Source organism: Hyaena hyaena, unplaced genomic scaffold, assembly GCF_003009895.1.
Source record: "Hyaena hyaena isolate Hyena2069 unplaced genomic scaffold, ASM300989v1 scaffold_234, whole genome shotgun sequence".
NCBI classification, from domain to species: Eukaryota; Metazoa; Chordata; class Mammalia; order Carnivora; family Hyaenidae; genus Hyaena; species Hyaena hyaena.
The window spans coordinates 302,780-374,261 of NW_024080865.1; the positions used below are offsets into that span (position 1 = coordinate 302,780).

Consider the following 71,482-nt stretch of genomic DNA (forward strand, 5'->3'; position numbering starts at 1 on the left):
CTGTGTGTGGCCCACACCTCCTTCTCACTGGTCACCACTGGAGTGGCTCCTATCCAAACACTCCTTCAGGCAGCAACAGTCCAGAATTTAACTGTCAAACGGCATGCTTTTCGATTATCCTGGACCTGTTTGCCTCAGGCTCTCATTCTGATGCTCTACGTTAGCAGCATGTTCAACCTAGCCCTGCTCTGCAGGTTTTATTCATGTGGAACAGGTTCACTGAGTCCTTATTCCTCATCTCTAAAATGCAGGGAATCGCCTCAAAAAGTTGTCGGGATGAGTAGGTAAGACTAGTGAAAGAACAGGGTCCAGCACAGAGTAGGTGCCCAACACACATTTATCCTTCCCTCGTCCTTCCTTCCTTCCTTCCTTCCTTCCTTCCTTCCTTCCTTCCTTCCTTTCTTCCTTCCTTCCCTCCCTCCACCCCTTCCTCCTTCTCTCCCTTATTTTCTCCCTTCCTTCCTTTCTCCTTTCCTGTCTTCCTTGTCCTCCACCCAGCCTCTCTCTTTCTTTCCATTATTAGCTTCCCAAAATGCAGAGTTTAAGTATCTTGGCTGATCTTCCCACAGCTCTCTCTCTTCTCTTTCAGCCTCTCAGGACTGTCTTGGGTTCCACTGCTCCTTTCATAAGTGGACCTGTACACTGTTTTCTGGGTCAACTATGAGAGACTCATTCTTCCCTGTGTCCCCACAACACCAGACACAAGGCCTGGAGCACAGTGTCTGGTTCCAGATGGTGTGAAAGAATTGGTAATGGATGGAGTGGGACACACATGGGTGAACAGATGAATGTGTGCATGGGTGGTACAAGTTAGATGGAAGGGTTAGAAGAATGGGGTTGGCAGAGAGACTGAGGGGTGATGTTGAGGTAGAGATGGAGACTTGGGTGAACAAATGGCTAAGAGAGATGGATGGATGAGAGAATGATTGGTGGGCGGGTAGATGGAATGGAAGGACAGATATGAAAGAGCATGTGAAAGCATGGATTATTGGGTGGGTAAATGGATGGACAGAAGTGCATGTCATGGCTGGCTCTGGACTGAGACAGAGAGATACAAAGAACTTACTTTGATGCTTTACATCCCAAATCAATGTTTTCACTGTCTGCTTCTGCTCTCAAACCATAAAGATGTGGTGGGGAAGAAAAGGAGTGGCTGACAGCAGCAGGAGCCAGAAACTATCTTCACGGCAGCTTTGCCAAGCACTCACTCACCGAGTCCTGCCCCAGGCCAAAAGTAACATGATGGTCAGAGCCACAGGACTGGAGAAAGTCCGAGGACAACCTTACCCTTCCCTGGCCACTTACGCTGGTCTCACCCCCCTCGGAAGATGCTGCACAGAAGGGGACTGACTTTGTGAGCAGAGCTTTGAGTGTCCTCATGCTCGATACCAAAGTCTGGAAACTTGCCAATTTCACTTCCCAGTCTGCCTCTCCCCCAGCACAAGCTTGCACACTGGCCCACACCGAGATTCGGCCAGAAGTGGCTTCTACGCTGCCCTCGCTAAGCCCAGAGCTCCTGAGAGCAACTGTACCACCTTCACTGCCTCATTCCAGTGATAGAGCTCTTGACACAGAGCTGGCATAGGAAAAAAAAAAGTGGTTAAATAAAATAGATTATGGGTCTTAAACACAACTGACTGTCATCTGTGAAAAGACCAATGTAATAGCAAATGATGGTAGACCTTGATCTAGGACACTGAGCCTGAAGCCCAGCTCCACCACTTCCCATCTGTGTGGGCTTGCACAAATGCCTGCACCTCTCTGAACCACCGTTTCCTCATCTGTGAAATCAGGACAGTAGTTAACACCTGCTCAACTGTCGTTGGAGGCTGCTAGTCTTCATTTGGGAATGGGCTTCTCACCTGGTCCTTTTGAGTCACCTCCCCGCCCCCCCCACCCCCACCCACCGGGGAGCCTTGATAGCCAAGCCCCAAAGCGGAACATTCCTCCTGCCCCACCTTGTCACCCAGGGGGCAATGCAGGGCCTGCTGGGAGGGGACGTGCAGGCTGTAGGAGGTAAGTATGCTCCACTTTCAGGCTTCTCTCACTGGGACTACGCATAATCACCCTGACCTCAATCTTTCTCGGTGAATTATGGAAAAAGAGTTCTCGGAAAATGAGGCATGTGCAAAAGTTCCACTAGGCTCCCTGTCCTCCCCCTCATTTCACCCTTCCCAACTTAATAAAGACCATGGCTTATTAGCTGTTCCTGTCCAGCTCTCCTTGTCCTGTGCCTGCACACGTGAGACTAAAAATACCCGTGGCTCCTATTAGAGGCTGTGCTCCAGGGACAGGCAAGGCTGGAGTCCACACTGACACTAGAAACTCACTCCCTTGTGCCCCCCGGGTTCTAGGCCACTGCGCCTGTCCCATTTGGGGCAGATGGGCACCGATCTCATTCCGACAGTCCCCAAGGGTCTTCTGGAATGATCAAAAGGCTGTTGTGACTTGTGTTTTTGTTCAGACACTCCAGAGCTGTCTTCTGTGACCCTCCTCACCACCTCATTAGACAACCTCCCACCTCCCAGGTACGAGGGCTCTCTCCCAGGGGACACATGTCACTCAGCACTGGCCAGGGCCCTGCAAACGTGGCTGGCCCAAACCTCAGCCTGCCAGTAGAAAAGACATCTGTGCCCCTTTCCACTAAAGCATGCAGAATGGCAAGCATGTTAGGTTTGGCATGAGCCCTGGGCCTGTGTATAAGCCATTGGTGGCTCACTGAGAAACTTGCACGAACTTGATCCTGTTTCAGCATCAGTAAAATGGGCATAAAGGCATCAGTCCAGCTCTGGGGCAGTGTAAGGGCTACATGAGTTCATGGAAGTAAAAATGCAGACTTCTGTACAGAAGTAGCTGCCCACCAACGGACAAACTGTGAAGCATCAAGTCCGCGGGAGGACCTCTTGTTTCCATCAGAGAGACGGATCGAGGAATATGCGAGGGGCATTTCAATAGCTCGGCAATAAACACTTGGGGAAGCTGAAGAGGTAATCTCTCCATGGGCTTTCGTGTGCCACTGGATACCTCCCTTGGCATGGCCTGAGATATTTTGGAAGTGGTGGTGAGAGACAAATTGATTTTCATCATCTCCATCCACAGGAAAAGGCCAAGAATGCCATAGTGTATAAATACTCCAAAATTCAAATGACCTGGCATTTGGGAGGCGGTGCTCCCCACATTTACACATCGTTATATGCAAGAAGTTGGAACTGTAATAAGCTATGCACAGAAAAATAGGGAAAATCAATGAAGGTGTCATGGATAGAAATACTGGAACAGGCTGACGGGCCAATCAGGGAGAGACATGCCAGAAAGGCTGAGAAAGGGAATTGTGTTTAACAGAAAAGTCACAGCTTATGGCTCCTGGTTGGGGCGGGGTGGAGGCAGCTGCATGGGACTGAGCAGGGCTGTTAGAACCAAGCACTCCCCCAAATTCATGCCCCAGATGGTTCTGTCAGCAGTGGGAGAAGGTGCCTGTAGAGCTGCTTGTCCTCACTTAACCTCCTTCTCTTCCATCTCGTGATGGTCGGAGAGAAGGGGACAGAAGAGCAAATGCTACAAATCTCCAGAAGGCTGGCACACCTCCGGGCTGAAGGGAGAAATCTTGGCTGGCTGGGAGAATTCATTCTGCCTGATTCTATTCAAACATTTATTGAGCACCTCCTGTGTGCAATACCCACAGGAGGCACAAGTGTGGCAGAGGGACATGGGAGGGGACTCAAGAATGAGGAAGACCATGACCTGGCCCTCAAAGAGTTTAATATGGTCTGAGGCCAGGCAATGACTACATCATACATTTTGCTGTGAAATAGGAAAGACCTGATGTAGCTTGGAAGAGTATTTTTTTTTTTCAAACTAACATTTAAATTTCCGTGCCATTCCAGTAGGAAAAAGGAAATAAGGGTGGTTATAAAGCACCATAGAGAGCCAGCATTCTCTAGGAGCTCCAAGAACCGGGGTAATCAGGAAGGCTTCGGGGTGGAGGTGAGGCCTGGTGTCAGACATCGAAGGATGACTAGACTGTACTTGCCTAGAATGTCCAAACAGGCATTTTGGAAAGAAGTGACAACAGTAACAAACTCAGAAGTGGGAATGAGCCAAGTCAGGCTGGTCAAGATGCCACAGGAAGCGTATACAAGCTTTCGAAAAGGTTTTTGGGAAAGGCATCTGGTAACAGTTTGCCCATATCAGCAGAAGCGAGGGTGTGAAGAGGCCAAGATGTGGTCTGTGCTCTTTTCAATTTGCCCCACTCTCTTTGTGCGCCTTCCCCACTGCACCAATGAAGAAAAGCATGTCATGTCTACAAATTGCCTGCTAAAAGCCTTTCATGTACTGGCTTTGTCTATTACATTTCTATAGAGAAGAGAAAAACTTACCTCCTGGGATTTCTAGAGGGGTGAAAAGGTTATCATTGGTGGTGATCCCTGAAGAACCGCTTTGCCTGTGGAAAAACAAAAATGTGAGTCAGAACATACCCCTTCTGGGGAAAGCCTCATCTGCCAGAAGCAAGCCTCTCCCTGCCAACCACTTCCCATCTCCAAGGCAGCTCAGGGCTCAGAACCATCCGGACAACTGATGAATCCCATCTTCAAGCAAAGGTGTGGAAGCAGTGTGAATGATAGCAGGACATGTCTGAGCATTAAATGTAATGGAGAATAAAGGCAAAAATACAACTCTTTTGACTACTCTTTGTCTTTTGGTTTCCTGAAGTTTCTAAATCATTGTGATTAAAATTATTAAAGGTCTGCCCAAGAATGGATATATCCCCTGATTTGTCAGATCCTCAGACAAGGATGCAGATGAATTAGTTAGGTCAGAATGTGGAAGTCCTTGAATTCCATGTTGTTCAAGATGGTGGCAGGCTGGAGAGGCTAGCCAGTTGAGGAAAGCCTAGAAGCAGAAAGTTCAGATAGATATGTTTGGGGAGTAGTGGGCATGCCTATGGCTACAGCATGTGTGGGTTGGCAGGGAAAGTAGAAGAAGTGGGTCTACAGAAGGAGGCGGAAGGTCTGCTCTCTGTCCCATTGGTTGAGGGGGGCTTTGAGAAGAAGGCATAGACCCTCTGAATAACACCTCACAGCCTCGGTCTCTCCTGCTTCCCCTCCCCTTTCCAGCTACATCCAAATGCCTTCCTGTGGCGTCCTCAGCCAAAACAGGCAGTGTGGATGAGAGGATGAGTCAACAGAGGCCAGGGGTGGGGGGAACATGAAGAGTGAGGAGAACATCTCATCTTTCTGCCCATGATGCTGGCAGAGAGCATCTGTGCAGGCCTAAGACACCAGCTACTGGACTGAGAGTAGGAACTGAACTGGGTGGGAACGTGTGGAGAGTAGGTCCAGGCTCTAGGCCTCATCAGGATCCAGAAGCAGCAGCATTTTCCAGAGAAGTCAAGGTAACACAGACCCTATTTCATGGGTTTGTTCCAAAGCAGTGTTCTCGCTGCATTTCTGTGACCCAGGAAACATATATCCACATCTGGACACACTCCGGGTTCTTACAACAGGGAAGTGGGTGCTACTGGCATCTAGTAGGTAAATCACAGGGATGCTACTAAGAATCCTACAATGCACAGGACCCTCTCCCCCAACATCAAAGAACTCTGTGGCCCCAAATGTCCATAGTGCCATGGATGAGAAGCCCTGCTCCAAAGGATCCGTCTTCAGGCATCCTGGAGAGGCAGGAAGCCCCCAGACCAGCTTCCTGGACCTTTTTTTGATACACTCCCCCATCATCTCCTCCTTCAGAGGCAGTTCTGGAATGGGATGTGATGTGAGCAAGCTCCTCACAGTGATGCCTTCCAGCTGGGGAGTAAGAGACAAGGATGGGAAAGCAAATTTCAGGGAAGGAAGCTTCAGCCTTCCCGCCCTACCCACTCAGCTCCATTGAGTAATGAGAGGTGCTCCACAGAAACTTCTGTTGGGACCTACACCCTTGAAGGAGTTAGGCCACACTGTCCCAGGTCAGATGGGGGATGCTGCCTGGGCAATCTCCAAGACCCCAGATACTTTGAAGAAACCCTCGTTCTTACTTCCCTAGCCATCTAGAGAGCAACAAACCACAAACCACAGCCAACCTCCCAGCTGTGTGTATGCGTGGGGCGGGGGGGGGGGGGGGGGGGGGGGGGGGGGGAGAGTGCATGCGTGCACGTGTGCACATGCAGGCAGGACCAGCAAAGGACAGGACTCACTGCATGAGGAAATCTGCCTTGGAAGTCACTCACCTACACCGTCCCTCAGCTTAGCTCTCTTGAGACCGCAATTCAACACTGTCAGAAACCAGCGACCATCTCCTTTCCTCAGATGCCCAGGGGGCACAGGGTGGTGGTGATGCAGCGAGCTGTCGGCCTTTACCGGTGGACAAACTTGAGTCACAATCTGGGGAGAAAGATCTTCAGAATCTGAGGGTATATCTGTGTGGCCCCCTTCACAGACTTGTCACTTCACCTGTCCTTTTCCTCCCCCCTTAAAATGAAGCATGAGATAGTTGCAAATGACATATCAGATAAAGGGTTAATATCCAGAATCTATAAGGAACTCACCAAACTCCACGCCCGAAAAACAAACAACCCAGTGAAGAAATGGGCAGAAGACATGAACAGACACTTCTCCAAAGAGGACATCCAGATGGCCAACAGACACATGAAACGATGCTCAGCATCCCTCCTCATCAGGGAAATACAAATCAAAACCACACTGAGATACCACCTCACGCCAGTCAGAGTGGCTAAAATGAGCAAATCAGAGAACTCTAGATGCTGGAGAGGATGTGGAGAAACGGGCACCCTCCTGCACTGTTGGTGGGAATGTAAACTGGTACAGCCCCTCTGGAAAACAGTGTGGAGGTTCCTCAGGAAACTAACAATAGAACTCCCTTATGACCCAGCAATAGCACTGCTAGGAATTTACCCAAGGGATACAGAAACGCTGAGGCATAGGAGCACATGTACCCCAATGTTCATAGCAGCACTCTCCACAATAGCTAAAACATGGAAAGAGCCTAAGTGTCCATCAACAGATGAATGGATCAAGAAGATGTGGTTTATCTATACCATGGAATACTACATGGCAATGAGAAACAATGAAATCTGGCCATGTGTAGCAACATGGATGGACCTTGAGGGTGTTATGCTGAGCGAAATAAGTCAGGCAGAGAAGGACAAATACCATATGTTTGCACGTATAGGAGGATTAGGAGGAACTTGACGGAGGAACAAGGGGGAGAAGAAGGGGGAAAATGGTGGGGGAAAGGGAGAGAGGCAAACCATGAGAGACTCTTGAATGCTGACAAAAACTGAGGACTGATGGATGTGGGGGGGAGGGGGGATGGGCATGAAGGAGGGCACTTTGGGGATGAGCACTGAGTGTTATGTAGAAACTAATTTGACAATAAACTATTTGTAAAAAAAAAAAAAAAAAATGAAGCATGAATGTCAGCTACCATTTGGAGACCACTAGCTACACGCCAGGCCCCTCAGGTGCACGTCGTTCTCACAACAGCCCTGTGAGAACTCGTATCATGCCTATGATAGGGGTGGGGAAATGGAAGGAAATGGCTTGTCCACGGTGACACGGGCAGCGAGTGGCAGAGCTGGGACTGGAACCTAGGCCTGAACAGTAAAATCTGCCTCTTAGGGGGAGGCAGGGGCTCTCAGGGACCACACTGCAAGGTAGGGTCCTTACACTCCAATAGGAAGTGTCCCAGAGCAAAGGCTTTCGTGTGCACGACATTTATTAATGGTGGAAACTTAAGTTAGGGGACTGGCCCAGGTTGGGTGGGCCCACCGTGCCAAGGGCTAGCAAGCAGATGCCGCTGTAAACACTCCTGAGACCCGGAGCCAAAGGCCCTGTTGCTGCTGCTGGCTGGGCAGGCCAGGCCCCACTAAAAATAGATGGGCTTTCAGGTCCAGCTCCCTGAACATAGCAGGCAGGCTGCTCCCTGCACCAGCCTCCTCTTCTGCCCCTCCCCCCTTTCCCACCCAGCATAAGCTAGGCTTCTGGAAGGAACAGAGATGTTAAGACTTTCAGCACAAGCCAGAAAGAACTGTTAAGTTGATGCCCAATGGTCATGTTGCAACTTCTGAGGCAGCCATAATGGCAGAGGTCCGGACCCCAGCACCCTACCCATCTGTCTCTCACAGAGGGAGCCATCAACCTCCAAAACCCACCCTGGGAAGGAGTGAGGCCACCCCGTGCCGCTTTTCCTTTTCCCGAATTGACTCTCACTGTTGACAGCACCGTGCGATTTCTGTGTTTGCCGAAGCCTCCGGAAGTCTACTTCGGGCCCTCCCGGGGATCCCCGAAGACCGCGGGGACCCGGCAGCGCCCGGCCAGCGGGAGAACGGCTCTGGAGCCCGGGACAAGCGCTCCAAGCGCACTGGGTAGGAGGCGCTAGAGCCTGCGGCTGTACGGCCCGCTCGGCCTGGGTGCAGGTCAGGGCTCGGCCCGGGATTTCCTTTCAAAGGTGACTTAGAGCGGCTTCATTAGGGTAGCGCCCTCCCGGGCGGGCCCTAATGGCGTGTTTGGCAGAGTCAGCGAAACGCGGCGCCCGGCGGCTAGGCGGCGGGGGAGCGCCCTCTCCCGCGCCCTCGCGGTCTCCCGCGCCGGCCAGCGGCGCGCACCGGGCCATTTGCAGCGCAGGCAGCCTCGAGAGCGGCCGCGGCGCAACGGCGGGGAGCGAGGCGGCACCATGGAGCTGAAGAAAGACAGCAACGCCGTGTCCATCGACATGCTGCTGATCGTGCACTCGGAGAAGCGGCGCGCGGCGCACGTTGCGCACTCGGACCGGCAGGCTGACCCGGGCACGCTGCCGCAGCGCAGAGGAGGTAACGAGCGCCCGGCCCGGGCCCCCGACCCCGGCACCTCGGCCTCCTCGCCCCAGGGCCCACCCGCCAGCGAGACCGACCCTCTCCCCACCGCCGCCTGCTCGCCTTGCTCCTCTGCAGGCACTGGCGTCCCTTCCCGTGGCAACGCGCAGCCCCGTGATTGCCCCGGGTTGACTCCCTGTGCTTCCGTCACCCCCAGGGAGACAGCTTCCTCCCAGCCACTCTTTGAAGGGTGCACGACAGGGTTGGAAGATGCCTGGGAGGAAGGGGACCAGAGCCTCAGTCCTGACCCCTGAGTGACCGAGGCCTGCTCCTCACATGGCACTTTGCAGAGCGCAGGGGGCCCGGGGGGAATCTGTGTGCTGAATCAGACTTTGAGTCAGGGAGCTCCCTTGGTGTCCTTGCACAACTCATGGCCTCATTTTCCCCCTTCTTGAAGCCTCTTTCAGCCTCCTACAGTAGAAGACATAAAGGGTGGTGTCAAAGGCTTGCTTAGGGTAAGGTGAAAATCTGCACTCTCTGCTCTCACAGATCTATTAATTTTACTTTTCCCATAGACTTTCTGAGGAAGGAAGGGTAGGCAGGAAAAATAAAGTGACTCTATAGAGCAGTTGTGGAAAACAGCATTCAGGCCTCTGTAATCTCCAGAGGGAAGGGCGCACTGAAAAGAATACAGATGGAGAATAGGGGATGGCAAAGAAGCCCCTCAGAAGTCCCTAGGTGTAGGAGGAAGCCCTCTGGAGTCTTCATTGGGGACTGGTGTGAGGTGTGTGCTAGGCTGACTGCGGGCCAGTGCTTTGTGACCACTATTTAACAGCCCAGTATGCATTGGACATCCACCTGCCACACTGAAGCAATGGTGCCTTGAATGGCTTTGCCCCCACCAGTCACACCGACTGGACCTGCCCCATAGTTCTTTGTGACCTCTCGGGGAGGAAGAAAGGGAAAGAAATAGATTCTGGAGAGCTGAGAATGTTGATAGGTACTCCCACCTCCCGCGAGATTTGAGGCCAGTTGTTTGGGTTAGTTGGTTCTTGCATTCTGAGAGCTGCTCCCAGGAGAGGTGGAAATGCCCCCCACCCCGGGTATTCGTAATGAGGAAATCGGCAGAGGCCCTCTGCTCCTTGATAGAAAAGAGGCTGCTTCTACTCCAGACACTGCAGTCCAGAGGGCCTCCCCCTATGCGTGGTGAGGCCAGAGGGCCCCCACGAGGCTTGGCTTCAGGCCAGCCTAGGAGTCCTTCCCTCCCTCTCGTCCTCTGATCTCATCTCTCCTAAAGGCTCCAACACTAGAAAGAGAGGACCTTTCAACAACACAGAGAAGCCTCGGAAATGCCAGGGATCAGGACTGTTTCAGAGGTGTCTGACCCCTAGCACAAACCCTACAGGACTCCAGGCCAACGCATTTCACACTCACGACCGTGATGCGAGGCAAGAAGGCCCTGCTTGCCGAGTCGAGCCCTTTCGGCTGTTTTTCTCTACAACTTTCCCGGCGGAGGTCTTTCCCAGGCACCACGGCAGTGTAGAGACCAGTGTCACTTACTTACAGCCAGACAGTTCTGTCCCAGAGTAGAGAAGAGTGTACATGCATTGCCTCCAAGGCCTGCTGGGCAATGGCGGCGTCCAGGAGACCCCTGACTAAGCCAGCCTCCAGGCCCACACAGCTGCAGGCAGGGAAACACTGAACTAGACTAGCTGTTCCAAGGCCTCCTGTTGGTGCACAAGATCCAAAAGGTCCCCACACCTCTTCCAGGCCTCTCTTCCTGTCCCACCACCCGCAGCCTGGGTCCTTGGCTCTGTAAAGGAGGGCCTGAGCTCCATTACTGTCACAATGCAGAGGACTGGGTGGCTTTCTGCTGTGTCCTTGTGGCAGAAAAGAGTCAGAGGGACAAGGGGACAAAGGTAGCATGTGCCAGGGATTTGGGCTGCAAGCAGATGCTCTCTGCTCTTTCCTCTGTGGCCCTATCATTTTCCGTTGTGCGGTGTGCTTCTCAAAAACATGCCTGGAAGCCCTCACTTCCTGTCACATACGCCCTAGCCGTGGAGTAGGTGGCCTAAAGTCACCAGCTCCACATCTAAAAGAGCTCCAATGTCAGGTTTCATCCCCAAAGTCAGTGCGATGTGTGTATTCCACTCTACACGTATGTCAGTGAGGGTTCTGAGCCGGATCCTGGCTGCGGAGAGCTCTGTGGAACAGAAGAGCATTAGGAAGGGACAGAGGGACTTGAGGAGGGGTTGAAAGGGCTGGAGAACCAGCCTGGAGGCCCAGCTTCCAGGAACAGTGCCAAAAGCTGCACAGCAGAGCTGGTCTGGTGAGAAAACCTCTGTTGCCACAAGGAGCCCTAGGTACTCCGTCCCCGCCAGGAACTTGATTTTATTGCAGCTGCTCCCACTGCCAGAACATACGCCATTGCTGTGCCAGGAACTCGACCTTGCAGCACCACTTTCAGCCAGGACCAGAGAGAGAGCGCGCTCACACTTCCATTCCCTTCCCTCTTGCATCACCAGGTCCCAAGATGGAACCAGACGCAGGTGCATCTGACTGGCTGTGCCTAGGCCCCATATACCCATGCTCTAGTGGCAAGGGAGGCTGGGAAAGCAGGCAACAATCACTTGCAGTTCCCATAGGGATAGACCATCTTTGCCCACCCCCCACCTCACATCATGACTCTAAAAGTGGGAGATTCACCACATACAGAAATAGGAAGGCAAAATCAATGGCAAACATCTTCTATGATAACGCTTCCATATTTGGGCAGTAGACATGCGGAGTGAAGATAGATCTGCACTGTGAAAATCATCCCTGATAACAACCCTACTATCCTTAGAAACCACAGTTTTAATATTTTTATTTAATGTTTTATTTTTTTATCTTTTTTCAATGTTCTATTTATTTATGAGAGAGAGAGTGTGTATGTGTGTGAGCAGGGGAGGGTCAGAGAGAGAGGGAGACACAGAATCAGAAGCAGGTTCCAGGCTCCAAGCTGTCAGCACAGAGCCCGACGCAGGGCTCAAACCCACAAACTGTGAGATCATGACCTGAGCCGAAGTCAGACGTTCAACCGACTGAGCCACCCAGGTGCCCCTTTATTTAATGTTTTAAAGTGCATCTCATTCACGGGCAGTCTTCCTTGGATCCTGAGGAGCCAAGTTCCACCCATCCCACTTCAAACTCCAGTTTGCAGCTGGCCTGTCACTTGCTGACCTGGGTCTCCTGGTCACAGAGAACCTCACTCCAGACCTTGTTATTTCACAGGACTCCAAGGTGTCGGAAATGGAATCCGGAGATGGCAGAAATTCGAAGGAAATGACGTGCATGGTAAATTCTCTCTTTTCATTTTGTTTTCCTTTCCGTTTCTGTAAATCAACACATTGAAAAATGATGGGAAGCATTAGGTTTCACGGGGCTGAAAACTGGCTCTAGACCTCTAGCCACTGAGAAGGTAGCTGTTCATGACTCAGCCAAGCCCCTGGGGCTGCCGTGACTCTGAATGTTTTCCCTGGGATCAGGGCCCCCAGTTTCCTGGACTCTGTGAGGGGAGGGGAGCAATTCCATAAGGTTAAGCACCCACTTGTTCACTGGCTATATATAGGGAAGGACTTAGCATCATCCGGCTCGGTGAGGTTGGAGTGTGTTCCCACTGGAGGTGGGGCTGCTTACGTCATGCAGGGCAGCCATCTTTTGAAAATTTTTCCAAACAGAGAAGACAGTGGCCTGCTTTGGGACATTATTACTCCAGGCCTAGGGAGATGGGTCCTATGGTTCCTGGCTGGCCTGGGACCCAGAATACAATAAGCTGAGAGAAGTCAGTTTCCAAAGCCTCCTTTCTGTGGTGCCAGGCATCTTTTGCCCTGCAAGGAACAGGCCCAGGACAGCTCTGGGAATGTCATGCGTGGACTGACTCTACTAGGCCTTATTCTGTATCTTTCACAGATTCATTAGCCCAGCTTCCAGAACAAACATCGGTGAAACTGCACTGTAGGGATGTGAGGATTCTACTAAGAATCAGACCTCCACTCCCAGAGTTCCAATGGGGGCTCAGTCAGATCTGGGCTCATTGAATGCCTGTGTGAAGATACCATCCCCCCATGACTCCCTGCAGCTGGGGAACCAGGACCCCAATTGCACAAGACCAAACAGCTATACTCTTCCATCCCGACAGTAACAAAAGGGAAAGATGAAATTCTGAAAGTAGATTCACTCACTCATTCCCTTAGTAAAGCCCTGCAGGGCTTACTTTGTGCTAGGCAGGGTTCCAGTTGTTGGGATGAAGACAGATGGGAATGCTGCCCTCAAGGGACCACACTGATGATTATAATCACAATGCTTTTCACTGCAATAGAATCTCAGCTCCCTGTAGGTGAAGGGCTTTCCTGTGTCCCCTGCCCTGTACATGAGGACAGGTTGTCCTTAAGACATACCCCTGCCCTGGGGACCACCCCTTGGGGTCCTGGCTAATGGGTATATGTGTGGGATGGTTTTTTAACCTTGTTTCAAGGCCATAGGGCACTTGATGCATCAACTCTGGGGCTGTACTGAAGCAAATGCCAAAGTTGGCAAAACTGTGCTTCAGGCTCATGAGAATGATAAGAATCAGACCATCAGAAACCCATCAGCTGCAGAAATGCAAAGCAGCTGGTACAGATATGCACTGCTTGGCCAGTGTATGATTGGGTGAGTGGGCAAGTGGGTTGCAGTGGGAGGAAAGAGACACAGTATCTTCTATGTGTTATAGTCACTCACCTTAAGTTGTCTGAAATTTGGCTTCTCAGCCATGTTCTTACATTAGAAGATTGAAAAAGAGTGAACTTTTATCCTATTTTTACCATCCTTAGTGTCCCTGGTTTGAGGGAAGTTAATGGAAAAATACAACAAAATAAAGAAGGTCATGGGGCACCTGGATGGCTCAGTTGGTGGAGCATGTGGCTCTTGATCTTGGGGTTCTGGGTTTGAACTCTACCATGGGTATAGAGATTACTTTAAAAATAATAAAAATATTTTTTAAAAAATAAAGAAGATCGTTAAAGTAGTCCTTGCAAAACCACCCGAGAACGGAGAGTTTCAGGTAAATGGAGGGCTGGAGAGAGACTCTACAGAGGCCTTGAGCCTGGGAAAAATGATGACTGCACCACTCCACCGATACATGCAATTTAAAGCAAAATTTTATTTATTTTTCAAATTGCACGTTTGGATGCATGCAGATGTTAAAATTACAGCTTTTTTTCCAGTGTTTTCTGATGGTAAGACTCTGGGTACATACTTCCCTTGCCGGTGTCCAAGGCACCCAGCCCTGGAAACTGGACAGCTTTCATCTGCAAAGGAGGCAGCTGATGGCTTGTGCTGGTGGAGTGTGCACAAATGTGGCTGAACATGGAGCTGATCCAAAAAGGCACATGTTCCCCCTCTTGCTGCCCTGTGCACTCCTTGGGCTGGGGCGTTGGCAGGGTGGGGGAGCCTGGACTGCTCCAAACTTTTCCGAGCAACAGGTGTTTGGGCCGAGCCAACCCTACCAGCTTGCCAGGCAACGGGCTTCCCCTGCTGTGATTGGCTGCTTTCCTTGGTCCTGGCTGAAGTCTGCCTAGCAGCACAGGGACTGACACCCCACAGCCACAGGGAAACCAATTGTGCAGCCCTGACTATAAATACCCACAGCGGCTCTGCCAGCCAATCGTCCTCCTTGAGGATTCCCTTCCCGGATCCTGTTTCCCTCATCAGCCAGCCCAGCAGAGATGTAGCCAGCTGTGCCTGAAGGAGGCGGCCTCCCTGTCCTCGCCTGAGTCTGGACTAGAGCTCCAGACCAGCATCCCCCTGGATTGGCACACGCAGTACTCCTAGCCCTTGGCCAGCCCACCGACCTCAGTCCGGGGTGTGAGGGTCCTGGGTGGGCCTGCCCAGAGGAGAAGGCTGGAGCAGGCAGATTCTCCAGGGCAACACCCGGCCAGCTGGATCACAAGTCCAGCCCAGCTCAGGGACCTGCCTACCCACCTTGCCTGGCTTCTGCCTAGGCTCAGGTGTGGGGAGCACTGAGTGGCAGATCTGACTGGGTACAACGAAGTCATCTGAATGGAACCTGCTCAGTCCAGTGCCCCAGAGCCATGCTTATTTCCAGGCCCAGGCACTGGTCCCAGTGGCCACCTCCAATGGCAGGCCCAAAGAGCCTTTCTGCAGACCATCATGAGGCCCGGGGAGAATGTGGCAGGTGGGGTGGTAACAGGGGGTGGCGGGGGGGGACTCCCTGCTGTCACAATGCTGGTGCTTCTCCAGCCCCTCCCCTGAGCCCTCTGAAGCAGCCTCAGCAAAACCAGGCCACAATAGCAGCTGTTAAGGTAAAGAAGTAGCACAAGTTGTTGCATCCCATACGAGGGTCAGGTAAGCCTGTGGGTTCCCCTTTATGGCCTGTGATAGGAACTGGTCATTTCTCCACAGCAGACTGAACACAGCTCTGTGTTCTGAGGACATAAATACCCTTAGTGCACAGAGAGAGCTATCACATAGTGGATGCCCTGCAAATGTCTCCAAAACTGACCCAGGGGGCAAGGCACCCCAACTCCTAAGCTAGGAAGGCTGCCCCCACTCTTCTCAGAAGAGGTGGATGAGCTAGGGTCAGGAGAATTGGGGTTCAAATCCCAGGTCTGACCTACCCTGGCAGCAGGGTCGTTGGGTAGAAGTTAAGTGTCCAGGCTACAGGCTCATCCGCTTAAAATGGGGCTAGAAGCCTTCCAACCTGCTCCATAGAAAGGCATGATGATCAGCAAGGCATCGTTTTGTCCTTTGGCAACTGAGCCTGGCGACACTAAAGTTGGGAGTTATGGTTACTCAGCCCACTGGAGCCGTCCCCACCTTATGGAGAAGAAAACCAGCCTCTGCTGGCGCCTGCTGAGAGTCGTGAGGGTGTGAGCACACAGGTTCACAGTCACTGGCCTCTGCATTCAGGCGTGGAACTGTGCCGATTCCCGCATGCGTACACCATGGGGATGTGCATGTGGGTGTGCCCGCGGTTAGGCCAGGCCAGGGGAGAACTCAACTCCCACTAGCCCACCTTTCTTGCAGACGCACACAGCTCCTTGCTCTGCCCAGACAAACTCCACCACGGTCCCCGTGGCCACTGCAGCTCCCTCTGTCTTGTTCCTACAGGAAACCTGGTGGAGAAACAGCACCCTCAGCAGCCCCAGGTCATCACTTCCTACAACAACCAAGGTAAGGGACTCACCACTACCTGTGACCTCTCCTCCAGCTCCTGCGTGGCTGGATCCGCTGCCCAGGCCAGAGACAGCAAGTGCAGGGTGCAGACTGTAGGGAGAGGGTCCTGTCTGCCCCGTGGACACTGGAGCACCTTTTTCCTCTCCCTCTCCCCACGTCCCATGGGAAACAGTGAGCGGCTGCATGGTGACATGGGATAGAGTGATAAAGTCCTTGGGCCACAGAACGCACAGCTGTCCTCTTCACCCTAGCTGTCATCACTATAGCTAACGTTTATGAGTGCTAACCACGTGCCAGGCACCCTGCAGATCCATTTACATAATTATTCTCATGTAAATGAGGCTTACCACACTCCTAGCTGATTGGTACTTTTAACTGTCCTCAGTTTATAGATGAGTAAACTGAGGCTTGGGAAAGTTGTCATATGTCAAGAGCACATGGCCGGTAAGAGTCAGAGCTGGGGCAACCTGCCCACACCCTCCACTGCCACCACCAAGGCCTCAGCTGTTAACGCTCACACAGCTCTGCTTCCACAGCGCCTCTGGAAACTGGCCTCCCCGCTGCCTGCCCACTGTCCAAGCCTTCCCTCTCCTGAGTCATAGTAGAGACTGAGTCTTCCAGGGCCTTCCCCGCAAGGGATGAGTTTAACTCAGCAAGAGGAAGTGAGAGGGCCCTTCCCTGAGAGGGCTTTTCCCTGAGAACCCTCACTTTGCTGGGATGAGTTCCAGGACCCTGGGAGGAAGGGCAAGGGCATCACCATGCTGACTCTTTAGTTGACCGGATCTGAGAACACAGGGTATGTGGGGTGGTGAGGCTGCGGGGATAGAGACCGGAGGACTTTACAGCTACAACTGGAGGGGAGGCCAGATTAGAGACTCCCACCCCCTATTAACCCCCCTCCCCCCTCCCCCACTAACCTCCCACCTTGGTTTCCTGCTCTGCATTAAAGACTCAGGGCCTGGTATCTATCTGAGAGCTCTCAGACTTAGCCCTAAGATTGCACCACTATTGCTCTCAGCACCAATGACCTAACTTGTAAGGAAATTATCTGATCATGTCCAGGGGACAGTGGCAAAGTAGGAGTCCCTGGAGGACTCAGAGCCTCTCCGGGAATCACTCTCGGAATCACAGACTAACCCAGCATCACCACAGAAAGGCACTGGCAGGTGGTGAGGAAGGGCCTGTCAAGATGGGTCACCAGCATGACGCCGGCCCTCCTTGCAGCCAGGGCCAGTGTACCTTACGGCAGAATTCCAGGGAATATGGCTCTGCAGTAGGCCCCCCTCAGTGGGCCCAATGCAACCTGCCCCTGCCTGGAGCATCGCAAAGACAAACCCAGGCCCCCCTGCTTCCCTGAAGTCAACTAGCAGCACACAACTCACCACAAAACAAAATAAGCAATACCTCACTAAAATGAAAATGAATTAGCCACCACTAATCTTTCTTAGTTCTGGCTACACTCCCTGATAGGGCCATGCTGTTTTCCCTGTTTGTGCATAAGAAAACTGAGACGGGGTACCATGGTCCCCGAGCCAGGCACACCTGCCAGACCTCCACACTGCACTGTCCTCACTGTGTCCCATGCAGATAGGAGTGGGATGGGGCCCACCAGTCACCAGAGCCCCACTTGGCACACCACACCCTGGCTCTCATGGGCCACTTACATTTACCCACCGGCTCTAGGGGAGAATCTGTCCCTGGATTCCTCCAGCTTCTAAAAGCTGCTGGCACTTCTTGACTTGTACACCTGCACCACTCCATTCTATGTGCCCATTGTCACTTTGCCTTTTCTCCATGTAAGTAGTTAAATCTCATGACTCTGTTTTATGAGACTCCTTGTGATGATATTGGGCCCACCAGATAATCCAGGATGAGCTTCCTATCTCAAGATCCTTAACTTAATCATATCTGCAAAGTCCCCTTTACTAAAAAGGGAGCACTCACAGGTTCCTGGAATTAAGGCATGGATATCTTTAAGGGCTATTTTGCAGCCAACCACATGGGGATGATTTAAAACAGAGTAGTTGAGATGGTGACATTTGAGTAAGGGAATAAGCCATGTGGGCATCTGGGGAAGAGCTTCCAGGAGAGGGAGCACCAGCTATGGTCAATTTTATGCAACAGGTGACAGATCCTTGGAGTCTTGGATCTTCATGCAGAAGGGCACTTCAGAAAATTAATCTGTAAAAAAAAAAAAAAAAAAAAAAAAAAAAAAAAAAAAAAAAAAGAAAATTAATCTGTAATGGGTGTGTGAAGGAGGCGACAGGAGGGTGGTCGCCAGAGCCCGTGACTTGGGGCCCCACAAGTGATTCCTGAGGAGCCAGTTTTCTTTAGAGGCTTCCTTTCTTGCAGGTCATGCACCCTTATCCCCAGGCAGACACTCCATGCCTTTGATCACACATGCACTGGGGTCAAACGGCCGTGTTTCCAGACCAGGGACTCTCTTGAGGAGCTCTTCTCTGCAGAAGAAATCATGAATGACTCCATGTTTTCAAGAGCCCAGTGAAAGCCGGGGCCGGTCAGGGCCACGAGGGATGCCCTTCAACACTCGCAGGCTGGTACCCCAGCCACCTCAGCCCACTCGGTTGTCATATTGTCATCTGGTGGCTGGAGCTGCTGAGCGGGCCTTTCATGCTGCATCCAACGGAGTCTGGCGAGGGTTCTGCAGAGTTATACTGTCCCTGTCCTCATCCAGCATGCTGCTCCCAGGCTGTCAGAGCTCACCACTTCCTGCGCTGACTACCACTCCTCGGGCTGAAGCCACAGCACAGCTCTGCTGATTGCCTATCCTGGGGCTCTTTAAGGGAATTTTTAAATTATACATGCTTTAGCTGAGGCTTCTCAACCACTGTGAGGAATGTTCTGAGGCAACAAACCCTTATTAACCTGGGTTCCAGGGACAGAAAACATTACTGAGCACCTTAAGTCAAGGATCGCAGCATCTGACTCGAATCCCACAGCCCTACATGCACATACACACCCACATATGTATGCACACTCACACTCACATTCATAATACATGCACGTGCCCGACAGTCTTTGCTAATTGATCAACACTCCAGGCAGCCACTTCCAGTCAGTCAGAGTTAATGAACAACATGAAATCTGTTTGCCATCTCTGCATTAGATATTCTGAGCAAATTAGGGCTTTAGACAAATCCTGATTCAGACCTGCAGAGACCTGGGGAGAAGGCGCTGGAGGGAGAACTCTCCTGTCCAGGTAAAATGCAGACCCAAGGCAGTAGGGCCATGGACATGGACGTGCTGGGGCTTGCCTGCTGCATCTCCATGACTGAGTGGATAAGAGAAAAGGACGCAGAGTTGGTGGTGCCTGGGGCAGGGTCTGGGAGGCACCTCTCAGAGGTAGCAGAAAACAATGCTGATATGCTGTTACTAAGACAGCCAAGGCTGCAGCCTCAGAAATGTTATTTGGGTGACTGCTAGTAGAACCAGGGAGGGACGCCATGAGAGAGCCAGCCAGGTGAACTGAAGTCCCGGGAAGGACCTCCTGTGGGTTTGACCATGACTGTTAAGAGTGGCGTAATGGTATCTGACTATACTTAGGTTTTAGATCTTACTTTAAATTTTGCTCCAAATAATGCTGCACTCTCATTCACTGGAAATTTGTCAAATTAATTTTCTTCTTAAATTAAGAGTTTTATGTGATACAGGAATGTAGTAGTCTGCAAAATCTTACCATTTCATGCCTTTAGGGAGCACAGGCCTCTCCAGTAACTGCTGCTCACCTGCGACAGCACATCCCGGCCCGGTTTCTGGGGCAGAGAAGCCTCTGAAAGTGCCCTCACACACTTGTGTGTGACAAGACTGGGTATCACACTCCCGCGGATCAGGAAGGCTAATAGCTTTGCTATTTTCCTCAGCGGGGAGCTGATTAGCAGTGCCTCTTTGGAGGAAAGTCAGGAAGTGGGGCTCAGAAGGATATTGGAAATTGGGGCCCTGTCCAAGAAGGGGGGGGAGAAGAGGAAGTTCAGGAAAGAGAGAAAGAATTAGAAATGGTGGTAGGTGGACCTTGCACAACAGGACCACGTCCAGGTGTGAGAATACCTCAATGCCCACCTTTGCCAGGACTTTAACAGTACCTAGTTTCTCAGCTCACTCATTCTTGGACAAAGAGCTGTGGCTGAAGGGGGGTGGTTGAAAGCACCTGTATGTTAGATGTGGGAAGTTCCGGGAAGAGGTATATTTTTGAGCCATAAACCAAGTTGTTCAGTTCTGCAGCTTCTATAAGCTTCTGGAAGTTGTTGCAATCCAGCATTTTCCAAATTGTGTTTCACAAAATAGTACTGGATCAGACTGACTTCTTCACTGCAGAACTTCTCAGAGCATTACACATTACAGCCTACGAAAAGGGAGAGAATAGGCATGCTTCTCAAATCGTTTTCTTATAAAGCATCTCATAGCCAAGTACAGCTTGGTACCCACTTTGAAATACACCTGAAAGTGTCTCAGATGAAAAAAGTGAAAAGGCAAAGGAGAATAGGCCTGTGCTTCATGGAGCGTGAGAAGACACACAGGAAGTACTTTCTCTTGACAATGGCACTCGATCCTACAACCAGAACTGAATTGTGCTTTGAACTCTGAAATGCTTAAAGTCTTAATTACAAAGTCACACATTGATTTTCTTTCACAGTGAATGTACTAGAAACTACCCTCAAAGTGAATGTTAACCCCTTCAAAGTAATGCCTTGGAAGGTCACATCATATCTTATAAAATTGTTTGAGAATTACCCTCTTTGGCATGCAGAGCAAGTTTCTGAGCTACACAAGATAGTCAGTATTGTTATTCTGTGAAAATCATCACAGTATTTACAAGGGAAAGGGTTGGTAAAAAGAGCTCTTACAAAATTAACAAGGAAAAAGATAATACATCAGTAGGAAAATAGGCAATTCACAAAATAAGATTTCAAATGGCAAATAAACATACGAAAATACATTAAAAATTAAATGCACAAAAATGAGGTGCCACTGTTCATTAATAAAAGTTTCAGAGATTGATGAAATCATATGTCAGTGAATATATCCGTGATCTATTTTCACATTGTGAACCACCCCAAAACTCACTGGCTTAAAATAATAAGCATTTACCAGCTCACAAGTGCACAGGTTGGCTGTGCGGTCCCGCCTGAGACACGCCCAGTTCACCACGGGTCTTGGCTCGCCTTGCTCATGTATTTGTGGTCAGCTGGTAAGTTGGCTGGAGACCAGGCAGGATAGGGTGGCCTCACCTGAGATGCCTCTGCTCTGTTCCACGTGGTCTCTCCACCCCCCGCAGGCTGGCCTGGGCTCATTCACATGGCAGTTGTGGCTGGAATCCCAAGAATGAGAGCCGAGGCTGCAAATTTCCTTGAGACCTAAGCTCAGAGCTTGCCCAGCATCACTTCTGTTAACATCCCATGCTAACAAGACAAACCGAGTCCTAAGAATAGCCCAAATTCAAGGGACAGAACAAAAAACCTCTCGTTGGAGGTACGAAGTTTTGTGATGAACCCTGCAATCAATCACAGTAGGAATGAGCAAAATGGACATTCTCTTGTGCTGTTGGTGTGATCGTCAACTGATAAAATCATTCGTCGGAAGTTTGCCAAAATATAGCAAAAGATCCGTATTTAAGAATTTATTCAAAGATGCTGATTTGAAAGGTATATAAAGAGATGTGTATCAGAATGTTCATACATCACTGATTACAATAGCAAAACATTTGGGAAAAGTTAACTATCCACCCAAAAGGGACTGCTTATATAGATTATAAACCATGTATAGAATAGAGTACTATACAGCTCACTTAAAATGATGACATAGGACCATATTCACTGACGTGTGAAGACTCAAGAGAAGAAAGCAGATGTTTACTATAATCCCGTTTTGGACTTTCACTTTCTATTCTATATGGTTCTGTATTATCCAGATTCTTGTATTAATTCTGCTTGGGCTTATTTGCTCAACAGGTACTTAGATTTATTTTTGTTTTATTTTAAATTACTAAAATTGAATTTCTGGTATATAGTTACATGGGTTTTAAGGCATGCCTAACACATGCTCATGTAACCACAACTACAGTCAGAATACAGGACAGTTCTGTCACCCCAGAATTCTCTTGTGCAGAATCTCTGTGGTTACACCCTTCTGTCTCTCCTAAGGGTGTCTTTGTATTGTTGAGAAGTATTCCCTTGATATGGATGTACCATAGGGTGTTTATCCATTCACTCATTGAAGGACATTTAGGTTGTTTCCAGTTTAGGGTGGTTGTGAATAGAGCTTCTATGAACATTTGTGTATAGATTTTTTGTATGAACGAGCATAAGTGTTTCTTTCTCTGGGATAAATGCTCAAAAGTGCAGTTGTTGGGTCAGATGTTCAGTATATGTTTGTTTTATAATAACCTGCCAGACTGTTTTCAGAGTTGCTGTACTACTTCACAGTCCCACCAGCAGTGTATAAGAGATTTCTCCACAACCTTGTCAACATAGAGTATTATCACTGTTTTTATTACTTCTCTTCTAATAGGTATGAGATTTCATTGTGGTTTTAATTTGAATTTTCCTAATTGCTCAACATGTAGAACATCTTTTCACACATTACAGAGGGTTGTATGTCCTCTGTAATCTCTTCTTTGGTGAAATATCTGTTCTTTTACCCATTTTCCAATCGCAATGTCTGCACTTTTGTAAAAAATCACTTTGCCATGTTTGTATGGGTCTATTTCTTAACTATTTATTATGCTCCATTGATCTATATGTCCATCCATTTGCCAATATAACACTGTGTAATGATTGTAGCTTTATAGCACATCTTAAAATCAAATAGCTAGAGTCCTACAGCTGTTTTTTTTTTTTTTTTCCAAAATTGGTTTGGTTACTGTAGTTGCTCTATCTTTCCATCTAAATTTTAGAATCATCTTGCCTATATCTAACATCTATAAAATTCCTCCAGGGAGTCTGAATGAATTTGCATTAAATCTATAGGTCAATGCTAGGAATTTACCCAAAGGATACAGAAATGCTGAGGCATAGGAGCACATGTACCCCAATGTTCATAGCAGCACTCTCCACAATAGCTAAAACATGGAAAGAGCCTAAGTGTCCATCAACAGATGAATGGATCAAGAAGATGTGGTTTATCTATACCATGGAATACTACATGGCAATGAGAAACAATGAAATCTGGCCATGTGTAGCAACATGGATGGACCTTGAGGGTGTTATGCTGAGCGAAATAAGTCAGGCAGAGAAGGACAAATATCATATGTTTGCACGTATAGGAGGATTAGGAGGAACTTGACGGAGGAACAAGGGGGAGAAGAAGGGCGGAAATGGTGGGGGAAAGGGAGAGAGGCAAACCATGAGAGACTCTTGAATGCTGACAAAAACTGAGGACTGATGGATGTGGGGGGGAGGGGGGGATGGGCATGGAGGAGGGCACTTGTGGGGATGAGCACTGGGTGTTATGTGGAAACTAATTTGACAATAAACTATTTGTAAAAAAATAAATAAATAAATAAATCTATAGGTCAATTTAGGGAGAATTGACAACTTAACAATATTGAGTCTTTCAATTCATGAGCACAGTATGTCTTCCTACTTATTCAAGTCTTCTTTAATTTGTTTGATCATACTTTGTGGTTTTCAACATATAGCTCTTGCACTTTTTTTTAGATTTATATTTAAGTATTTCAATTTTTAGAGCTATGGGAAATATTGATTTTTAAATTCGATTTCCAATCATTTCTTATGACTATAAATAGAATTGATTTTGTATCTGACCTTATATCCTGTGACCATGCTAAACTTACTTTGAAGTGAATTTTTGGAGCTTTCTTTGAAGATGACCTGATATTTTCTACACAAATAGATATGTCATCTGTGAATGACAGTTTTATTTCCTTCTAATCTATAGGACTTTTATTTCTTTTTCTGGTTTTATTTCACTGGGTAGAACTTCCAGTGCACTGTTTGTTAGGAGCAGTGAGAGTGGACATTCATGCCTTATTCCAGTTATGGTGGAAAGCATTCCATATTTGACCATTTAATACGCTGTTAGCTATAGATTTCTGTTAGATACCTTTTTTCAGATTAAAGAAGTTCCCTTCTATTCCTAGTTTATTGAGAAGTGTTATCATGAATAGATGTTAAATTTTGTCAAATGTATTTTCTGCATCAAAGGGTCATGTGGTTTTTCTTCTTTGGCCTGCTAATATAGCGAACTACATTCATTGGTTTTCAACTATTGAACCAGCCTTGCAGTGCCATAGTATTCTTTTACTCTATTGCTGGCCACTGGCCAGCAATTTTTAATATTTTTTGAGAATTTTTGTGTTCATAAGAAATATTTGTCTGTAATATTCTTTTCTTATACTGTTTTTGTCTGGTTTTGGTATTAAATTAATGTTGGCCTCATATGATGTGTAATGAAATATATACCACTTTTCTGTTTTCTGAAAGATCTTATGTAAAAATTGGTTCTATTTCTTTTTAAATGTTTGTTAGAATTTGTCGGTGAAACCAACTGGACTTGGTATTTGTTTCTGGAAGATTTTGAACTACAATTAGTTTTCAAAATAAAAATAGGGATTTTAAGGTTATCTACTTGGGTGAGTTTTAGTAGTTTGTAGCTTTCAAGGAATTGATCCATTTCATCTAAGTTGTAGAATTATGTGCATTGGGTTGTTTGTAGTATTCCCTTATTATTATTTTAATACATACAAGATCTGTAGTGGTCTCACCTGTTTCACTCCTGATGTTGGTGTTTTGATTCCCAATTTGTGTGTTACCTCTTTTTGTTTTTGGTAAATCTGGTTAGAGACTCATCAATTTTACTGATCTTTGCTAGGAATTGGCTTTTGGTTTCACTGATTATTTTCTCATCATTTCTTCAATTTTTTTTCCTGTACCACACTGTTTCTCCTCTCCTTCTTGGATCTCAATAACAGGAATGTTAGACCTTAAAGTATCATCCTAAAGATCTCTGAAGTTTTATTCATTTTTTTGCTGTTTCTCATATTATCTTTCTTCAAGTTCACTGACTTTTCTGTCCTCTCCATATACTATTTAGCACATCCAGATAATTTTTCAAAATGTTATATTTTTTACCTCTAAAATTTTATCTGTTTCTTCTTTGTAACTTCTGATGTTTTGCTGATTCTTGGTATCTTTCCATTTATTTCAAGACTATTTGCCCTTATTTGTTAGAACATGATTACTATGGCTATTTGAAAGTCTGTCTGATAATTCCAAAATGTATAACATCCTGGGGTTAGCATCTGTTGATCATCTTTTCCTTTCAAGTAGAGATACTCCTTGTTCTTCCTACTCTGGATAATTTTGGATTGCAGCCTTTGCAATGCTCTATAGATCTGCTCAGCACATGCACCCCCAGTGGCCAGTCTAGGCATTTGTCTACCCCATAGTTTAGTTCTCAAAGACTGTGGTATGATATTTAGGACGAGATCCACGTATGCTCCACTCAGAGGTGACCACAAGAGTTCATCCGTAACTGTATGGATTTGCTTTCTTGAGCTCCCTCTCCTTCACAACCCACTTAATTCTGCAGTACAAAAGCTGGACTTTAATTTCCTCACTTTGCCAGGCACTTCTCACCACTCCGTCTACATCTAGGGAATATCAATGGGGAACAGGGTGAGAGAAAAAACAGTGAGTATTTGCTCCCACACTCTAGGGAATCATAGCTTCCCTCAAAGACTCGGGTGCTGAAGGTTTTGGCTGCCCAACAAAAGCACTGCTACACCACTACCAACAGACTTTCCTAGAGGCTGAGTGGGGAGATAACAGCAAAAAGGGATGGGGGGTAATCCAACAGAGGATTTGCCTCACACTCTCTGACTCTTAGAGGTTTCCCTTCTTACTTCATAAGCTGGAAGAAAGAGCTTCTCTTGGAGCTTGGAGCTTGTTTCCCTGTACCCACTATGCACTTCTGGGTTTGGGGCTGCCTGGGAGTCAGGTCTAAGTAATACCATAGAGGGAAGGGAATGATAAACTCACTGCAAAGTTGGTGATTCTTTAAATGCTAAGTTTATTCCCCTACTTGCCTTCTATGATTTGCCCTACAGAGTCCTTAAATAGTTGCTCCATACATTCCAAAGTTTATAGTTGTCCTCACTGGAAAAGACAAATTAGAGTGTTCTGATTTCATCTTGCCGAGGTCTGGAAGCTGCCTGCTTGTATTTTGTTTTTCATTTCTTTAAACAAGAATTGTATATTCAGAAGAAAGCTTAAAACCAATTGTGTTTTGTTGTTCAAACATCGTCATAGGACATTGCACCCTTTGCTGGCAGCATCTGGCTGAGAATGTCACCTCCCATTCTTTTGCAGGGACACAGCTGACTGTGGAGGTCCACCCTCGAGATGCCATGCCCCAGCTGCTCAAGAAGTTCTCCTTGGCTAAACGTACGTACGTACAGGGCTGCTTGTGTGTGGAGGGCTGGCGGGAGGAGTGACAGTCACTTAATGGGGCCAGAGCCCCACCTAGATATCTTTTGAGGGAAGGAGAGGAGTCACCTAGGCCTACACACTGGAAAGAGGCAGAGGTGTGACAGCTTCATTCTGGGGAGTCTCTTCTCTGTATCTAACACCCACTGTTTTTGAGTCTGTGCAATTAGGTATGGGTAACACAAAGCACTTAGCTAAAGATGAATTCCATCACAAGAGTTTTGTTTGGAGATACCATTTATTGTCTGCCTAAAAAGTGGCATACACAGCGGTAAGCATTTTACATTCATTAACTTTTCAACCCTTTGATAGATGCCTCACCTATTAATTCAGCAAAGTGAGGCCCAGAGAAGTGAAATAACTGCCTAAAGGACCAGCTAGGAAGTGGTTCAAAACCAGGTCTGACTGAGACCAATGCTCTTAGCCACCATGATTGGCTGTCTTCAGTGCAAGGTGCATGGGGTCAGATGCACGACTTTTCCACTCCCTTCTTGGTCCTCTCTGGGCATCTGTCTACCTTATAGCTAAAGCAGCCTGGGGACATGCTGGCCAAGGAATGAAGTCTACAGAGCAGCCAGGGCTCAGGTTCTCTCCATGTCTCTGCATGAGCAAGGCAGGCCCTCCTGGCTGCCTGGTCCTGCAACTCTCAGAGGTCAGGGTCTCAGAAGGTCAGTCAGGTACCCTGTCTAGTAGACAGGCACTGGAGTCGACTGGCTGGGCTCAGATCTCAGCTCTTACCCTGGGCAAGTAGTTTTCCTCATCTATGAAAGGGAGAAAATAATTCAGGTTCCTTCATAGGACTGTTGCAAAGTTAAATGAGGTAGTCAATATAAAGCACAAGGCAGGCATAGTAAGTGCACAATAAATGCTATTATGTTGAACCCTCATTACTCTATCAAAGAATGGAGATGGAAATAAAACATAGGTACAAGAAACACAAGGACCACTCTTTCTCAGTGCCTCTATACAGGTGCAACCTTCCATTGTATTTACAGCCTCTGATGAGCTTCAGGGGCATAAAACAACCTGCCTCCTCAGCTCCTCTTGCTTCCATCAAGGACCCACATCTTCCTGACCTGGTTTCAAATCAGCAGCTCCTTTCCTGTTTCCAATGAGTCTAATAGCTATTGGCAACCATTCTGCATTACCAGTCCTAGACTGATAGGATTCGGTTGCCCTCGAACCTTCCTGAGGAATAATTTAATAACTGCTTGACTTTTCTGGGCTTCAGCTCCATAGAACCTGCCTTTCCCTCGCCCCCCATTCATTTCTTCCCATGGTTAGCTCTTATCTGGCAATGAATTCACTACGGCTGTTGGCATCCCCAGCTGTGTTCCAGGATGGCAGGGAAATCCAGAGGAGGGCAGGAGCTCCAGGCTCTAGGTGGACCCACTGAGGAACACAGTTTTGATGGCAGAGAAAATTCTGCCTTTGCTTGCAGACTGTAGTTCTCCTTCTTACCATTCCCTCCCTGGTCCCCAGTCCTTCCTCTGCCTCAGCAGGAAGTCCAGGGCAATTCCAGCAGTTAACAGGTGGTGAGTGGATATGGGAGCAAGAAGGCTGGGCATAACCAAATGATAAAGTTGTAGAGTAGCTGGTCAGTTTCGAACAGATAATCGTAACCAAAGTAGATGGTTAATCTTCCAAAGTAGATGGCAGGGAACTTGCGTCTAGGTGTGATTTGATTTGTTCATTCACTAGTTTCATTTATTCACTCACTCATTCATTTACTCAGTAAATGTATACCAAGCACCTCGATGCTAGGGCTGCGGGGTTGAAGATAACTGTTAAAGTCCCTACCACCAAGGGAAACTTACATTCTGAGTGACTTATAATAAAAGCTAATATTTAAGTCAGGGGTAAGACATACTTGCTGTGATAGTGACATTACACTGGGTGCTTTAAGCAATGTTCTAATCTTCACAGTAAACTTATGAAGATGGTACTAACTGAAAAAAAAAAACAAAACAAAGAAGGCTGGGCATAAACATGGAAGAGGAGGGGTCAGAAGCCAGGACCACCACACAAGAATTGTCCATGCTTGCATTTTGACTTCTTCTGAAGTGTCTCAACCTTTGGGATATTGCAGGTTTACAAGGTGATAAAAATGGAAACACAAGGCCCCGGCAGCCTGGAGCAAAAGATGCCCATGGTAAGTTGCAGGGCCTTCTCCAGGGCCGTTCCATGAGATGGTGAATTGGTTTAGCCTCATGGGCCAATCTCCAGTCAATTGAAAATGGCTCCCTGGGTCCTATGTGAATCTGGGGCTATCTCTGGGCTCATGGCGGGGAGTAGTATCATGATTGATTAGCAAGGTCTGCCATGGACACAGGCAGAGTAATGAAAAGCTCACACACCATATGACCCCAAAGCTAAAGCAAAAACCTCAATAACAAGGCAGCCCATTACAGAAAACATATTAAACAGAATTCAGAACCGTGTTAACTTTAAATGGAATGCCAATTGTCCATAAGGTAGGAAACAAGGGAATAAGCAGAATAGGCCAGAGGGTAAAACCCTGAATGGGATAATCGATGGCCTGGCCTCGAGTCCTATTTTTGTCCCTCACTCACCTTCCTGGGGCCTCAGTTTTCCTCTCCATAGACCAGATGGTATCTAAGGTTTAGCAGAGATTGGCACTTCTTTCCATTGTTTTGTTTCAAAGTTAGAATAATTTAGTTAATGCCACTGGTATTTTAAATGTATTTATGCAAAATCACATTTAGATCTTATATAATCTCTTCAGAAGGTAAATGTAATGAAGCATAAATCATTGTGGGTATTTTTAATGTTGAGATATTGTAAAATGGAACCAAGAAAGGGTAAAACTAGTAATAGGGTTTTCAGTCCCATTTTAGAAATGTCATCCTTCTTCTCAGTGGGGGCGGGGGAGACCTCATTTGCAGAGTTATACCGAGTGGAAATTTGTTAAATGTAAGTCCACTTCATATCGACTTAGGTCACCCTGCTAGCCCTTGTCAGAGAATGGCAGGAGCCAGATTCCTTGGAGGGAGAAGGTACTGAGAACCTGCTGCGGGTACCCCCTCCCTTCTCAGGGGCTGGCTGGGCAAGGGCTGTGCTCAGACAGGACAGGGACTGACAGGGATCTGAGTGATGAGAGACAAGAGATCCCAGCACCAGCAATGAGCCACAATGGTGCTGGGCTTCCAGAGAGCCCCAGTGTAAGACTCTATAGGACAGACGGATTGTGGAGGGTCCAGGATATCCTGGTCCTTATAGAAGAAGTAGAAAAATGAACAAAGAAAGTGCTAGGTTGGTGGTGACACCACAGCGTCAGGGTAGGGTTTACATAGCCTGCCTGCCCACCACATGCTCTGCCTCCTCTTGGGACAGGAACAGTCCTTGGGTCCTGGATGTGTCATAGCATGTGACAGGGTAAGGGCCCAGTCAGAGGCTTGGGGTCAAAGGGACCAAACCCCTCTAGGGACTGTTGCAGAGTGGCAGCAGGAAGCAAGAAAGCACAACAAAGTGGCCCTGGGGAATGTGCTAGGCCCAGTTGGGTTGCGAAGAAAGAAGGCCTGGTTGTCAAAAGGAAGGGGATGTTGGAGTGGTGGGGAAATGCAGAAGGGCCCACATGGCCTGCTCCTGACAGCTGACTCGAGGCTGGGAGCTCCTCTGTGGCAGGAACTTGGCCAGCTCCCCAACCAGCTGCCACTGCGTTTCAGCCAATGCTGGCCCAGAGAGGGTCTTACGGGAGCTCGGGCCAGAACTGGTGGGCCGCCCCCTCCCTACTCACTCTTTCACCACATCTCTTGGGTCTGTAGCACCAAGGCCTGGTTCCCTCACAGACCTCAAGGGATATATGGGCTAACGCAGCTGCAGCCCCCACACCAGGCACAGAGGCTCTCTACCTCTACCCTTGCCCACAGAGGACCCCCACCCTACTACACCCTCCCAGGGAGCAGCCTTACAACATGATCTTTACAACACGATCCACCATCTCATTCACTCTCCCAGGTGCCCCAGAGATGTGTGCCTAACACCTGGTGGCTGGGTTCAGCCACCCCTAGCCAGGTGGGGGTTGTGAAGGTCAGGCCCCCACTAGAACCTAGGCTTCAGGCAGCCCCCACCATGCTTCCCCCTGCTTCACTCTGCTCTTTCCAGGCTGGCTGCCATGCCCTGGGGCCCCACCAGCACCCCCACAGGGGAATGGGGTTATCAGTGAGTTAGGGGATCAGTGCCCTTTGGCCCCACCCTCCTCACCTAACCCCTGGCCTCCCACCCACCTTGCCTGACTTGGTCAGCCTTGAATAATGGAACCTTGAAGAAGGAGGACCTTACCAGAGCCCAGGCTCTCTTTTGGGCTGAGACAGGGGTTTACTGCCCATCTGTGGCTGGTCTGATGGAGGGTGTGCCCAGTTTCCTATAAGAGAGGCTGGCACAGAGGAGTGATTCTGGGGCCCAGCTTCCCTGAGACGCCTCCCCACAGCACCTGGGGCACCCGTTGCTACAACACACTTGGCTCCCTCGGGGTGCTCCAGTCTCTGGCTGACCGTGGGCAAGGGAGGAAGCCTGTCTGGGTGCCAAACACGCCTCCCCCCACAGAAGCCTCCAGAGCCTGGCTCCAGCACACCCCCTCCCATACCCAGGGTGCCCTCCACCCTGGGCATCATAGCTCTTTTCTTGAGCCCATCAGGGCTGGCATACTTCCCATAGAGCCTGCTTTTCTGGAAAAGTTAGCGGGAAATCTGCAGAAAACTGAACGGCGGGGAGAAGGGGACTCCACCGTTAATCTGCCTGGGCACTGCTGAGTTAATTGAGGTGAAACCAGTCTCTCTACTGCTGACTTCCCGACGTCTGCAAATAGGCTTATATTCCCCATGAGTCTCCAGACGAACTAGAGAAGTTGCCACAAGCCAATTTCACCAAGGAACCCTTCTAGGAGCTACAGCTCTTGGGAGCAGTTTTTCAGGTTCTGGGAATCATGTTGAAGGTCAGGCAGTCACAGCTCCTCAAAAAGACAGAGAGCCCTGGGCCACGCAGCGCTTGTCCGCAGGCCTTGGCGGCTGACTGAGCCTCCCTGTGTTTCCAGCTTACCCCTGGGATCGGTCCAGCCTGAAATCCATGCCCCTGGACCTGCGGCAGTTTGAGAAACTGGACACGTACGCCTCACAGGTAAGACAACAAGCCCCTCTGCATAAGGTGGCTTGGAGCTTGCCCAGGACAGAAGACCATGCCATCCCCCACAATGCCACCCACGGTCCTGATGCTCCCGCCTCAGCTGCATACGCTGGCCCCTCTGGCAGGCCTCTCTGGACAGCCCTGTCCTGACCGCCTGCCAGTGCCCATTTGAGCTTTGCTGCTGCTGAGCCAGGCCATGCCTGGCCCATGAAGAAAGGGGGTAAGAGGATGAGGGAGGGTCATGGAAGCAGCTGGCCAGCACCCAGCGCGACCACGGCCTTGCTCAGCCCTGGAGCACACGGGCTGCCAAGCTCTCACACATCTCTGTCTAGGCTCTTCTGGGGTGGGGTCAGGGAGGGGCAGCTACAAAAGTGGAAGCACTAGAGACCCACTAGGGTCCTGGGAGCAGGGCACTTGCTGATTGGAAGGGCCAAGGAGCTGGACCCACTGCTGAAGTCAGGGTCAGCCATCATAGGCCAATAAGCATGGAAATCATCTACGGCCTAAAAAGACCACCCTGTGGCTGGCACATAGTAGGTACTCAGGAACCTTGTTTACTAACTGATGAGTGGATGGATAGCGGCATGGATCCAGAGTCAGATCAGAGGCAGGGCCATCAGTGGGGAGCCATGAGCTGTCCCAGCAGGAGCAGGCATGGCCCGGATGAAGAAGGAACACTGAAAACAGAGAGGAGTGGAAAGGTCAACACTGAACTGGAGACAGAAGGAGGACTCTAACCCAGTGTGTACGAGGGAGTGGAAGTGTGCGAGGGAGGGAGAAGGCAGGGGGCTCACAGGCTGTGGACTGGATGATGGAGGGAGAGTGGGACAGCTTCTCACTACAAGAAGCAGGTCTCAGGGGACAATGAGTTTGTTTAGGGACAGCAGGCTCCAGTATCTGCGGGACAGCCAGTGGAAGTGGCTGGGCGTCCAAGCTTGGAGCTGTGTCCAACTGGAGAGCTCTGGGCCAGAAACCCCGATTCAGGAACCATCAGATTTGACTAAGAGTGAAGCCACAGGGTGGGTGTCATCCTGGGGAGGACAGGGCAGGAGGTCCAAAGGACCCAGAGCCACCTCAGGCCAGGGCAAGATCAGGAAGGATCAATGTTCTGGAAAGTGCAGGCAGAGCTCCCTGAGGGCAGGAATGGTCAATAGCATGAGCCATTCAGTCTGGTGAAGTGAGGTTTCGTGACTTCAGCACTGAAGTGCTTCCTACTCCCAGAGGAACAGTTCAGAGGAGGTGTGGAGCCTCAGCCAGACTCCGGCAGGCTGAGGAACAAAGTGGGGGTGAAAGAGGAGGGAGTGAGGAACCCACAGGAGCCTGGCAAAGAGGGGAGGGCTAGATGTAGGCAGTCCTGAGAAAGAGATTTGGGGAGGGGTGCAGACAGGAGGGGATAGGGCAGCCATGACTGGAAGGGAAGAGGTGAGGACACAGATGGGCAGGGACACCCTGAGGAAGATCAAGCCCTGCAGAGACAAGAAACGTGGATCAAAGGCTTACAGAGAGGCTGGCTGAGCAGGAGGGAGGGCTCACTAAGGAGAAGTCCTGCCGGGGCCTTGTTGAGTCTGAGGCCAGGTTGTCTCTGAGAGGGAGAGAAGGAGGTGCATGCCAAGGTCTGAGGAGGGTGGGCTGTGTTGTAATGGCCACCAGAAGGGATGGGACAGGTTGCTGGTCCAGCTTGGACAGCAGTGCCAGGAACCCCACTGAGGCCAGAGACCCAGCCACGGAGCAGTGAGTGTCCAGAGCCAGCCGGACCCAGGTAGAGCCAGGAGGTGGGGACCAAAGAACCAGAAGTCACAGGGTCAGACAGTGGATCCTGGGGTTCTGATGTGAGTGGCAGAAAGAATTCAGGAGCTCAGAGAGCTTAGGAGGGGGGCTAGTGGAGGTGTGGGCGCTATCCCACAGGATTAAGCACAGGATTGTTCCAGCTTCTCAAGAACGATTGAACATGGTTAGGGCCGCCTTTCCCACAACTCTAAACCTTGGCCTCATTTGTTCTTTTTTTTTCAATTGTGGTAATATAACAAAAAATTTGCCCTTTTAATCATTCTTAAGTGTACAACACAGGGGCATTGATTGCATCACAGTATTGTACAACTATTACCACTACCTGTTTCCAAAATCACCCCAAGCAAATAGTCCGTACCCATGAAGCAATCCCTCCCCATTCTCCCTGGTAACCTCTGAATCACTTACTGTCTCCATGAACTTTTTTACTGTCGCTATTCCATTTAAGTAGAATCATACGTATGTGTCATGCTGTGTCTGGCTTACCCAGCATCATGTTTTCAAGGTTCATCCACCTTGTAGCATGTGTCAGGACTCCATTGCTGTTGATGGATGAATAATATTTCTTGGCACAGATAGATACATGTGTTTACCCATTCATCTGTGATGGACACTGGGTTGTCTACCTTTTGTCTATCGTGAATAACACTGTCATGAACAGAGGTGAACAAGTATCTGGTTGAGTTTCTGTCTTCAGTTCTTCAGGGTATATACCTCAGAGTGGAATTCCTGGATCATATGATAACTCTGTTTAGCTTTTTGAGGAACCCCCAAACTGTTCTCCACAGTGGCTGCACTGTTGTACATTCCCATGAGCCATGCACAAGGGTTCTAATTTCTCCACATCCTTGTGATCTTTTTGATGCCAACAGCCATCCTCATGGGTGTGAAGTGGTGTTTTGTGGCTGTGATCTGCATTTCCCTGGTGACTAATGATGTGGAGCAGCTTTTCATTGGCTGCTTATGTATCTTTGGAGAAGTGTATATTCAAGTCTACCCATTTTAAAATTGGGCTTTTTGTTTTTGAGTTGTGGGAGTTCTTTACATATTCTGGATACTACACCCTTATCAGATGCATGGTTTGTGAGTATTTCTTCCCATTCTGTAAGTTGTCTTTTCACTGTCTTAATTATGTCCTTTGATGCCCAGAAGATTTTTATTGTTATGAATTCCAATTAATCTATGTTTTCTTTCGTACCTTGTGTCTTCAGTAAGAATTTGTTGCCAAATCCAAGGTCATGATGACTTACTCCTGTGTTTACTTCTAAGAGTTTCAACATTTAAGTTCTTTTAAGTCATTGCTCTTTTTTTGAGTTAACTTTTATATATGGTATGGAGTAGGGAGCCAACTTCATTCTTTTGTATGTGGATATCCACTTGTCCAGCACCATTTGTTAAGGAGACTATTCTTTCCACAACTGAATGGACTTGGCATCCTTGTCAGAAAAGTCAGTTAGCCAGAGGTGTGTGAGTTAATTTCTAGACTCTCAATTCTATGCCATTGGCCAATATGATCCTTATGTCAGTACCACACCATTTTGATTACTGTAGTTTTGTAGTAAGTTTTGAAATCCAGAAATATGAGTCCTCCAACTTTGTTCTTTTTTCAAAATTGTTTTGACTGTTCTGGGCCCCTTGCAATGAATTTGAGGATGGGCTTTTCCATTTCTGCAAAAAAGGCCTTTGGAGTTTTATAAGGATTGTGTTAAGTCTGTAGATTGCTTTGGATAGCATTGACCATGGATAGGGGCTGCTTCAGCTGCCCAGATTTCCACCCACCTGACTGGTTTCAGGGTCTGCAGTGAAAAGATGTGTGGCTGTAGGGGCAGTGATTCAACTGGTCAGCCCTACCTGACATGTCCAGCCCCCCAGTAGGGGTTGCCCTCAGCCTAGCCTTTGTGCCTCTGGCCCTCTCCTCCTCCTTCTCAGCCTGGAAGAAAAGCAGCACCAGCTTCAGGTGCCAGGGAACTGGGCTCCCACAGCCCTCATCTAGGCTTTGACATATGACATAGGACGACCCTCCCACTCCCCAGGTGACGGTCAAGAGTGGCCTGGACGAGCTGGTGAGCGACCTGCTCCAGGAGGCCCACAGTGACCTGGAGAGGGTCCGCGTGATCTGGATCTGGATCTGCCACCACATAGGTAGGCCCACCTGTGGTGCCTTTGGCTCTAGGATTCCCTTGATGCCACTCCCCACAGGACCCTATTCCCAGGGGCACCTCTCTGGAATTCACTTGACCACCAGAGTGTATGGAGAAAGATGGACAGTGGAGGAAAAGGGTTCCCAGGTGGCTAGGTTGAATCACCAAAGACTTACGAAGGAGGTGCTTCAGTCTCCATGTGCTAACAGTCTCCATGAAGGGTTGTTGGGCAGGGGATCCCACGTGGCCATCTGCCAACGCAACGGGTGACCAGAACTAAGGCGCCTTCACCCAGCGGCAGTATTCCCTTGATCCTGGCGTCCTGGTAGACCTGCTCCACAGACCTGAGAACCGAGGACAGAAGGTCACCTCCAAAAAGGACAGCCCAGAATCATAGCTGTAGGAAAGTTACTGCCACACCAGAGGTTTCTTCAAGTACCAGTGCTGGGAAGAGTGGGCTCTCCTCTCCCAGCTCACTGATCTCACACTGGTGCCCTCAGCCACCAGTCTTCACCCCGCCTGCAGTCACTCAGAACAAGCTCAGGGCCTGTGCAGCTGTCCCCAGCTCTGCACAGGATAGCGTTGGGGTCTGACAAACTCAAGCCAAGCCCCACAGTGGTTTCCAGGGGGATGCTGGACGGCTGCCCCTTGCAGTCAGTGGAAGAGCCAGGTGGGGGGTGGACTTCCAGTGTTTTCCCTGTGACATAACAAGTGGGGCTCTCCTGATCTGCTGCCACTGAGCCTTTCCTTTGTCCTCCCAGAGCAGCAGGGAGGGATGCACCTGACACACAGAGAGGGTAGAATCTGACAGTAGGGCCTGTGAAGCCATTTCCTCCCACCCCAAGCCCAGCAGCTCCGTGCAGCCTGAGCCTTGAGAGGGCAGGGTCAGAAACAGAACATTAGGTAGGACTTCACTTACTGCCTGCCACCCTCACACATGTTCCCTTTGTGCCCTTAGTGGCCACAGTGATTCCTGCCTCAGGGCCTCACCGCTGGCCTCTGGCTGGTAGTGAATGACAGGCTGTTTAGCGGCAGCTCAGAGCGCCCCCTATGGGTCACCATGAGGCCTAGAGGGTGGTGGCCACAACAGGGATAAACTGCTTGCAGACCTGCATGGGGGGCCGGGGGAAGAGGGGGGGAGTGGGAAGGGGAGGGCAGAGTTCCCAACTCCAGTGCTGTCTTGGTCCCCTTCCCTCCCAGCCTCTCCTCAGAGTCCTAAGGAGCCAGGCAGTCTCTTCTGCCAATGCCTTGCTCTTCCTCTTGCCACTGCACATTTCTCTCCACAGTGACATTGCTGACAGTGGCCCTGGATGGCCTTGGGTTCCCTTCAGCCCACAGCGGTTTCTCCCCAACAGGAGGGAGACCCGCCCAAATGGTGCTGAAAGCACAGCCGAGGGTGGGGGTGGTGCAGCAGGCCATGGACCCCCCCTCCCCTTTCTCTTCTGCACCAACCTTGGTTGCCTCCCAGGACATGTTTCTCACAGCCTCCTCCGCCCTCCAGAGTATGACATCGAGGCTGCCCAGGAGAAGGACCGCCAGGCCTTCAAGCCCACAGACATCCTACGGACCCAGAAGACCAACTGTGATGGCTACGCTGGACTCTTTGAGAAGATGTGCAGGTACAAGAGGGGTCCGGCAAAGGGAAGGCAGCCCCGACTGACCACCCTCACCCATCCCTTCTCCCCCTTCCGATGCACCGAGTGCCTTCACCCACATGCCAGACCTGAAACCTGAGTTTGCAAACTGCTCTGGAATCCAAGTGAGTCCTGAAAAGGTCAATTTCTCCCTTTTTAACACCAGCATAATTGACTTTGTACCATCTGCCAGGCTTCGCGATGCATTAACATAATGGCAGATGAATGCACAGAGATAATTTGGTTATAAAAGGCCCTTTTCCCACCTTCTCCGATCTCTGTGCAGCTGAAGGTTAGAAGAATGGCAGGTCCCGGAACAGGACAATGGCTGCTGACGCCAAGGGGACTGTGAAAGCTGTCCTCGGGGCTGGCACGGGGGCCTCTCTCGGGGGAAACAAAAGATCTCCTACCTGAAAAGATGTGTCAGTTGGAGAAGCTGAATAACTAGGAAGCAGCTTTTCTCTTGGAGGCTTTGGGCTCCATTTCCATTGCTCTGGGAACGTGCGCCTGGCCACATGGTGGGTGACGGCAGGCGAGCAGCTGGTAAGGAAACCGCTTGTGTTTGGAGACACCATTGCTGCCTCTAGGCGACCTCGAGACAGACTCCAGGCTGGGGGGCCCGCCGGCCCCACAGCTTCCTGTATCCACTCTCTGAGGTCTGCGGTGTTCCCCGGACACAATCAGTCAGCGCTGGCCTCCTCCCCAGGGAGATGGCCAGGCTCTGCCCACCGTCTCTGCAGGCCTCTGGGAGTGGGGCTCCTTAGGCACCCAGATGTCAGCCCACCAGGACTCAGGTGGCAATTCACCAACCCAAGTGCAGCAACAGATACTTCAGAGTCCACAGGTGGACAGATCAGTTGTGCTGTCCGTGCTGCACACGCAGCCCATTCCCAGACTGGCGCCCAGCTGCCCGGTTCCCAACCTGCACCACCACCACCAGGCACAGGCGTGTGCCTGCCCCCGTGTCACTCCAGCCTCCTACCTGCTCCCCACTCTTCACTCCCCCCGCCTCCCAGCCTCACCCCTGAGACCACAGTCCCAGAGATAGCCAGGGCAGGTCCGGGGGCAGAGAATGCCAGCCCCTCTGCAGCCCAACCAGTCCGCCGAACCGGTCCTTCCTACCCCTCACATTCCTGTCCCCACTCCAGGCCCGGACACCCCAACATGCCAGAGAGGCCCTCCAGGAGCCGGGACCCTCACTGGCCCTCTGCCCAGACTCCCTAGGCCCTGGCTTCCTGAACAGGACTTCTGGCTCACGCCTTCCTGTAAAGTCTCCCCACATCTGACCCCCTGCACCTTTCCAGCCCTGCACCTGTGACACTGCCTGCACTTCTGTGTCCTCAAGCTCACTCTGCTCCCCTGTCTCTCATGCTCCTTCCAGGACGGCCCCCTCCTTTTCCCTCCCTTGAAGTCGTCAGCATACCTTATACACAAGCTCCAGTCTTGCCTTATGCTTTCATTTAATAATTTTTCCAAATTAAAAAAAATACTTGTTGATAGATAATTTATAAAATGCACAGAAGGAAAAAGAAGAAAATTAAGTTACTCTGACCACTTAGAGACAACACTTCACATTCTGTCACATTCCCTTCCAGCCTTTGTTCTAGCACAGATGTGTAACCTGGGTTCATCCTTTCTTATATGTCTTATAGGTCTAATACATCTTTGATGTGTCTTTAGCTGACCTGTCTCTCTGTTCCTGCTCCCCTTATGCAACACGCACTCAGAATCCTTCACACTGTAGGTCCTCAATCACAGGAAATGACAAGATATTCCTAGTATAAGTTGCGTGAAATGCGCCTTATTCTCTTTTTAAATAATGGAATAACCCTGAGACTGTTTTCAGCTCTATTTGTGCCTGGCATCTTTCAGAGTGAAATTTTTGTGTTCGTTTGCAAACTTGAAATCACTCAGGATTTTTAAATCATATAATATATCCTTCTTTATCCAGTATGAGCTTCCCAGCATGGTATAGAAAGGGTGCCAGATTTAAAGCCAGAAAGACTTTTGCAGTCCTCAGTTCACCAGTCCTTAATTTCCACTCCTTGATTTACCACTTGTTAGTTCGGTGCTTTTTGGAAAGCCACTGAACCCTTCAGAGCCTCGATTTTCCCATCTGTACATGGGGACCGTATTGTCTACTGGTAGTTCTACAGAGCTAAGTGAGAACATGCAGTGTGGAGTTTGCTCCCCTGACTTAGGGGTTGTTTATTTCAACCTTGCCTGTCTTTCTTGAGTACGGGAGTGTTGTGGCTCTATGGAACTTTCCTACAGACACACGTAGACTCAGAAAATTGACACTTGCCTTGAGTGAACCTGTCAGCTTTTTGGCCTGGTCCAGGTGCTTAACAATGGCCCTATTCTGGCCTGCAGCTGCTCATTAAAACACATCGCAACATTTTGCATCATTTAAAGCTAAGTTCCAGCCTGGCAGTTAGCATGTGAGAAACCCTGCACATTGCTCAGACATTTAGCAGTAGCTCATGGTTCCCTGGGTCCCTTTAACTTCTGCTTTAAAGATCAGTAACCTCGGCCATGCATCACTTTCCTAATTCCCTGACCTTCCAAATAATTGCTGAAGGTTTGGTAAATTCATTAGCGGAGTCCTTAATAACAGAAGACATGTAATCCACACTTACTGATTTATCCCGGCTTTGTTGTCAGGGTGGCCTCTTAGGAAGAGTAGTACCCACACGGCCATCATCACTCCTGCCAGTCCATTCTGCCTCCCTGCAACGGCCTCATTAAAGACTGATTTAATAAAGTAATTTGGTGGGGAACTCAGATATTTTTGCAGCATCCTTCCCTTCTTCACCGTCTTTCTTAACCAATGTGAGTTTTGTTTGTTGTTAGTGCTATTGCCTGTAACTGCTGGTCTGGTTCCTTTCTGACTTCCCATCATCCAGCATTAATATCCTTTCTTCTGCCTCAATTCCCACAGCCTTCCTGAATTCTGCTTAACTTCCTTGCAGGGGCCAAGCTCAATTTCCCAGATTCCTGCCACCAAGTCAGCCTCCGGCACAGCCCCTCTCCCTGTTATCATGGCTCTAGCACCACGAGCTAGCAGATTTTCCAGAGACTTTTGGTAAAGCCGGGAGCTTGTTACAGGTTGAGGCTTGGGTATTGAGGAGACTCGTTGTCACCAATCAGATGTCAGCCTGTTTTACATCCACCCTCCTGCTGTCCCTGAGAGTAAGAGCAGAGGCCTGCTTCTGCTCAGCACGATGTCCCAGACGATCCCAGCACATCCCTTGGTTCCGAAGGTCCCAAAAGGCTGGGAGTGACCATCTCAGCCTCCTAGGAGAGGCAGATACCCTGCATAACCTTAAGTTATTCCCAGATCTGACTTTGTCATATAAAGCCTCTGAAAGGGACATCTGAATCCCCGAACCTTATAGATACACCGAAGGATAACACTCGCAGGCATGAATGACATCGCCAGAAGGAGCCATCCTTTAATTTTGCTCGGTGTGCCAACCATACATTTATAAATTAAAACAAACCTTGACAATCAGTTAAAGCAAACCTTGACAATCAAAAAGGCTGGGGCAATACAAAGCTTCCGGAACTGTGTGCAGCAGGACAACTGAGTCCTGGTGCGGCTCCCGCCACTGGTTGACTGAGCGTCCCCAGGCAAGCCAGCCTCCCTCTCTGTTCTGCTGACACCTCACTTGTCAGAGAGAAGGCCCAGAGATCACTCTCCACAAGGCCCTACGCAGGGCCTCAGAGTGAAATTATAACCGTGGTTATAGTTACTGATCTCACCATAAAGGCTGGTGTAAGAAAAGGCAAAGGGGACCATATAGCAGATTATAGACACTGTTGAATTTACAAGAAATCAACTGTATAAACTGTGAAATATAAGCCATGGTGCTTGTCCTGCTGCTTGTCCTGCTGCTAGGAAAGAAATCACAAACTTTTTTTTTTTTTTGCCAGTTTAGAATCTACCTTGACTGCATCGATATTAACTTTCTTGAGGACCAATGTTTCAGGGACAGCAAGGCCTTAAAACTTCTAATTCACAGATGCTTGCCCACCTAAAGTGACCTTTAGGCTTAAGGTTAGGGAAACTACATTTCCAATTAAAAGTTAACATTAAAAATCATGATATTTTCATCAAGATACAAAAAAGAAAGCAAGCTTCCTTTCCTCTCCCTTGGCTATATCCCTTCTTCCATAATTTTCCATGTGGTTCACACACCCTGGAGAGGTGATCAGAGTTGGGGGAATCTGCTATGGTCAGAGCGCGGTGCCCGCAGGGCACACTGCCCGCCCCAGGCAGGATGGCCACCCTGCTGCGGGTCTGGCAGTGGTGTGGCTAACACAGCGCTACACGGCTGCCACAGCAGGACCCGGACCACATCTGTATAAAACGACAGTCACGGCCTGGTTCCACCACATCCTCAATGGATACCACTGGTGCTGGTGTTTTAAAAACTGTCAAAAGTAAAAAACAAGATTCTGCAGCCTGAGGTTATGAGGCAGACATCATGGGATGCTATTTTAGGCTCTAAGATGGCTGAGCAGATCTCAGTAGAAGGTGGAAACATTTCTCATCTTTTGTCCCTTCTTCAATGCTCTTCTCGATCTTTCCAGCGAATTCCTCTTCCTTTGGGTCCCCTCAAAGGGCTGTGTTTACCACTGGCATTTTAGTGATGGTTCACATATCTGCTCCTCTTGGAACTATGAGCGTATCTAGGGCAGCCAGCGACTTGACTTTTCCATAAATATTACAGTATTTATTATGTTATGATGGAGGATATGATATAGGGTATTATTCCCTGGTGCCTGGTACAGTGCTTTTCACATAGGGTACACATAGTGATCTTTTGGTAACGTGAAATGGTAGTGGGTCTTCCTGACTAGCACCCAGCAGCTGCAATTACTAGTTGCACTATTTTGCATGAGATCTATGGATTATTAACAGTAATGCATTGCATTATGACTTCTTTGTCCAATTCATTTTGCACATTGCTGCCAGGTAATAAAATGACCTGCTATCATAGTCGAGCATGGCATAAGCTTATAGCTGACTTTATTTTTTTAATCTTTGTTCTGCCCCTGGCATTCCCCATGGCCTTCCCAACTTCCGTTCAGCCTGTCACAGGAGAATTAGCCCCTAGAGATCATTTCATGCCAACCTTTCTTCTTGCCCATGATGGGCCTGGCAAGGTCACTGGAGGCGACCGTACAGCTGAGATGGAGCCCTGATCCCCTGGCTCGGCCCAGCGACTGCCCATCCCGCCACCCAATTCTGCCTCCTGATATCAGGATCCAGTCCCTCTTGCTCCCTGCCCCCTTCCCCAAGTGCTCCTGAAACCCTTCCCAAAGGGCCTCTCTGCTCTGCTCTTGTGACATTTCTTAGCCCAGGAAGCCTGGACCTGCCTCTGTGAGGCCCAGGCAGAAGGGCAGGCCTGCACCCTGCAGAGGACAGCAGCTCAGGCAGACGTGCGAGCAGCACGATGTCACGTGCAGGGAAGCAGCACCTTGGCGAGGTGGAAGGTGCAAAAGCTCAGGCTCCCCCTTTCGCTTCACTGACTCTCTCAACACACGAGAAGTAATATTTAGACAAATAATATTTCATCCAATATTCTGATGAGGGAGGGTTTTTTTGAGAGAGAGAGAAAGAGCATGAGCAGGGCAGGGGCAGAGAGACAGAGAGAGAGAATCCCAAGCAGGCTCCCCACTGTCAGCGTGGAGCCTGATACAGGGCTTGAACTCACAGACCCCGGGATCATGACCTGAGCCAAAACCAAGAGTCAGACGCTTAAACGGCTGAACCACCTAGGTGCCCCCAATATTCTAATTGTTAATTAAGCATATATTTTTAGAGGGAAAATTTCCCATTCCTATAATGAATGTGGAGCCATTTTCCCCGTTACCCTGAGAGTCTGTATGTGACTGTGTGAAAGACAGGGAAAAGGAAAGACAGGGAGGGGCTGAGGGACAGCAGACATGTCTGAAGCCTGGGGCTGCAGACAGACAGACTTGCAGGGGAGGCACAGCGCTGGCAGGAGCCCCCCTCTCAGATCCCCTGTCCCCCCCTCAGGATCGCTGGAGTGCAGTGCATGACTGTGCCTGGCTACTCCAAGGGCTTTGGCTACCAGACAGGGCAGAGCTTCTCCGGGGAGTTTGACCACGCCTGGAATGCCGTGTTCTTAGAGGGGAGATGGCACCTGCTGGACAGCACCTGGGGCAGTGGCCTGGTGGACTCTGCCACCTCCAAGTTCACCTTCCTGTAAGTATAAATCTCATCCCTGCTGGCTGCCTGCTGGGTGGACATGGGGGAGGCACAAGTTTGAAGCAGCAGGTGGACAAGCCGGGGTGGGGGGTGGGCTCTGCTCGCCGCTGGCCACTCCTACCCTTTCTCCAGCTCTGAGATGAGCCAGCTCCAAACCAAGGGTAAGGGCCCAGACCTTTCTATCTCCTCACCCTCTGCTGATGAAAATCCCTCCTCTGGCTCCCCATTGCACCCTCCACCCAGGTTTTAAAAGCCCAGCATTTGCCCATAGGCCATATGGGAGAGGTAAGGCAGGGCTGCGAAGCGTCTTTAACCGTCTGTAGATTCCCTTCAGGCCTTTGGCCCATTGACTGTATTACAGCTCTCACTGGACTGCCAGAATTCCCTCCCTGGCATCTGCTTCTCCCAAACACCAGAGTTCCTCCTGGACTGAATGCAGCCACATCACACCTCTGCAGAAGCGCTTACGGCTTGTGGGAAGGGGTGCTGTGGGTGCACAGAGTCACCGTGAGACATGGTGGGGCAGGGGGGCAGGGTGCAGCGTGCCAGAGCATGTCTATTCTCCAAGGCTTTGGCCAACTATGGTCTTAACCTGAGGCCATGACATTCATCCTGGTCATAACCTCTCTCGGCAGCTCAGATTCCTTCTTATCCAGAAAAATGAGAGTATGTTCTCTGATTTTTGCAGTATTAAGTCTATACAGTTCTGCACACAGACCAAATACAAGCTAAGAGTGAAGCATCCCCATCTCACATGAATCTCCAAGTTCTTCTCTTTATCCCCATCACTAACCTCTAGAAAGCCATGTCTCATTGGCCCCAGGGACCATGGGAGCTGCCCACCTGAGACTTTCCCTGCCTGCCTGCCCTCCACCCCATTAGCTGGCACCTGGTCCATGGGTTATGCCTCTGCTCCCTCAAATCTCCATTTGGCTTTGAGAGTAGCAGGAGCCCATTCCCCACCGAGACAGCCTCAGTGGACCATGGCCTACTCTTAAAAGGGGCCTCAGCTCCTGCCCTGGCTCCTATTTCTGGAAGCAGCATCTGTAGGGCCCATGTGAAGATTGAAGACAGTGGCCCTTCCAGCCGGTTGTTGGCAGGACCCCTGCTGCGGATGTGCTAGGCCAAAGAAGGCCCCGGAGATGCCCCTACGAGCCCTCGCCTCCCCCACAGAGCTGAGGCCTGTCACCCCACATGGCTACTGATCAGCTTCCCCTCCCCCCACCTCTAGCTACAATGAATTCTACTTCCTCACCCATCCCGCGCTGTTCATCGAGGACCATTTCCCAGACAACAAGAACTGGCAACTGCTCAAACCTCCTCAGTCCCTGAAACAGTTTGAGAACAACATGTACCACAAGAGTGAGTTCTACAACAAAGGGATGCTGAGCGCCCACCCGGAGACTCCGGTGATCAAAACAGGTATGCCCAGAGCGGGTGGCCAGTGGGGCGCGGCGCAGACAGAGCAGCCTGCTCTGTCCCTCAAGGCATCTGGGGCCCCAGGGGAGTGCCCTGCCGGGGCCATGAGCTTGCTCTAAGCTGTATGTATGTGCAGGTGCTACTAAGGCAGCCAAGGCCATCAGGCAGGATGCAGTCATAGGTCACATTTGCAGGGACAAGTGCCTGATCACACTTTTGCATCCTTGTGTAGGAAGTCCTTGGGTTTCCCTAGCCCCTGAGGGCCACACTCGCAGCCCCACCTGTCAGCGAGCCAGGGCTAGAGGGTCCCCAGCTAGGTGAGCCTCTCCCAGTTCCCACAGCAGGGAAGGGGCTGCCTCAGGCCTGGCTGTACCCATCTGCCAGTTCAGGTCCTTCACAGAAGCTCACTAGCCTGCTCTGTTCTCCCAACCTCCTGGCAGAGGACGCGTTGGCCCAGCCAAGCTGCGATCTGTGTGTCAGTGGTCTAACCAGCTAGTGGGGGGGACCTGGAGGTCTCCCAGGACCGAGAACTGGGGGAAGCTTTGTTACTGGAGCGGAGCAGCTGCTGAGCTGGGTGTTGGGAGCTGGGAGGGAGCAGGCATCACGGTACACAGGGACAGACATGCTCTGGAAGGACACAGCGAGCCTTCCAACACCTAGGCTAGGGCTGGCTCCAGAGGCCCAGCCTGGCCTCCTAGGCGCCCTGCCCTCACAAGCCCAAACGCCCCTTGGCTGTACCTGCTTCCCTCCTGGAGGCAGAGGCCGGCCTTCTCCAGCCAACATCCCTGGTGGTAGGCAATGCAGGACACCTGGCTGAGCTGTCCCGTGGCTGACCTGGACTGACCTTTGCTCCCCAGATCCCCACAGCGGCCTCAGACATCCAGCCTGGGTTTGTGGACTCTGGGGTTTATGGGGGGCAGCTGTGTGTCAGGGGTAGAGGGGGTACAGAACTGTGGTCACAAGCCTCGCAGGGCTGACTGCAGAGGACTTTGTCTTTTGTATGTTCAAGGCCCTGGTGCCTGGTCCGGGGCTAGGCACATAACCTAGACACACTACAAGGCCCAGCACAACCCAGTCAATGCACCTGCCATCCCCCCCACCCCAACACACATTTTAGCAAAGGACTGCTGGCCAGCACCAACTCTGCTACCAGGGGGCCTGGGAAGCCCTGAGCTCACGCTGGCTGTTGCACAGAGAGGTCTGTGGACGGGTCTACGGGTGAGCCCCATCCCACGCCGCACAGTGATGGGGTGCAGGGGCCACAGGTATCCCCACACTCCTTCCAACCGATTTGTCCTTTCCACCTCACAGTGGTTGCCGTAACCAGTCTGCTGAGCTCTCGGCTACTTTTTTAAAACTACAAATACCTGGAGGCTCCTGCTGTTACAGTAACAGCGGGAGGTTGCTGTCTTTGTGAGTGCATTTCCCATGCTCATATCAGGCAGGAGCCTGGTCGGTCTGCTGTGGGCCATGGAGCCACAGGGAAGAATGGACCAGGCTACACCAACATCAAATTAATAGCGTGGAGTAGAACTTGCCTGTGCAAGAGACACAGAACTGTAAACACTGGGTTTCTTAATATACAGCAATCTCAAATGTGATTCCATACTCATGATGCATATTTAAAGACTATTTCTTTGTTGGAGCTAGTTTTGTTAAGAGTAGGGATGGGAAGAAAGCAGGAGAGGGAAACAGATGGGCAAAAAGCAGGGAACAAAGAGGATGCAGGATGTAGGAGGAGGAATACCACTGAGGGGTGAGGAGAGGTGGAAGGAGAGGGGATGCAGGGGTGGGTCACAGGCTACTACAGAGTCCCTGGAGTCACCAGTCCTTATTTCAAGTCTTCCGGCCATTCGGCTCACCTTTGCCTAGAATCCGCTAGGCCAAGCACTATGGTCCTTTCCTGGGACACGCAGGAAAGGAAGCAGGAGTGCAGTTCCCCACAGCCTCACCTCTGCAGGGAAGACCGACATTGCAGAGAACTAATTCATTGCAATGGTGCTAAGTTTCCTGAGGGAGACACAGAACTACAAGAGAGGCTTCCAGGAAACCTCACAGTCACCTGAGGGTTTGAAAAAGCCTTCTTTACATTCTTTGCGGTCAGACATTATACTAAGGTCTTACTGGTTTGGAGGAGAGCAGTGGAGGGAAGAAGACTGTGAGGGCTACCAGATGTGAGGGGGTATGCCCAGGAGGATGTGAGAGAATGCCCAGTGGTCCTGAAAAGGAGGGTCCTGACTCAGGCCAGGCAGGAGGGACAGGTCCCTCACTGGTCTCCAGTTTGATGGTAACCCACACAAGTGAGCCCAAGAGTGGCCAGGTAGATATTTTTGTAGGGGCCCTCTGGCAGCCATGTGCTGGGCAGCACTCCATGTCAGAGGTGAATTCCACAGGATCTCACAGCCAACTCTCGTGCAAGATGGAGCAGCCTGGGTCCATGAGCCGTTGAAGGCTGAGACAACTTCTGCCCGCTGAGTTGGCTTAAGAGGAAGCAAGGGGAGAGGAGATTCAACTAAGAGAAAGAATGTAGACAAAGAAAATAGCACCAAAGCACAAAGCACTCCACAGTTAATATACCAGAAAGGGAAGGAATGGCAGCAGAGATGGGGCAGTGGTCAGGGGGTGGGAAGAGGGCTAGGCTGGAGAGCATGGTTGGGTGCAAGGAGAGAGGAGCACTTCCAGAAGGGCATGCCAGCAGCCCAGACTCTAGAAGGAAGTCACTGAAGTTTTTGGAGACGAGGGACAGGGTCAGAAGAGAGTAACATGGGTGGAGGGGAACTGCAGTGGGGAGAAGTTAGCAGTGGAAGGCAGGGAAAGGTTTCCAGATGGAGGAAGGTGGGCGAAGCTCTGAAAGAAGCCACTGCCCCTCCTGGTGGTCCCGTGAGGCAGGGAGAACTACGTAGGGAAATGCTCGTGGGCTATAAAACCAGAGAACTGAGCACCCATCCCTGAAAAACAGTGACCAGGACAGAGGAAGACAAAACTGGAGGGCACAGGAAGAGGCAGAAGGCAGGTGGATGCAAAAGGCCCTCCCCTGCACCTTTGACCTTTCCAGAGACACACTGAGACACACCCACTGGAGAGCCCTGGGTGGGAGCTTGGAGAGCAAGGAGGCAGCCCCACCCCTCAGCACAGCCTCCAACAGTGGACCATTCCAGCCAGGCTTTAAGGCCCTGTGTCCACCTGACAGCTGCTAACACTGTAAAGAACGGATGCCGGGAGGGGGCGGTGTGAAGCAAGATTTAAGACTGGAAGGAGACAAAGAGTGTCCAACTAGTCACAGGCCCTCTCCCCTGGTCCGGAACCAGGCTAAGCCTCCATGCAACCTTCATTTAATGTGAATCACTTGGGTGGAGCAAGCACATCCAGCTGGGTCAGATTTTCTTTGCAGACCCTCAGCTTTCAGCTCTAAGAGACCTGCAGCTGGGAGTATGGGGGGACCCTTCCAGTGGCGTGCCACACCTGGCTCACATCATGGTCAGTGACATCACTTTAATTGCTTAAGAGCCATCGTGCCGAAAGTATTTACACCATGGAAATGGGCAGGCGCTAGAAATCAGGGCATTTCTCTCCAATTTCTCTCTGAACAATTACCAGCAAATCAGCACATACTGGGCCCATCCCACCTGACCCTGGCTCTCTCTCCACAGTGAATGGGAAGGCCACCATCACCATTGAGAGCTGCGCCCCCACGCTCTTCATGTTCATGCTCAATGGCAAGCAGGAGCATGGGCTGCTGAGCCTCAGGAAAAACGGGATGAAGCTGGACATATACCCTCCAACAGTGGGCACCCACAAGCTGCAGATCTTTGCCAAAGGCAAGTCCGACATCTACAGCTCGGTGCTGGAGTACACGCTCAAGTGCAGCTACGTGGACATCAGTGTCCGGCTGCCAGCTGAGCTGCACCAGCCTGTGGGCCCCAGCTGGTTCTCGGAGCAGATGGGCATCATGAAGCCCTCCCACCCCGACCCCATCATCCACACTAGTGACGGGCGCTGCTCCGTCAGCTTCGGCGTGGAGGAGGGCATCAGCGTCCTGGCGTCCCTGCACGGGGACGAAGGCCCCATCACTGAGGAGACACAGCGGCGCTACATCTTCCAGATGCAGCGGGAGAAGCGGGCAGAGCTGAAAGTCCAGTTGCCCCAGGCCGGCAAGTTTGCCCTCAAGATCTTTGTCAAGAAGAGGCTGGAACCAGGCAACTATGTCTTTGTCTTCAATTATCTCCTCTGCTGCACCAACACCAAGGTGAACTGGCCCATGTTCCCCGAGAGCTTTGGCAACTGGGGGCAGGACAATGAGCTGCTGGAGCCTCTGTCGGGCGTGCTTCCTGCCAACCGGAATATCCCGTTCAAATTGAAGCTACATGGTATCGCCAAAGCCCTGGTGAAGGGGCAGGACACGTGGCCCCTGACCCTGAATCAAGAGGGCTACTGGGAGGGCAGCTGCAACACGGCCGGCTGCCAGGAAGTCTATGTCATGGTGCTGGAGAACGCCAACCACAACTTCTACTCCTACATCCTGAAATACAAAGTGAATGCCCAGTGAGGGCCAGCGCCCTGGCCACACCCTCCCGGAGGGCCACGGCCAGACTTGCCCAAGGAGGGCCTGACGGGAAGTGCAGAGAGCCCTGGACACCATGGAGTCTGCATGAAATCACTTCTAGGCCTCTGCCTCAGTCTCTCCACTCGGCCTCGGGAGCTGTGATGTTTCTGTTCCTTTGGCTGCACCTGGTGGCGGCAGTGGCCGAGGGGACTGAGGCAAAGGCCCTTTAGAAGAAAAAGGTGCTATGTAAATCCAAGGTATTGTAAACTGTACACCACTGCCCAGACACCCCCTTCTTGTTTTAAAGCTGTTGTTGTTTTTATAGGGCTGATGTGGGAAAGTAGAGACATTGCCCAGGCAGAAAGCTTAGAGAGTTCTCCTCCGCGCCCAAGAGGGACCTGATCTGCAAGCCTGAGTCATTCTGAATCACAGAGCCCCTTGCAGGTGGCATCAGTGTTTCTCACCAATTCCCGGGCCCCCGAGAGGGTTGGACTACCATTTTTTCCCAGATCTGACCATCTGTGGCATTCCTGCTGTCTCTTGCTCTTCAAGAGCCTTAGATAAAAGGTGTGAAGAGGGAGCTGGCCGGCCCATGACTGGCTGGAGGCTCCACAATCCCTGTGTATACGTGTGATGTGGCAACAGGAACATTACAAGGGGACTCCCAGTGCCCACTCTTGGGTGTCCTGGGTAGAGGGCCAGAGGGTGACAGACACCACGGCAGCCCTGTGACCTGAGTCTGAGGGTGAGAGACCTCCTACTCTGTGCTGTCAGAGGAACCTGAGGGTCAGTTCAGTCTAGTTAGTTGGTGGCCCTCAAAGAGCCTGGCCTCGGGCCCTGACATGCAGCTTTCATGGGAAGCCTCCACAGGCTGCTAAAGCCTTGAGGGGGCCGTGTTGGTAACCCTAAAGAAAGACCTGGGCAGGGAGGCCAGGCAGGAATTAGTGCAAATACCATCATGCCAAGCAAACTCCTGTAAAAACAGGGCTCTGCTGGACCCCAGTGGTCCCTACCCGCAAAGCCAGGCTGGGGGTGGGGGCCGGGGGGACGCTTCCACCTGCTCTGAGAGCAGTTTCTGTACTCGTCCATATCCCATCTCCCTTCCTTCCTTCCTCTGACATGAGAGACCCCTGGGATCCTGCCTTCCATGCTTGCTTGGCCCTGGGAGCCTCAGCTGCCCGCAGGCCCTCAGCAGCACCTCAGGCCGGTGTTGCCATGGCAACAACCAAAAGGCTGGCTCCTGCAAGGGCAGCAGGAGAGGGAGGGATGGAGAGGCCCTGCGTGGTCACTGCAACACCATCCCAGCTCGCAGAGAACCTGCAGGTGCTCCCTGCCTCCTGGCTTCTCAGCTCTGCGGCCCCTGCCTAACCCAGCACCCCGACCCTGAGAGCTGGCACTGGCCAGCACTTGCCCCGCCCCACCCTTCTAAACGTCCTCAGGCTAAGCCACAGCCAGAGCCAGCCAGGTGCTTGTGACTTCATCTGCAGGTTCGTGCATTCAGCAAATGTTCACGGGCCACTTAATATGCACCAGGCACTGGGCTAGATGCTGGGGTTATGGACAGAACCAAGGGGCCCCTGCCATCTCAGAGCTCAGGGTGGGCAGTAACAGCCTCCGCTGTACAGGCCTGTCTAAAGCTCCAGGCTCCCAACACTTCAGGCCCTCATCTCCCCAAAGATCCCCACTGCCACCCAGCTTGGACCTGGCCCAGGGCAACGTTACAGGGATGCCCATCCCCCACCAGGCTGGGGATCCTGGAAATGAGGGGAGTACACCATGGGGGTCCGAGCTCTGCTCTGGCCTATGTCCAGCACCCTCTGGCAGGCTCTGCCACCCAGGCATTTGGCACTGTATCACTCATGCCTGGAAAATGCACAAAAGGCTCCAGAGGCAGAACCACTATGTACTACAACAGGAAAACAAGGGGAGTTTTTACACCCTGAAAACAGCCTTTTTTTCACACCTTTGATTTTATGGGCTGAAAGAAATGTGCTGCGTTTTGTCAAAATAATAAGTGCCTTCTGTGACTCTGTCACTCACTGGACCCAGGGCCATGGCTGGCTCTGATGAGAACAGCATGTATCTTTTATAAAATAATATAATTAATACCTTCTGGAGCATGCAGAGACTGCCACCCAGCAAAACAGGAGCGTCCTAGGAATGAAGACAAGGCCCAGCCTCTCAAAGTGTCTGCCGCACAACCACGCGCCCCTCCCTCGGCATTAACCAGGCGCCCCGCTTTGTAAAGACAGCTGTAGGTGTAGTAAAAAATCACCTGTATTTCTTTCCACTGAAGTAAAAATACATGAAATGAAATCCGATCTTCATGAATTTTTACACACATGCTGCTCAGGGTAGAATTCGGGGTTGCATTTTGAAGTCTTTTATTCAAATCCCCATCTTTGTCTCCTGGCGGTGGGGTCTCAGCACCTGGTGAAATGACACGGGCGCTCCCTGGTGCCCAATGCATAGAGCTGCCGGCGAGCAAACCTCCGTGAGGCTGAGTCTATCACCAGGGTTTTCACGCAGAATCTGAAATATGCTGCTGAGATGTTTGTGTTAAATCCACTGGGTGCTTTCTCGTGGCTTCTCTGCGCTTCCTGGTGTGCACACGGAGCACATCTTTGCTACGTACAAGCTGTGAGGTGAGCTTGGGGACTGCCTGGCAGGGTGATGAGACACAGAACATAATGTTGGGGAGCGTTTTGCCTGGAAACCGCATCTTGAAATGGAAACCCTGGACACGGGACTAGAAGGGAAGGCTTTGACCGCACTCCTTACTTCACCAGTGAAGGACTGAAACTGATCAAACTCACAGTCTGGCTGGCAAGTCCGAGAGTGGCAGACCTCGGGCCACAGGCAGAAGGGTATAGAAGGCTGGGGAAGGTCAGAGAGTGGGGGGCAAATGGGCGACACCACAACTGCAATTACCTTCTTTTCGCTGGTTTCGGAAGCGCCAGTAGCACAGCAGGAGTCCGTTTCAATCTGATTATGATCATTGTGAGTTCCCCATATGCTACATTGTCCCATCAAGACAGACTTCTCACAGCCTGCTGAGATTAAAAGGAAATAAATAGATTAACTGAAGCATGAAGGATTTAGGCTAGACGTAAAGAACTGTTTCCTGTTTTGAAGCAGGAGGGACAAGTTGCCAAGAAAGTTTGTGAAATCCTCTTCTCAAAGGACTTGAAAAGTTTTCCCAGTGGTCTGGGTTTTAGATGCCATGCTAACTGGAAGGACTAAATTCTCTCTAAACCACTGAATCCTTGAAATACACCAGATGGCCCTCAGCAAATACAATGTGAATGGTGTTGCTGTGTCCTTTGCTGTTAGCAGTGTGTTCAAGGGGAGTGTGCGTCTGTGTCCCACATCAGTTTACCTGGGGTCTATCATTTCTTTTCATTTGGAATAAGTAGCTGGAAATCTTAAGAGGTGATTACTTTTCATAACGTGTGTGTTGAGTTGTGGGGGGCCAGTAGCTGTTGAGTACTCTTTCCCCACATTGTTGCTGGTGTTGTTTTTCAATAAAATTTATATTCATTTTTATCCAACAATGTAATTATCGATCTGTTCTTATCACTGATCTCACAGAGGTGGAGGAAACAGAGAAAAACACTTTCATGTTCAAAGGGAGCTCTCGGAAAAGAAAAAAAAAATCAATGTCCCAGCCATTTGAATATGATGGTGAGGTGCAAATGGAATGTCAGGCAAATAGCTATTTCACATTAAAGAAAACATAATTAGGTTAGCTCCAGCCCCTCTCTAGCTCACATGCCTTTGAAGAACATGAAGGCAGTGTTTCTTTCATTGAATCTTGTTTAACTTGAAATTTTTAAAGTCAATCCTAATTTCTGTTATTAGGAGGAGAAAAAAAAAGTACCCAAAATGCCTATCAGCCTACTTATTTTGTTTTTTTAACTATATATATTTCTTGACTTTCATATCCATACAGAAACTTTCCAGTAGGTTACCTAAACAAATAATTCATAAATTAGACATTTAAGGAAATAGAGAAAATGAAAATCTAAACCTCTGAAAAGCTGCTGTAACCATGGAGACCATTCTCGTAGCTGTCGTGTAAAGGACAAAAAGAATTTGTGTTCCCAATCTGGCCTTGTTGTGTCCCCCCCCTGCTAGATCCACAAACATGAGCCCCAGCACACTCCTCCTGAGGAAGAAGGCCCATGGGCAGACCATGTCTTTAATAGCATATTAAGGGGAAGTCAGAAGAAAGTCACCCGCTTTAAGAGGAGGAGGAACACTTAAATTATTAGAACAGTCTGAAAATGCCAACCCCGAGGCTGGAAAGGATGACCTCTAATGTCCCTTCCAGTCCGGAGAGTTTGTGATGCTGTGTCTCTGTGAACAAATGCTGGCAGGTGGTAGACCTGGGATTGTCAGTTTCGAAACATCTGAAGGGCCCTGCTGTGTTAAGAGCCTGCCCTGCAGCCCTCAGCAGACCGCCCTGCCAGCTCCTCTCTTGCCTGAGGGCAAGGGGCTGGAGAAAACCCAGCAGCGGGACCAAAGGGAAAGCAACAGCCCCTGACAGGATGCTGCTTCTTTCTGATTTTGCAAGCAGAACAAAAGAAAACTGAAAGTCAGGCAGCAATTGGGATGCCCTCCCTTGGATGTCCCACAGGCATCCCCAAGTCAGAAGATACTGAACTGAAGTCACTTTTCTCCCCTAAATCACCTCCAACTCCTCCTGGGTCCCCAGCACAGTAAACACATCCCCATCTGCCTGGTACCTAAGTCAGACTCACGGTCACTAGTGACTCGCTCACTCCCCTCAGTGATGAAATCTGGTCCATTCTGACCCACTCTCCCACCTCCACATCCAGTCCCCTCCCACAGCCTTTGCTCTCATTCAGGCCTTTTTCATCTCTCAGTCATGCTGTGGTGATGGCTTTCCATGATGACCAGAGACACCCCCCCCCCACCTGCCCCATGACTCCCCGTGTTCCCTCTTATAAGAACACCAGGACCATACATGTAGTAAGCCAAAGTTTCCATAAAAGCCTTCCAGAAGAAGTACACCATCTCAGGAGAAAGCATCACTTGTATTTGGTGTAGGTAGAAAAAAAGGTAGGTCTTCAAAAACAAAAACTGGTTTTAACAGAGAGGCAGAAACTCCTCCTTTTTCTGGACTCTGAAGAGGCCAGGTGCTGAGGTCTTTACTCTTGGGCAGGACTGTGGAGGATGGCTCATAGCACCATGGCCACATGGGGACATGTGACTGAGTGGTGGAGCCTAACCCGAAGGTTAGCAAGCTACACTTTGTAAATCAGAATATCCATATCCCATGGCTCATAGATTTCCTTGTTCCCTTACTGGAACCAACAACAGTATTGATCATATGTTCAAATGTACCAGTTGGATTCCCTGGCATGCAGTTTCTGAGACAGAGTTAAGAATGCACACAGGGTATTAGAGGGTAAAACCTGTGACAGATAAAGAAGGAGGAAGCAGGATTAGGCAGAGGGAACTTTGGGCAGTGGTCCAAGTCTCAGACAAAGCAACAGGAGAGTCCCTTGTTGTGCCGAAATGACCAGGCCAGACCCCAGTCTGCTCAGTCTTTGGCTGAGAGCTGCTCAGGAAGAGCTTGGCCTCAGTTCAAAAGCTAAGGCAGACATATGGTTTCTGATCCAGCATGTAAGAAGCCTTGAAGCCATCACTCCCTCCTAAAAGGTAAAGAGCTGACAAACTGAAAAATCAACAGCTCGTCTTACATTTGTGGGACAAGTGAGGTCACATCATGAGGTAAACTAGAGAGACTAACAGGGGGTACCGAGGATCAGAACCCACCAGGGCAGAAACCTCCATGGTAACCATGGTCTGGGTGGGATAACTGGAATTGCAATTGACAAATTGCTGGGGCTCTATGTGGACAACTTTGAGAGTTTAAAAACTCTCCAGGGACCCAATCACCAGGGTCCCCCACATTTTTGTGAGTTTTATCTTCCAGATCTCTACCAGGTCCCACAAGGCGTAACAGAGAAAACCCTCTCCTGTTTCTGGAAAGAATGGACCCCATCCACAGGCAGAAAATCAGTAAAGACACAATAGAACTCAATACTTTGAGTTCTGAAAGAGATTGTAAGAAATTGGTAAAATTTCTTCCTTAAATATCCACAAACTACTGGATATAATGGACATCTGTAGACTACTTCATCTAGTAACAGTAGATTATACTTTCTTTCCAAGCTCTCGTGAATATTCACCAAGGAAGACCACATTCTGGGCCATAAAGCATACCTCAGCCAATTTAAAAGAACAGATATCATGCTCTGTCTGCTCTCAGACCACAGTGGAATTAAACTAGACATCAATAACAGAAGGATAACTGGAAAATTTCAAAATTTTTTCAGATTAAACAACATGCTTCTAAATAGCTAATGAGTCAAAGAAGAAATCTTAAGGGAAATTTTTAAATATTTTGAACTACATGAAAATGAAAACAAAACTTATCAGAATTTGAGAGATGTAGCAAAAGCTCCCTTTAGAAGAAAATTTAGAGCATTAAAGGCACACATTAGAAAAGAAAAAACTCTAAAATCAATAATCTAAGCTTCCACATTGGGAAACTAGAAAAGAGCAACAGAAGCAGAAGAAAGGAAATAATTTTAAAAGAACAGAAATCAATAAATTGAAAACAAGAAATCAATAGAGAAAATCAGAAAAAATTCAAAAGCTTGGTTCTTTACGAAGATCAATAATATCTATAAGCATCTAGCCAGGCTAAGAAAAAAAGAAGAACTCAATTACCAATATTAGAAGTAGAAAAGCGAGTATCACTACAGATCCCATGCACATTAAAAGTACAATAAAGGAATACTATGAACAACTCTGTGCCCACAACTTTGATAGCTTAGGTTATCAAATGGTCCAATTTCTTGCAAGACACAATCTTCCAAAATTCACATAAGAAATAGGTTATCTGAATAGGCCTATAATTTATTAAAGAAACTGAATCAATAATCAATAACCCTCTACAAAGAAAGCTCCATGCCCAGATAGGTGCATGGGTGACTTCTACCAAACATTTAAGGAAGAAATATTACCAATTTCTTACAATCTCTTTCAGAAGATAGAAGCAGAGGGCTTACTTCCTAACTCATCGGAGGCCAGCATTATCATAATACCAAAACCAAAGACATTATAAGAAAACAACACATTAATATCTCTCATGAACATAGGTATAAAAATCCTCCCCCAAAATTAGCAACTTGAATCCAGCAATGTCTAAAGGCTAAGGCTGACACTGAAGATGCTGCTGCCAACTGGAAGCTCTAAGCTATCTATAGAGGCCTTGCAATCACCAGCAAGTTCTCTCTTTTTTTTTTATATATATATTTTTATTTATTTCTAGGAGAGAGAGAGAGAGAGACAGCGAGAGCAGGGGAGGGCCAGAGAGAGAGGGAGTCACAGACCGAAACAGGCTCCAGGCTCTGAGCTGGCAGTCAGCACAAAGCCTGACGCAGGGCTCAAACCCACGAACCACGAGATCATGACCCAAGCGAAAGTCGGACGCCTAACCGACTGAGCCACCCAGGCGCCCCACTCTCTTGAAGGGAAATCTGAGCAGCACACCTCTGTGTCTGCCACGGAGGACTGAGATAAGAAGTGGTAGAGGTTCTAGGAGGAGGGAAGCAGTATCCAAAGCCATCTGGGGGATCCAGTTCATTGGTGAAATGCCACCAAAGGGTTTGTGAAAGGGGTGGGCTCCATGTCTGGCTGCCTCTGCACAGGAGGAATGCATCCTCCAAGGGCCACCTTCAAGGTGCTGTGGACCAATGTGACAGAAGGCAGCTTCTTCCTTCCCTCTCCTCTTTGGCCTCCTGGATCCTGTCAACCAGGGCAATCTCAACACTAAAGCCAGAAGGATCTGCTCATGTTATGCTCTTACTTAAAACCTGCCAACAAGTCCCCACTGTCTAAGGGATAAGATTCAGTTCCTCATTGTCTTAGTCTGTTCTGGCTCCTATAATGGGTACCATAGATTGGGTGGCTAATCAACAACAGAAATTCATTGTTTATGGGCTTAGTCTGTTGAGCATCTGACTTTGGCTCAGATCATAATCTTGCAGTTCATGAATTTGAGCACTACATCAGGCTAGCTGCTGTCAGTGCAGAGCCCCCTTTGGATCCTCTGTTCTCACTTCTCTTCTGCCCCTCCCCTGCTCACACACTCTCTCTCTCAAAAATAAATAAAAATTTTTAAAAAAGGAAATTCAGGGGCACCTGGGTGGCTCAGTCAGTTAGGCATCTGACTTTGGCTCAGGTCATGATCTCACCACTCGTGGGTTCGAGCCCCGTGTCAGGCTCTGTGCTGACCACCAGCTCAGAGCCTGGAGCCTGTTTCAGATTCTGTGTCTCCCTCTCTCTCTGACCCTCCCCTGCTCACAGTGTCTCTCTCTCTCTCTCTCTCAGAAATAAATAAAACATTAAAAAATGTTTTTAATTAAAAAATAAAGGAAATTCATTGCTTACAGTTCTGGAAGCTGGAAATCTGAGATCAAGTAATTCACAGATTTGGTGTTTGGTGAAAACCCGCTTCCTGATTCATAGATAGTTCTCTTCTTGTGTCCTCACATGGTGGAAGGGGCAAGGGAGCTCCCTGGAGTCTCTTTATAAGGACAGTAATCCTATTCATGAGGGTTCCACTCTCGTGATCTAATCACCTTTCAAAGGCCTTCCCCCAACACTATCATATTGGGGATTTGGTCTCAGCCATGAATTTTGGGGAGGGATACAAACATTCAGTCTATAGCACAAATTCTGGCTTCACACTGCTTTCTCTTTGTCTCTCATGACTCTCCATGAGGACCTTCTTGCAAAAATTAACTACATGTCCATGGACCCTCATACCACCATGCTCTTTTCTTTTCTTTTTTTTTTTTTTTTAGGCAAGAGAGAGGGCACAAATGGGGGAGAGGGGCAGAAGGAGAGACAGAGAGAAAGAATCTAAGCAGGCTCTAGGCTCAGTGGGCAGGCTCAATCCCATGACTCTAGGATCAAGAGTCAGATGCTCAACTGACTGAGCCACCCAGGCACCCCCACCATGCTGTTCTTTCTCACTGGAAATCCCTCCCCTTTCTCTCTCTGGAGAAGCCTTGCCTGGTCTTCAGGGATCCAGATCAATGCTGGATCTCTTATCAGCCCTTTCTTAGACTTTCCACTAACCAATCCCATGTGGAATTATCCGCCCACCTTCCATGTTCCACTTAGCACTTTGTTAGCTCATCTGTTAACCAGGTACTTTGTACATGATTCATGTGATTGTGGGGGTTGTTGGATGTTCCACACACTTAGTTATGAATTGTTCGAACGCGGATACTTTGGTTTTTCTCCATGGCATAAAATAGAGGTTTGATAAAATGCTAGGCAGGTGTTTCATTGGGAAAACAGAGAGGAAAGATGAAGACAGGGCCAGCAAAGTAACAGTCCAGTACCCAACTCACCGATATTTGTTGAAATGTTTCCAGTTCACCAAGATTGACCCAATGTCTTTTGCCCAGCTCTGGATACCACAGCCTGAACTTCGAGGAGAACCCAAGATGCTCTCGGGGAGGGCCACATCCCCAAAAGGGCTGGGAATCTGAAGCAGGGGGAGATAATGGAATGACCATTTGGGGGATGATTGAGGAGGTAGTTCATGATGGTCTTCAAGGAAGTGGGTGACTTTTTTGCCAAGACCAACAGCCCACACTTATTTATGATGCTCTCAAAGAGAACACATGCATATTCCACAGAATAGGACTTGAACAAAGGACATCAACTTGGCAAGAGAAAAATGGCTGCCCTGTCTGTGAATGCAGGTAGCAGGGGGTGGTCAGGACTCTGTCCATGAATAGCTTCATGGAATTGCCTTTCCTCTATCTAATTGTGGATCCTGGCCCAGATTTCCCCTTCCAGGACCCTATTTAAAGGAGATTCTATAACCTAAGCTTGGTGCTTCTGTTTAGTAGCACATAAATATAGCTCAAGGCATCTGCCAGGCCTCCCCACGCCCATCCAAACAGAGCAAACTAGCCTACTGACAACTAGTCAACTGCCAAACCATAGGTCCAAGGATGGTCTAGAGGCCTCCCAATGCCCTTGGGCCCCAGGAAGGTGCCACCCAGCATACCCACTTGAAGCCCCCAAATGCACGCGGGCGTACACCACCCCAGGAAGAAGGAGCCCAGGCTACACGTGCCTGCTGTTTCATTTCAGGTCATGGTTAAATGACACCTGCATCTGGAATAAATGATCAATAAGTTTTTGAAGTGAACATCAATTTGTCATTTCAAAAGTGAATTCCTAGACCACTGGATTTATTTCCAGGGCCATTGACCAAAAAGGCTGTTGAGTTTCAACATCCAGAACAGTCATTTCCCTCTTCTTCTCAACTGAGTACAAAAGTATATGCCCAGCAGCGAGTTCCTCTGGCCCTGTGGGAAATGTATGTTTACAGGAAGACAGAAACTGCCACCAGCCGAGAGTACTCACACTGTTTACCACCAGGAAGCCATCAGGTCACCAGATCGATCAGAGGAGTACCCTTCCTCTCAAGGAACCCACGGCCCTCAGCCTGCGCTGACATTGCTCTGTTTCCATCAGGAGGGACAGCTGACTGCCTCTCTGACACAAGGAATCAGCCATCACTGCACCCTGGCTGTGCAGGGATGGAGGCCGTGGCACCCTGCTCCAGGGGGGCAGGGAGGACCGTGGAGTCGCTTGGGGCATGAGGACACAGGAGCAGCGGCAGCCCAGAATGGCCAAGAACAATTGGGCCACATGATTAATGAAGTACAGATGTTGGGAGTGAGGGCCTCTGGCAGCTCCCACATGGACAAAGAATGGTGACAGGGGAAAATGGGGAGAGGTTTATTTAAATCGAAATGACTACAGGATTACAAATTGCTCCCTGAACACTGGCTGCTGTATTTGTGTGTACGTGAACACCAAGGGGAATGGAAAATTAACATTTTATTATACTGTAAAAAAATTAAATGTAGCCAAGACGCCCGAGGCGTTTAGAGGCTGTCCCCTCCCCTGCCCATATCCTTTGTGATGGTGCTGCCTTTGGGACTGGGGCAAGCATGGGCACCATGAACCCTTTGGCATCCATTTCTTCAACAGCAGATCTCCTTCCTCACCTCCCAGGAGAAGCACAGTAAAGAGAACGTGTTAACCTGATTGCGAGAGGAAATTCACTCTGTCAGTAAAATCTTCACATGACATTTTTAAAGCTCAGCAAGGGCGTTAAAAGTCCATTTTAAAAAGAAGGGGATGGGCCTTTTCCTGGGAAGATGTCCTCTTAGCTGCTGGTCCCCTGTTTAACTGAAAGCTGTCTTGCACCGTCAGGAGCCATAAATGTATGAATGAAGCTGTGGTTTCTTACTATAAACATAGGTTTGACTTGGGGAAGCTAGTTAGCTGGAGACCCCTTTGCATTGAGCTCCGGCTGGCCCAAGGCCAGGGAAGACCTGTAGCTCAGACCCTGTCTGCCAACATCAGGCTGGCACACGGCCCCCAGGGTCCTGTCTGAGCTCTGCTGCTTCCCTCTGCCTTTGGCAAGTTACTGATCCTCCCTGTCTTGGTTTCCTCAGCAGTGAAGTGGGTATAATCAAAGCACTCACCATGCAAGTTTCTTATGGGGATTAAATGAGGTAACATGAATACGGTTAACAGAATAGTCCCTGACACATAGTTCCTGTTTGGTGAGTGTCAGCTGTCATCACGGCCACACCATGGGTGTCCTCAACATTATAAGGATGATATTAAAGGGCCATCTGTTGTTCCCTGTGCTGTGGAATCCAAAGTCCCCAGACCCCTCCTGAAATTGTTGCCATCACTGACTCCGGCCTCTAAGAGAAGAAATCCTGTCTCCAACACTTTGCCACCTACCTCTCCTAGAATCTTCCAGTGACCAGGAGCTCACCACTCCGTGAAACAGCTATTCCCTTACTGGACAGCTCTGTTAAGACCTCCCCTCTAGGTGACTGCCTTAAATTCAAGTAGTTGAACCAATCCGCTCCCTGGTCCATGAACATACCTAGGATTTCCCAAGATCACTACATGGCAGGCACCCTGAACCACCGGTACAAAACCCAGCTCATCCAGGGTTTCAGGGAGCTGGCTGGAACAGCTGCAATCTACCTAGACAAGGAAGGAGTGCCCAAAGACAGGGAAAGAAAAGGAAAATCTCCCACTCAAGAGAGCCTACAAGTGCTTCCCAAACCACATAAAGACAAGTAATGGTTAGAAAACATAGACAATCTGCATACTATATGGTAAGACCACCCCAAGTCTTTATCCCACATAATCCCCTGAACCTGGCTACCTGGCTTATAACCTCCAAGCATTTCTTCTTTGAGAAAACTGACCAGCACAAGGTCTCCAGTGACAGGCAGGGCCCTATCAGACCTCTAGGAATTCCTCCAGGCTCCCTCCCCATACTGACACACACACATTCACACAAACACACACACACACTCACTTACAGGCATACACACACACATATGTACAGACATATACACACACATGCATGCACACACACACACACAACTCACACACAGAGTTTGCAAATGGCATCTGTGGTGGTTTTATTGTATCCTATCCTAGTCTAGTCTAGTCTATTTTATTTTATTTTTATTTTGAGAGAGCAAGCAAGTGTACATTCGAGGAGCAGAGAAGGAGAGAGAGAATCTTAACCTACTGAGCTACCCAGGTGCCCCAAGAAGAGAGAGAATCTTAAGCAGGCTCCACGTCCAGTGTGGAGCCCTATGTAGGGCTCTATCTCATGCTCCTGAGATCATGACCTGCGCTGAAATCAAGACTCAGATGCTCAACCAACTGAGCCACTCAGGTGCCCCTGTGGTGGTTTTAAAATACTTCCACAGGGGCGTCTGGGTGGCTCAGTTGGTTGAGTGGCTGACTTCAGCTCAGGTCATGATCTCACAGTTCATGGGTTTGAACCCCATGTTGGGCTCTGTGCTGACAGCTCAGAGCCTGGAGCCTGCTTCAGATTCTGTGTCTCCTTCTCTCTCTGACCCTCTCCCACTCACACACTCTGTCTCTCTCTCTCAAAAATAAACACTAAAAATAATAATATGAAATACTTCCAAATATTGTTTGGTATTCCTCCCTTCCTAAGGTGGAGCCTAATTCCCATCCCCTTAAGTGGGAGCTAACTCAATGATTCTCTTCTAACAACTAGAATGTGACAAAAATCACAGTGTGTGATGTTCAAGATTATGAGATTACGACATGTAAGGCGCACTACCAATTCCTCCTGTAAGCCAAGAACAGTGTGCACTGGGACCAGGAAGCTCCTACAGAAAGGAGGGACAAGGGGATACCCAGGAGGAAGGCAATGGACAAATCTGGAGAACAGCAGCATGACAATGAGGATGGACGCGGTCTAGAAAGAAGCAGGGCAGACCAGTCCAGGAGGCAGATCCCGGGAAAAAAATAAAATGGGACCACTAAATCAGTTACCTGATGTACTGGGTCTATTTTCCACTGACATTGAGTTTGCCAGACTTTTTGGTGAAAGCTATGTTGAAAACAAAGCATACTAATTTCTTGAAGAAATATTGTACCAAAAAAGTCATATTAATCATAGTATATACTATATGTGGGTATTTACAGGGTCATAATAATGTAAAGGTCAAGTACTGACGATGCATTAGACACTGTGTTTGGACATCTCCTATTATTCTAGCCCCACCCATCTTTCTCATCTCCCAATTTTGAGGTTGAGGTAGCAAATTCTTCCTTTCTCTCAGTAGTAATGTTTAGTAGATTTTTTTGGAGAGTTGCATATCTTTTCTTACATATATTTCTAAGTATTTACAGGTGCATTTTCATGATGTGGTAAATCACATAAATTTTAAAGTACATTTTATGATTGTTTCTAGCATATGGACTACAATTATACTACATGAAGTCATGCTGTGTATTCTTTGTAGGTGGACAAAAATATAGACATAACAAATACAAAAATATAGTTGTGAGGTGTTAACAACATCACCAGGATAGCACTTCCTTCTTGGAGACAGAAGAAAGGCATGAAATTAGACCAAACCTAAGACATTTTCAGTAGTCTTTTATTCTATGTAATTTTGAAGAACATATGTTGAAATGTTGGCATTGGTTAAATTCAGGGGCAAAGAAATCATCCATGCCACCATTTAATAATAATAATAATAATAATAATAATAATAATAATATCATCTTTGCCTAAACCAGGGTCATAGATTTTCTGCTGTTTTCTTCTACAAGTTTTATGGTTTTAGCTCTTTTTTAAAGTTTTTAAAGTTTATTTATATTTGAGAGAGACAGAACGTAACAGGGGGATGAGCAGAGTGAGAGGGAGGCAGAATCTGAAGTAGGCTCTAGGCTCCAAGCTGTCATCACAGAGCCCGACACGGGGCTTAAACTCACAAGCTATGAGATCATGACCTGAGCCCAAATCTGACTCTTAGCTGACTGAGCCACCCAGGTGCCCTTGGTTTTAACTTTTAAAAAAGTCCACTCTCTTGCAAGATGAGCCCCATTCTTCAAGGAGGATGGAATGAACACATGGCAGGTGGCCACCTTATGTGGCATCAGTTTCCCCAGGAGCCCCGCAGACAAGGAAGATGGTCCTTCCTCCTGCTTCCTTCCCCACCCTCTTTCAGAGCAGCCTAGCCAGTGGTAATGGACCCTGGTCCCAGGTCATCCTTATCACCCCAATACTGGTGTGAGCAGAGGTTGGAAACTGCTCAGCATGTACACTGTTAAAAAAAAAAAAAAAAAAAAAAAAAAAAAAACTTAATCAGTACCAACATTTAAAAATCAGGAAGATGACATCAAAATCTGGCCAGCTTTTCTCAAGAAACCTGTGAGCATCTCCACAGGGGCTGCACTGCAGTGCTCTCTTTGGATGAGCTGGCTGTCTGGGTCGCCTCACACCTGCCCCTCTGTCTCCCAGACCCTGAGGCCAGGGTCAGCTGCCTTAGTGGATGCTTTCCTATAGCTGCCCTCTTTGATGTCACCTGCAAGGCCCCATCTACAGCTTTTCCATCCTCTTCCCTATTCAGCCTCTCACATGGCCTCCTGACAGCCTTGCTGAGTGAGGATCAGAGTCTGCTCTCTGCAGAGGAGGAAACTGCCCAAGGGCGTACAGCTGCTAAGTGGCGAGCTGGCTTTGAGGCGCTCCCCCTCTGCTCTCAGACTCAATTCACTGGGCCCCATTGCCCTGGGCACTGGGGCTGTCTTTAAGCATTGGTGATACAAAGTGCTCAGGGCTCAGGTATGTTACTAGGCCGCCAAGCGCACCTGTCAGAGGTTCTGGGAGCGTGAAGGGAGCTGGGGTCTGTGTCACCTGCGCTGGCACCTGCAGGGAGTAGCAGGTGCTCAGGCTCCTAAGCTGAGAGGTTTGCTTGATTAAATGTTTGACAAATGAACTAATAAATGGATGAGCCTTCATGTGAGTAGCTCACATATATTTAACCATTAATCAAAAAAGATTTTAACTGCAGAAATATTTTAGCTGAGGCATATAAAGGAAGAGGAGGAGGGGCAGGCCTATGATGTGCCAGAAACCCATGCCAGGCTCCGCCATGAGGCCCTCCACATCACATCATCATCTCATGACTGAACACTTTGAAGAGGCCTTCACATGAAAAGCATAGACAGTAATATTTGCACAACCCTCTGGGTTAAACAGGAGAAGATTCATTCAAAGGTATCTATATGGGACAAAATTCATATTTTCTCTGAAATATGCAATTATGATGCTAGAAATAAAATGCAAGTATTAGAAAAGACATTGAATTTATATGATTTATATGATCTTATAAGATTTAACATGATTTCTATGATTTAATATGATCTTTTTAAAAAAAATTTTAATGAAAACCCTGAGCTTTCTTTTGTGACTTTAAGTTTTTATATAAGGTTTTATGCTTGAAACTGTTACACACAATTCCTGATCAAGGCGTTTTTAATTAACAATGTCTTTAAATTCTTCATACTGACCTTGATGAAGAACTTTGCCAAGTAGTGATAATGTTCTTTACAACATTACTTTGAAAATTACAACAATACAGATTGTATTTAAAGACTCTAATTGTAGTTTCTCTCCTTAACAAATTTAGTGTTGAAGTTTCTAGTAATATTATGGATAGATTTGAATCCAATAAAACATTTTTAGATCTAGTGTTAGCAATGTGAAACCCTTATTTGGACAACTTCTTTCTCTTGTTGGAGCCATCAACCTATAGCTTGCGATGAGAAGTGACAGGGTACACTGGCAGATAGCTACGATTATCGGACCATTGCAGGATAATAATTTTTGCCTTGTTTGTAGTATTTAATTTAGGTCAAGTGTCCAAAATACAGGTCTTGAGATTACAGAGATTCAGACTGTTGGATTGTTCTGTGAAGACAGAGACTGGGGACTGCCATATAGGGTTGCACCCACGAGACCACCACCAGGGCCCCCTACATCAACCACCCCTCATCTGTCTCTAGCCCCACAGTCCCCAGGTGACTCCACTTGGGCTGCAAAATTCTTCTGGGACACACAGAGCACCTCCAGTGTGCCTTTAGCCCCTTGTCCACAGAGGACAGTGGCACCACCCTCTGTGGCTCTGTCAAAGATGTCCACCTTCTCCCTGGTCACATCCAGCAAGCCCAAGATTCCACACCTGACTCACTGGGCTTGTCATCTATAGGGCCTCTGGACTGCATGGCCAAAGCTAGCTCTCCTCTGAGGAGCCCCAGGTCAGGCCATCCCAGACTTGACTTGGCTTCCCCAAATGCTGAGGGCTTCTAAGACCCCAGGCACCCCAATAATGCATGTGTAATGCTCTGGCCTGTCAAAGCACAACACTGGTTCTCCAAGATGCCCAAAGATATGCCATGAATTAAAAAAAAAAAAAAAAAAGAAAGGTTTCTTGGTAAGTTGGTGACACTAAGCAGAAATACTACCCCCTCTACATAAACGTGTATTCATGGAGAACAAGACTGACCAGGTGTGAGGTACACCATAAGAAAGATCTAAGCCTCTATACTCTCTCATTTAAAAAACATTTTTTTTAATGTTTATTTTTGAGAGAGAGAGACAGAGTATGAGCTGTGGAGAGGCAGAGAGAGAGGGAAACACAGAATCCAAAGCAGGATCCAGGCTCTGAGCTGTCAGCACAGAGCCCAATGTGGGGCCCGAACCCACGAACTATGAGGTCATGACCTCATCCAGAGTTGGATGCTTAACTGACTGAGCCATCCCAGCCCCACTAAGTCTCTCCATTCTTAACCTGGAGTTCAAAGACCCCCTACCAAGGTGTTCAAGGATTGAATTTAGGACTTCATGAACTTGGAAAGGAAAAACTGACAACCTAATTCTCAATAAGCTCTAACTGAAATTTAGTTTTTATTCTGTTAAGAATATAGACCATAGAGGAGGAACCAAGATGACGGAACAGCATGAAAGTGTTTTTCTGTCTTGTGTCCCTGAAATGCAGCCAGATCAACACTAAACCATCCTGCACACCTAGAAAACTGATTTGAGGATCAACACAACAACCTGCACAACCTGAACCACAGAACTCAGCAGGTACATAGCACGGAGAGATGAACTGGGGGAGACAGAAGCCAAGGAGGGCAGGGAGGTATTTTTGCTTGTGAAGAGAGGAGAGAATGGGGGGGTGGGGAGTAGGGGAAAAGCACACCACCCCCTCCCCCCACTGCCCCAGCCGAAAGCAGCTGGAGAGAAAGTGGAAAAGAGTAAACAGGCACAGGGACTGAACTATAAACGGAGAAAGCAGAGGGCTTAAATTCTATTGAGACTATAAACAGGGGAAACACAGAGTCTGAGACTCTGCAGCTCAATACCTGGTGGTGCTCTGGTGAGAAGGGCGAATCCCCAGGAGCAGAGTGAAGTCCAGGGGTCCTCAGGCCACACAGGGAGAGGTGGTTCCCCTGCTGTGATGACATATGGTAGAGGCTGTGGGGTAGCCGCAGCAGGTCCCAGCAGATTCCAGAGAACAACCACATTTGCTAGTTGTGGAACAAGGTCATTAAGGGTGAAGCCTGGTGCCAAATGTATGTTGTGATTTTCCATAATCCCTAAAAACGCTGCTGCCACATGATCACGTGAACTTTTTCTGGGGCGGGCTGGCACACAGCCGCAGTGTCTGGGCATCAGCAGCAGCATGGTTCCGTGAACGTCCCTGGGTGCAGCCAGCATCTGGCCATTGCTTGGTGAGACCCACCCCCAGAAGGTCTGAGACAGTGAAAGCCACAGTCCCGTATAAGTGAGGGGTTGGGAAACACAACCACATCTGAGATATAACTTAGGAGGGAGGTGCCACCTAGCAACCTGACAGCGTGGTCACAAAGTGGGGAGTGGACAGAAGCCAGAGACAAAGGACCAGTGTGCGATTGCTGGTTAGGCAGAGCACAGAGTTCCCATACTAGAGACTGGGTAGCTAGGTGATGCCATTTTCACTCCTCCCACGCATGTCCATAACACATCTACAGGTGCCACAGCGATCCACCCCAGTAAATTAAGTAGTGCCATCTAGTGGAGAATGGAGCCGTTTCACTAAGCCCCGCCCAACTGGGACAACCTCACTCTTCAGGAACAGATCTCTCCACCTGCTTTGTTTACAAACTATAAAGTGCTTCATAGTCTGACTTCTAGGGGAAAAGGATGTAATTTCAATCGTTTTTCAGTCTGTTTGCTGGTCCATCTATTCAATTTTCTTTTTTTTCTTTTTCATTTATTTTTGTTGAATACAGAAAGTGAAAAAATTTATTTTTATTTTCATTTTTTATTAAAAATATTTTTACTTTTTTCTACTAAATTTTTAACTTTTTTGTAAGTTTTTTTCAAATTCTATTTTACTTCCATCACTTCAATTTATTCTATTTCATTGTATTAATTTTCTCAAATTTTCAAATGTTTTCCTTCCCCCCTCCCTTTTTACTCTAACCTACTGTCAAGTTTCTGTGGATAGGTCTGCTGCAAACCTATACTGTCTTCCCATGTAGGTTATGGACTTTTTTTTTCCCCTTGCGGCTTTCATGATTCTTTCCTTGCTCCTTTCAATAATCAGACCCAAACACACCTAGGATCTAGCATCATTTATTTGCTTTGTGTGTGTCTGTTGTTTTTAGTTTTTTAATTTTAATTTTTTAATTTATTAATTCCTTTTCTTCCTTCAAAATGATGAAACAAAGGAATTCACCCCAAATGAAGGAGCAGGAAGAAATGACAGCCAGAGACTTAACCAACACAGATAAAGCACGATGTCTGAACCAGAATTTAGAATCACGATAATAAGAATATTAGCTGGGGTCAAAAATAGATTAGAATCCCTCTCTACAGAGATAAAAGAAGTAAAAGCTAGTCAGGGTGAAATAAAAAATGCTATAATTGAGCTGCAATCTCAAATGGATGCCACGGTGGCAAGGGTGGGTGAGGCGGAGCAGCAAATCAGTGATACAAGGACAAACTTATGGAGAATCATGAAGCAGAAAAAAAATGACGGAAACTAAGGCAAAAGAGCATGATTTAAGAATTAAATAAATCAGTGACTCATTAAAAAAGAACAACATCCTAATCATAGGGGTCCCAGAAAAAGAAGAGAGAGAAAGAGGGGTAGAAGGGTTATATAAGCAAATCATAGCAGAAAACTTTCCTAATCTAGGGAAAAACACAGACATTAAAATCCAGGAAGCACAGAGTACTCCCACAAGATTCAACAAAAACCAACCATCAACAAGGCAAATCATAGTCAAATTCACAAAATATTCAGGCAAGGAAAGAATCATGAAAGCCACAAGGGGAAAAAAAAAAAAGTCCATAACCTACATGGGAAGACAGTATAGGTTTGCAGCAGACCTATCCACAGAAACTTGACAGGCCAGAAAGGAGTGGCAGGATATATTCAATGTGCTGAATTGGAAAAATATGCAGCCAAGAATTCCTTATCCAGCAAGGTTGTCATTCAAAATAGGAGAGATTAAAAGTTTTCCAAACAAAAACTAAAGGAGTTCATGACCACTAAACCAGCTCTGCAAGGAACTTTAAGGGGAGCCTTTCTGAGGAGAGAAAAGATGAAAAATAAATACATAAATAAATACCAAAAGCAACAAAGACTAGAAAGGACCAGAGAACAAACCAGAAACTCCAACTCTACAAGAAACATAATGGCAATAAACTCGTATCTTTCAGTCCTCACTCAACATCAATGGACTAAATGCTCCAGTCAAAAGACATAGGGTAACAGAATGGAAAAGAAAACAAGATCCATCTATATGCTGTTTATAAGAGACCCACTTTAGAACTAAAGAGGCCTTCAGATTGAAAGTAAGGGGATGGGGAACCATCTATCATGCTAATAGTTGACAAAAGAGAGCTGGAGTAGCTGTACTTATATCAGACAATCTAGACTTTAAAATACTGTAACAAGAAATGAAGCAGGGCATTATAATATAATTAAGGGGTCTATATCCACCAACAAGACCTAACAATTGTAAACATTTATGCTCCAAATATGGAAATACCCAAATATATAAATCAATCACAAACATAAAGAAACTCATTGATAATAATACCATAATAGTAGGGGACTTCAACACACCACAGATCATCTAAACAGAAAATGAATAAGGAAACAATGGCTTTGAATGACACACTGGACCAGATGGACTTAACAGATATATTCAGAACATTTCATCCTAAAGCAGCAGAATACACATTCTTCTCCAGTGCACACGGAACGTTCTCCAAAACACATCACATACTGGGACACAAATCAGCCCTCAACAAATACAAAAAGATTGAGATCATACTGTGCATATTTTCATACCACAACACTATGAAACTCGAAATCCACCACAAGAAAAAAATGCAGAGACTAAATACTTGGAGACTAAAGAACATCCTACTAAAGAATGAATGGGCTAACCAAGAAGTTAAAGAGATAATTAAAAAGTAAAAGGAAGCCAATGTAAATTATAACACCACAACCAAAACCTCTGGGACGCAGCAAAGGCAGTCATAAGAGGGACGTATATAGCAATCCAGGCCTTCCTAAAGAAGGAAGAAAAGTCTCAGATACTCAGATTTTGAGGGGTCCACAGGCTTCACCACCGTGTCACTGGAGTCCCTGGTACATAACAGGCTGAGAACTCTAAGTGCCTAAGGTCACCAGCTGTCAGTGCTTTGGGAGATAATAGAGGAGGCACTGGGAGAGAGCTAGAAGGCTGAGGGCTCTTGGCCAGTGAATGAATGAGAAGCGGTTCTACCAATTCTATACTGGCCCTCTGGGACACAATAGGCAGCATTTCCCATTCTGCCTGGCCATATTTCTAAGGAACATGTATTAACACTAAAAAATTTCAGATCTCTGGAAAACAGTTTGAAAAATATGGATTCAGGGAATGACTTAGACTGAGAGGACACTGGAATTGCTTGGTATTCTTTAGAAAAGTGATAGTAATTAAGACCTTTTGGAACAAAACAAAAAGATCAGGCGATGCCTTCTCAGTCTACAAATGGGAGTTTTTGCGGGAGGTAGCAGGCTGAACATACCAGCTACCTAGACTCAAGCTGAACATACCAGCTACCTAGACTCTTTCCTATCCTTTGTTCATGGTCCAGGACTTGTGACTATGAACAGGTTAGGATTCCACGTTGGGCTGAGGGCCTGTCAGCCAGGAAGGGGATTGTTGGGAAAACTACTGGGCTCCTGCCCAGCCACTGCTCTGTTGGATTACACGGGACCTGCACATTTGGACTACATGCTCCTGCTGGGAGCAGGCTATACCCTCCACCACAGTTGAAGAAACTAATTGGTAGAAAACACTTCTTGCCTTTGTAGCATTTTATTTTGGGCTGAGGACCCGAAACATGTGCTCTAGATTGCAGCAAGATTCAGGGACTGGTGAACTGTTTTAGCTCATGTTATCCAACGGGGTCAAGACAAATCCAGGAGATGGCCTCTTGAAGCCAAAGCCATGGGAATTAAGACAGCTCTGGAAACTGGCAGTTATCTCAGCCACACTAGATGCCTCCCAAAGGAGTGGTTGTTCCACAAAAGCACTG

The 71,482-nt window shown here is 48.6% G+C and overlaps 1 protein-coding gene across 3 annotated transcripts; it reads left to right on the plus strand.

The window, feature by feature from the left end:
• Positions 1-8,685: 8,685 nt before the first annotated feature.
• On the plus strand, positions 8,686-49,395 carry KY (kyphoscoliosis peptidase). 3 transcript variants are annotated; one of them, XM_039243900.1, is made up of 11 exons: positions 8,686-8,821; positions 12,077-12,139; positions 15,956-16,018; positions 26,368-26,442; positions 28,574-28,636; positions 31,538-31,620; positions 35,448-35,556; positions 37,057-37,174; positions 43,239-43,427; positions 44,662-44,852; positions 48,500-49,395. In XM_039243900.1, exons 1-11 carry the CDS (start codon positions 8,686-8,688, stop codon positions 49,393-49,395), a joined length of 1,986 nt encoding a protein of 661 aa, XP_039099831.1. The 3 variants fall into 3 exon arrangements, with proteins under 3 accessions (XP_039099831.1, XP_039099832.1, XP_039099833.1); XM_039243901.1 differs by lacking the exon at positions 15,956-16,018 and having other exon boundaries at positions 26,368-26,457; XM_039243902.1 differs by lacking the exon at positions 15,956-16,018.
• The last annotated feature ends 22,087 nt before the right edge of the window (positions 49,396-71,482 follow it).

Bases quoted from the DNA above. Each gene is read 5' to 3' on its own strand.
- KY (XM_039243900.1), top strand. From the start codon at position 8,686: ATGGAGCTGAAGAAAGACAGCAACGCCGTGTCCATCGACATGCTGCTG. The intron at 8,822-12,076 runs GTAACGAGCGCC...GTTATTTCACAG, and splicing joins GCTGCCGCAGCGCAGAGGAG to GACTCCAAGGTGTCGGAAAT. The intron at 26,443-28,573 runs GTACGTACGTAC...GGGATATTGCAG, and splicing joins GAAGTTCTCCTTGGCTAAAC to GTTTACAAGGTGATAAAAAT.